The 72089-nt window shown below is 33.6% G+C and overlaps 1 protein-coding gene, 2 long non-coding RNA genes and 2 other non-coding genes across 20 annotated transcripts; 3 read left to right on the forward strand and 2 right to left on the reverse strand.

Moving 5' to 3' along the window:
* Positions 1-18151: 18151 nt before the first annotated feature.
* LOC121213630 (uncharacterized) lies at positions 18152-19132 on the reverse strand. Its single transcript, XR_005908988.1, has 3 exons — positions 18944-19132; positions 18481-18850; positions 18152-18255 (listed from the first exon to the last, which is right to left on the reverse strand). It is a non-coding gene; the product is annotated as an uncharacterized lncRNA (long non-coding RNA).
* A 782-nt stretch (positions 19133-19914) lies between these two features.
* On the reverse strand, positions 19915-24522 carry LOC107951900 (uncharacterized). Its single transcript, XR_001698661.2, has 4 exons — positions 24432-24522; positions 23493-23543; positions 20903-21258; positions 19915-20802 (listed from the first exon to the last, which is right to left on the reverse strand). It is a non-coding gene; the product is annotated as an uncharacterized lncRNA (long non-coding RNA).
* LOC107951899 (DNA-repair protein XRCC1) lies at positions 22299-29731 on the forward strand. 16 transcript variants are annotated; one of them, XM_041086413.1, is made up of 11 exons: positions 22300-22443; positions 23327-23424; positions 24903-25146; positions 25225-25279; positions 25414-25663; positions 25752-25940; positions 26541-26652; positions 27523-27614; positions 27994-28104; positions 28226-28312; positions 29102-29731. In XM_041086413.1, the coding sequence occupies exons 5-11, from the start codon at positions 25481-25483 to the stop codon at positions 29429-29431; spliced, it is 1104 nt and encodes a 367-aa protein (XP_040942347.1). In that variant the 5' UTR covers positions 22300-22443; positions 23327-23424; positions 24903-25146; positions 25225-25279; positions 25414-25480; the 3' UTR covers positions 29432-29731. The 16 variants fall into 16 exon arrangements, with proteins under 16 accessions (XP_016742568.1, XP_016742569.1, XP_040942347.1 ...); XM_041086432.1 differs by having other exon boundaries at positions 27535-27614; XM_016887077.2 differs by having other exon boundaries at positions 24903-25118; positions 25225-25295.
* Positions 29732-44540: 14809 nt separating this feature from the next.
* LOC121216730 (small nucleolar RNA R71) lies at positions 44541-44647 on the forward strand. The gene has a single exon (XR_005912904.1). It is a non-coding gene; the product is annotated as a small nucleolar RNA R71 (small nucleolar RNA).
* Positions 44648-70641: 25994 nt separating this feature from the next.
* On the forward strand, positions 70642-70747 carry LOC121217602 (small nucleolar RNA R71). The gene has a single exon (XR_005913749.1). It is a non-coding gene; the product is annotated as a small nucleolar RNA R71 (small nucleolar RNA).
* Positions 70748-72089: the final 1342 nt, after the last annotated feature.

Consider the following 72089-nt stretch of genomic DNA (forward strand, 5'->3'; position numbering starts at 1 on the left):
GAAATTGGTGACCCGATTTTGTATGTTTAGGAATGTTAAAGTTTCGGTAATGCCTCGAGCCCTGTCTTGGTGTTGGATACGGGTGACGGATGTTATATTTATAGGTCTTAGAATGCCCAAAAAGCCTAAATATTATGCTTTTCCACGTGTTTAGAATGTGAATTGCGAAATCGACACGGTCTGGCACATGGCCGTGTGTCTCACACGGCCATGTGTCCAGCCTGTGTGGCTCTTAAAATCTACTCCAAATGTCTGATTTTAGCTTATTTTTCTCCCAAATGCTCTCCCGAATATAAAAACATAATTTAAAGGATTAGGAGCATAAAATTCACCAATTTGCCAAAATAATCATCCTAAAATGCATTAAGATCCAGATTAAAACATGTTACTTTTATCACTTATAAAATATCCCCACACTTAAGCGTTTGCTTGTTCTCAAGCGAAATCCTCAATCCACATTAGAGTTAGTCTTTCTCAATTTTTTTTATTTCCATCAATAATGTCTCAAAATAATTCACAAACAATCATGCCTTGGCAGTTCAACTAAAAAGGCACTAAAGATTCAAACAATCCAAGCCGAAATTTTTAAAGTACAAAAACATAGGTGTCTCCCTATTTAAGTAATTACTTTTAATTCACAATCAACAAGAATTGACATCCTCACTAAAGATTCACTCAAAGCACTCAAAGTGTTTAAGGTTCAAGAAATATGCACTCAACAGTTGAACAAGAAATGTCATTACCATAGGCTTGCTTGAAAACCAAATCTTCACCATCATAAAATGATATGACACACCAATCAATAGGTCTTTATGAGGTTGTAATGGGGCTTAGGTTAAGGGTGTGGAAAAAGGCAAAAAAATTTGGTTATAATCGAGATCGAGTTGATATGTTACCAAACTAGAAAAATAATCAAATGCTGAATTAAAAGAGAAAACATCAATCAAGAATAATCAACAACAAAAACGAGCTTTTCAAAACAAAATAAAACTAATTATTCAAGCTCAATCACAATTTTTTTTCAATTTTTTTACTGAACAATAAGAACAAAAAGGGAAATTCAACAATTCAAAAAAAAAGAACATAGTTAGGCAACTAATCAAATAAAATCTCGACAAAAAGGAAGTCAATAAAACGGGAAAAAGTCACAACAAATAAATGGGTCATGGGTTGGCATTCACGAGATAATCAAGAAAAGGTATGTTACGCTCAACGGGGTTCACTATGGGTTGATTCAATAGGTAAGCTTTTTTACAGGTTAAGTGGGTTAAAACCTATGTGCCTCCATTTTCTCAATATATCATATCAATGGTGTGTCTTTTACATGCATAATTGAAGCAAGTTCTAAAATAACAAATCAAGCTGACACACTCATAACCAAAAATAAAATGAGCATGAAAAATGTATGCTCTATAGGTTCAAAATCTCAAAAAAAAATCATGGTTTTGATGTCAAACTTGTAAATTCAAAACTTCAAGATAATACTTCAATTCAGAGAAACAACCTAAAATATTAATTTCTGAAAAATAACTTATCATGCTTGACTCTCTCATGTCTTAGAGTTTAAATCAAACAATGCACAAATATCTACAAATTAATTGTCAAACTAAGCCTTATTGGATAATATGTTTTGATATAACAAATTAAAGTGTTTTTGAATAAAAGTAAAGTTGAGCAAATTTATTAAACCAAGTTGAAATAATTTCAATTGAGTCAAACATTTTCAAATATGCTTCAACCATTTTCAAAATTGAGTCACAAAAATAATTAGATGTTATATTCTGTACTTATTGTATGTGGAATTTGTATTTGTGAATATTTCGTGCCTTTATTTTATAGATTAGGTATTAATTTATAAGGAAGGACTCATGTGATAAGATTTGAAAATGTGATAGGTGAATTTTGAAGTGGCCTATTAATGCATGAATTATTGACATGGGGGACTTGCATGTCAAATGGACCACTTTTAATGTAGTGGCCGGCCAAGGTGATGGGTAATAGATAATATATGCATTTTAGCATTATAATAGTTAGTGGGTGATGGGCATTTCATGTCTTTTATATTAAAGAATTAAATGTTTAATGGATTAATATTATGAAATATGAATTTTTATTAAAAGAAAAGGGTGATAAAAACAAAGTTGGCTCATCTTTTCTTCTTCCATTGCCGTACCTAAAGAAAGAAAAAAGAAGAAATTGAAGTTAAGGCATTTGGTCACCTTTAAGTTGATTAAGAAGCTCTTGAATATTTGGTGCCTAGGGGAAAATTTTCTAAGAAGTTTGGCCATGCATGTAACTAGATTGAGGTATGTTTCATATTATTCTTTGAGATTCATGTATATTTTAAGTTGTAAGTTTGAAATCTACCTAGCCATGGTTCAAATTTTGTTATTTGATGGAGATGATATTCGGCCATGAATGTTACATTCTTGGTTGGTATTTTGATGTCTTTGGTGATGAGGTATGAAGATGGTTGATTTTGAGTGTTTAACAAAAAGGATACATGAATTGTTGTTAAATAATGGTCGAATGTAGCATGATTAAAGATGTGAATAAATTGAAGTTAAGGAGGTTGTCAATGAAAAATATGAGTTGGATAAGCATGCATGTGCATTAGATGCTAAGGGGAAAAATCGGCTAACATGTTGTGTGTATTATGGCCGAATGTGAACTTTGACAATATTGAGTAATGTTTGTGCTTTAAAATGATGAAATAGAGATTATGCTTAAGTGAATTTATAGGTATGTGATGATTGATTTGTGATATGCATGTTTAAATAACATGCATGCAAGGTATGTGTGAAAAAAATGATTTGGTAATAAATCTACTTGGGACAGAAGCAGTAACGTGATTTTGGAAAATCACCATAAATTGTGAGATATGAGTTATAAGCATAATAAATTATGTAATTAAATATTAATGAGTCTAGTTTCTTATAAAAGAAACCGTGTAAGCAAAAGAATTTTTGATAATGAGATATTTGAAGTGATGTGGAACAGGGTCAGAATGACTTCTAGATCCTCTGTTCTATTTTTATAAAATCATTATAAATTGTAAAAAAATGGATATAAGATAAATTTTATATTTTAGACTCCTTAATGAGTCTAGTTTCAAATGAAATAAATGGGAACATATTTTGAATTCTGTACAATGAGAAATTTAATTCATAGTGAAGAGTGGTCAGATTAGTCCAACAGTGAAACAGGGGAAACTTTAAGAAAAATATGGTATTGATTGGCCAAACCAAAAATTCTGAAAATTTTATGGATAAAATATATATGAGTCTAATTTCAGGTAAAATTAACGGAAATTGATTTGGAGTTTCTTAGCTCCAGTTATAAATGATTTAGTGACTGTTACTCAGGAAGACAGCTTACAGTGAAATTATGATTATGTGGTAAACATTGACAAAAATTTGTTAATGAGTTGCTTATTGATTTCTTATAAGCTTACTATGATCTGTATGTGTGAAAGTCGAATATATATATTATATATTCTGAAAGTGATGCTTGAATAGTTGAATAATGACTAAGTTTAAAATTGTTGAATTTAAGCTCAAGACATAGAGGGGCAAATTCGGATAAGAGAAAAGAGAAAGTAATCGAATAGCCGTTGTAATCGTTCGACAACATTCGAGGTAAGTTCTTAAGTGTTTAAGCTTGATTCCTTTTTATATGCCTAAGAGTTAAATTAATATGGCAAAGAGAATGTAAATTTTATTTAGTTAATGTGCCGAATATGTAATGATTTAAGGCTATAAGACGATTATGGCTATTATGCTTAAGTTGAATTGGATTTGGAAATTTGATGCACTAAATGAGTGTTACAATGAATAAACTATGCTTACAATGAATAAACTATGCCGTATATGTGCTGGTAGAGATATCACGATTTGTGATTATTAAATATCTAAAGGAAACCATGATGTGTATAAAATTATTTTTATTAGTCCTTTCTGGTAGCCGAATGTGGCTTGGTACTAAAGTGATTGATGTGAATCGAACATATAAGAAATGGTTTCATGTTTATGTTCAACTATGAGACCTTGTGTTAAATCAACAATCGATTTCGTTTAATACATTAAGTTGGTCAGGCATGCGATATGTACTTATGCATGTTAAATCGATTGAAATTGAATCATGAATGTGAATTGAGAAGCATAGGTGAAAATGCCTATGTCATACATGTGAGTAAGGATAAAATCATCGTAAATTATCGATAAGTATGGGCTATGAGCGGAACCATCTTATAATTGCTAATTTGAATAGTTGTGTGCAAATCAATGAGCAAGATGTATTGTATTGAGATGATGCTTCAGTGAAAATATACATATGTTCTTTGTGTTGAATGAATATTAAATTAAAGTTATGAGCCGTATGTGACTAGCATATCTAGTCAAATTTGATACTATCAAATGATGTACTAAGATATGTCTTCCAATGTGGAAATTAAACCCTATGTGGTTGAAAGGATGAAAATCTTTGTTCATAGATATGTGTTTCAGTTAGACATGATTGAAGTGTAAGTTATGAAAATGGGAAAGAACAGGTGAATTGTCTATCGAAATATGATATTCGGGCTTCGGGCCTAGCAGGCTATAATGCCAGTGAGACGATATCGGGCTTTGAGCCTAGTAGGCTATAATGCCGGTGAAATGAAATGTTATGTGAGTTCGGTGTTACTCGTAAGATAGGGATTTAGCCGAATGTTAAAGATGAAATGATAGTGTATTGTATCATGCTTATATGGCCTAATGGTAAGTATAACATGTTGGTAAATATGCAATGTGCTTTTATAATTGATTGATAAGTTTGAAATGAATGTGAGTGAAATGTTATGCATAAGCTATCAAATGCTAAGTGTGAAAATGAGATGAAAGAAAAGTATTTGAGATGTGTTAATATATGATTAAATATGCATGATATTTGATGTGTATCCGGGATTAAAGACCCGCAGGCTTCGTGTTGGTAATATATCCGGGTTAAATCCCACAGGCTTCGTACTGGTAATATATCTGGGTTAAATCCCACAGGCTTCGTGCTGGTAATATATCCAGGCTTAAAGACCCGCAGGCTTTGTGCTGGTATTATATCCGGGTTAAATCCCGCAGGCTTTGTACTGGTAATATATCCGGGTTAAATCCCGCAGGCTTCGTGCTGGTAATATATCCGGGTTAAATCCCACAGGCTTCGTGCTGGTAATATATCTGGGCTTAAAGACCCGCAGGCTTTGGGCTGGTATTATATCCGGGTTAAATCCCGCAGGCTTCATGCTGGTGATATATCCGGGTTAAATCCCGTAGGCTTCGTGCTGGTAATATATCCGGGTTAAATCCTGCAGGCTTCGTGCTGGTATTATATCCGGGTTAAATCCTGCAGGCCTAGTACTGGTATTATATTCAGGCCTTTGAGCCTAGCAGGCTATTATGCAGATGAGATACTATTCGGGCCTTTGAGCCTAGTAGGCTATAATGCCGATGACATGATATCGAGCCTTGAGCCTAGTAGGCGAAATACCGGTGAATCAATAAAAGTCTAAGGTTAAGGCACCTCGTGTTAGATTGACAAATGAATACATTCAATACGTTAAGAGGGCCAGGTACGCATTATGTACTCATATGTGAGTTTGATTTGAATTGAATCATAAATGTGATGTGATACATATATGAATAAATGTTATAACTATATCTATGATCATGATACACCTGGTCGGGGTGTGAAAGTATGTGAAAGTATTTGATTTAATTATGTTATATGAATTCAGATTAAGTGTGATAAGAATGCTGAACGTGCATTATGTGCTTGTGTATATTCAGCTAGATGGCAATATACCTAGAATATGGCCTCTTGAGAAATTGAATAATCGAAGTATAACTGCGTTTATTTGTTTGCATTGCTTAAAATTTACTAAGCTTATAAAAGCTTACTCCACTGTTACATTCCTCTATTTTATAGATTGTTGACTCCAATTACCTGCTCGGGTTGGAGTTCGCGGAGATATTATCATATTGTCGAGCTCACGCTATTGGTGTAAGTAAATCCTAATATTTCGAGTCTATGGCATGTATAGGGTTTTAATGTTGAGTATGTGATATTATAATTTAGCCAAAGGTGTTGGCTTGTATTGATAAAGTGTTTTGGCCATGTGAATTGGCCTATGTTGGCTAGTGATGTTTTGGGCCTCGTAAGCCCATATATGGGACAGATTACATATGAAAAGAAAATTTTTAAATTGACTAAAATTTTTCGGCACGGTTTGTGTGATTGGCTGAGTTTAAGTCGGGTAACACCTCGAACCCTGTTCCGGCAAGGGATACGGGCGAGGGGTGTTACATTAGAATTGCTCTAGGACAAAAAGTAACGATACTTTTTGTCTAAGTATCGATATTTTATAAGATATTGATACTCCTCTGATAATCAATACAAAATTGACATTCTGTTTCTTTCAAACCCTAGTAGGTATCGATTCGGTATCGATACTTTTCTTAAGGTATCGATAAATTTTCCAAAGGTATCAATATTCTTACTCCAACGTCACTAAAATTTACATTAATTATAAAAAATATCGATACCCTTTTAGTAGGTATTGATACTCATTGCTCTAGGTGCAGTTAATGACCTGATATTTCATCCTCAACAGCTACATTCACTTCTACAACAACCACAACGATTAGAAATCAATTAGAGGGTATAAATACCATCTTTCAAAGGTCTAGCTAGAAGAAGAGCAATTTGCAAAGATTAAAAATAGATCAAAACAACCTAGAGCTTAATTCTTTCATAGCTTTTCTTGTAAACACTTATGAGCTTTCATTGTATTCATTTAGCTTAAGTGTTCTTCTTCGTATTTGTGCTTAATTGAAAAACATCCTAATCTTATGAGGACTGTTTTCTTTGTTTGCTTATTTGTTTTTCTTTAAGAGAGGGTTTATTCTTAAGGTTTGGGTAAAAATCTTAAGAGAGTTGTATCTTAAGATTTTGGGGTATAAGTCTTAAGAGAGATTGTAAGGTTAAACATTGTCCTCAAAGGTAGCCAAATTAGTGAATTTGAGAAAATCCTTAGTTGTGGAAAGCTAAGGTAGTGGAGTAGGCAATTGGAGCCGAACCACTATAAATCATTGTGTTCTTTGTTGCACAATTTTTGCTACTTCCACCATAACTTCTCAAAGGCCGATTCAACTTTCCTATCTTTGATCTCGAGTTGGTCCTTTTAAGCTAACGGTTGGTATCAGAGGTAATCTTTAATGACAGTCTAACAACCAAGAGAAGATCCTCGAAGAAGCTCAAATGACCATCCAACTCATTCTACAAAATGATGTCTACTTTCGAGCCAAATTCCCATATTGGGAGAAACGTATTCCACCATGAGGCCTCCTCTATTCAATGGCTCCAACTACTCATATTGGAGAACAATAATGAAGCTATTCATTCAAGCCAACGACTACGAAGTTTGGAGGATAATTACAAATGGGTTATTCATTCCAATGAAGAGGGTCAAAGATGTTTTTGTCCTAAAGGAAGATAGTGAATGGGATAACAATGATATCAAGAATATACAATTAAACACAGAAACTATGCACACCCTATTTTGTGCTCTTGGTGCAAATGAGTACAATAGAGTCTCATTGTGCAGCAATACCAAAGAAATATGGGAAAAACTTGAAGTTACCCATGAAGGGACAAGTAGAGTCAAGGAGTCCAATATAAGTCTTCTCACCCTTGATTATGAGTTGTTTAAAGCAAAATCGGAAGAAGGAATCAATGAGATGTCTAATCGTTTCACCATATCATCAATGGTCTCAACACCCTTGAGAAGATCTATCCTAGCAAGGAGATGGTGAAGAAGATGTTGATTAGTCTCCCAACATCTTGGGAAGCTAAAGTGACATAAATAAAAGAATCAAAGGATCTTAACTCACTCTCCCTTGATAAGCTCATTGGTTCTTTACTTACATATGAAATGAGGCTTAAGAAAAGGAGAGAAGAAGAATATTGGTAAAGCTTTAAAATCCACTACTAATAATGATAGTGAATCAAGTGAAGAGGTGGATGAAGATAAAGAGAAGGAGATGTTTGCTAGAAGGTTTAAGAGATTCATGAGGTCCAACAAAGAAAAAGAGTTTCAAAAGAAGGAAGGACTTAAGCTTGAATATACTAAAGAGAAAGATCCCATTATTTGCTATGAGTGCAAGAAACCGGGAAACATCAAGTATGATTATCCTCAATTTATAAAGAAGGGGTCTAGAAACAAAAAATACAACTTCTGATAACTAGAATTCACATTTGCTAAGCTTTCCATATAATCGTTTCTTTCGTAGCACTTGCAAGATAATTCTAAGGTGTTGCTCATACTCGAATTCAGATTTTGAATAGATCAAGATGTCATCAATAAAAACTACCATAAATTGATCCAAATACAGTTGAAAAATATGGTTCATGAGATCTATAAATGCTGCCGGAGCATTCTCAGCCCAAAAGGCATTGTTAAAAATTCATAATGGCCATAATGCGTATGAAATGTCGTCTTCGGTACGTCACTATCTTTCACTTTCAACTGATAGCAACCCATCTCAAATTGATCTTAGAAAAGACAGAAGCTCCTTTTATTTGATCGAATAAGTCATCAATATGATGTAGAGGGTATCGATTCTTAATCGTCAACTTATTCAATTTTCGATAGTCAATACAAAGCTCCATCGAGCCATCTTTCTTTTTAACGAAAAGCATTAGACCTCTTCAAGGCGATAAACTAGGGCATATAAAGCTACGATCTAGTAAATCTTGCAATTGCACCTCTAATTCTTTCAATTCTATAGGTGTTATACGATTAGGAGACATTAACACTGAAGCCATACTAGGAAACACTTCAATTACAAACTCAACCTCCCAATCTAGTGGTAATCTCGATAATTCCTCGAGAAATACATTAGGGAATTCACAAACAGTTTGAATTTACTACTCTGACTATCACCAAAATTTGAGTTGATAACATAGGCCAAAAAAGCTTCATAGCCTTGATTGAGAAGTTTATCAGCTCGAACAGCTGAAATGATACGAGTTGAACCACTAATTAGAACACCATTCACCTTAATCATATCACCATCTTCACTCTGAACTACAAACTTCTTTTTATGCAATCTAGAATCACTCCGTGCTCCGTAAGCCAATCGATACCCAAAGTCAAATCAAAATAGTCAAATGGTATTATCAACAAACCAACAGGGAATGTTATATTTTGTATTATTAACGGACATCTCCTACACATCTGATCTACTAACATAGATTTTCCCAAAGAACTTGACACCACTATTGATACTCTAGACGTTTCAAATTTTAAACTTCCTAATTTAACTAATTCAACATTAACATACAAATGCGAAGATCCTAGATCTATCAAAGAATAAATAGGTTCTGAATGTAATAAAAAGATACCTGCCACAACGTCATTAGCATTTCCATCCTCATGTGTCCATACAACATAAGCTCGGGCTGGTGCTCTAGCCTCTAACTGATGAGTAATAGCATCATTTCTCTTTCTAGTACCATCTCTCGAAAATGAACCACCTCGACCCAACCCATAACTCCTAGATGCAGGTACAAACCTCTGAGAAGTAATAGAGGTAGCATTCTCATTCTTCGAACACTCTCTAGCAAAATGCTCCGTAGATCTATAGTGAAAACAAGCTCGAGTTAACTTCCAACATTCACTACTGTGTTTTTTCCCACAATGCTCACAATTCAGAATATTAGTATCCCTGGATGGACCTCTCACACTACACGTAGACACAGTCGGTTGTCAATCACAATTTCCATCAGCTCTATTAGACTTAAAAGTTGACCTCTAGCTACCACAAAATTCTTTAGTTCGTTTCGGTTATGGATTTGAGCTAACAGCTCCAAGACGTTTTCCAGCAGTACGAGTAGTCTCAGTCTTTTTATCAAGACCCAGAGCTTGTTCTACCATTCTTGCCCATTCAACTAAATCAGAAAACTCGGTAATTTTATGCGATACCAACTACACTCGAATCTTATCTCGTAAACCACGTAAAAATTGCTTGCAACTTTCAATTTTAGTCAGCACAAATTCAACGGCGTACCTAATAAGTCATGTAAATTCTCGTTCATAGTCAACCACAGACATCCCACTCTATTTCAGCATAAAAAACTCATCTTTTATCCTCAATATATAGTTCGCCAACAAATTTTGTAACATCCCAAATAAGGCCTTAACGGATTAGTGGTTGTGAAACCACGAATTTGAGGTCAAAAAAATTTATTCCAATTAAATTTTCAGGTTTATTCATTGATTAAATAATTGTGTGAAAATTTTGTGAGGAAATTTTATGTATAAGTGCTTAATTTGATAATTAGGACTAAATTGTAAAATTAGCAAAATGTGTGTTCTAGATAATAAAGGGGATTTAATTGAAATGGGTTCTTAAAGTGGAGGTCCTTATTTAGCAATTATACCATTATATTTAAGTTTGGACAAAAATGGGCAAGAATAGGACAAATTTGAAAGAAAAGCCTTTAAGGGCATTTTGGTCATTTAGTAATTAAAAGAATTAAAAAAGGAAAATAAAGCCAAAATTGGTCCATCTTCTTCATGGATGCCGAATATAGCATGGGGGAAGCTATGGTTAGGGTTTCCAAGCTTTCCAAGCTCAATAGTAAGTCCGTTCTAGCCTCGTTTTTAATGTTCTTTACGTTTTTTGAGTCCCGGTAACTTGATTTAGCTTATTCTACAATAATTCATGCTAGGGTTCATATTTGGAAAATAACCATAGGTTAAATGTGTTTATTCTGATGTTTTATGGTAGAATATGAAGCTTGAAATTATGTTAAACAACTTTTGCTAAGCAATTTTAAGTGAAAACGAGTAAAACGACAAAATCGATAAAAATACCTAATATTCATAAGTACATGATAAAGTGGGAATTTTATGTTTCCATAGAAGGGAAAAATGTTCAGCGTGTCAAAAAAAACATAAGAAAAATGGATAAATTTTAATTTCCGAGCCTAGGGGCAAAATCGTTATTTTATAAAGGTTTAGGGGCAAAATTATAATTTTTCCAAGTTTGAGTTAGGGAATTTTTTGAATAGTACATTAATTAAATAAGCGAAATATGATGTTTTAGATCCCAAAAAATAAGATTTGGACCTAGAACCGGAGAAAAACTAAAAATCAAGAAAGTTGGTAAAATGGTCGTTTTGGTATCGAGGTAAGTTCATATGTTTAATAAGCATTTAATTATGCATATTTGAATGATAAATTGATATTTTGGCCATAAATACTTTAGTATTGAGTTTCAGATATAATGATTAATGTTCAATAATAATTCAATATTGGAAAGAGAACTTGTATAATTTATATGTAAGGCCATATTTTGTATTATGGCTTTGTATGATAACAAGAAAGTATTGACTAGCATAGTTTGATGAGAATAAGTTAAGTTGATGACATGATGAGATTGAGAATGTAAGTATGTAAGTTGAGTAACATTTTATTATTATGCAATTATTGTTATTAGTATTGTTTATTATTGAGTTTTGCGACTAACCTTGAGAATTTGAGCAAGTATGTTTCAGCTATGACTTGACAAGGTATTGATATTTCAAAGTCCATGGTTGTACCATGGCAATTAAGGAAGAATTGACGGAAAAGTCCATGTTCATAACATGGCATTTAAGGAGGAATTGATGGTTAAGGATACCATGTAAGACTATGTCAAGACATGGCATCGCATTGATTAAGGACTCCATGTAAGACCACATCAAGATGTGGCATTGGCACTAAGACAAGGATACCATGTAAGACCATGTTTGGAACATGGCATTTGGTAAGACAAGGATACCATGTAAGACCATGTTTGGAACATGGCATTTGGTAAGATAAGGATATCATGTAAGACCACGCCAAGACATAGCATTGATAAGTTCTATAAGGCAAGGAAATCATGTAAGACCATGTCAAGACATGGCATTGATGAGTTACTATATGGCAAAGGTCCCATGTAAGATCATGCCAAGGCATGGCATTGGTGAGTTCATAAGGCAAGGATACCATGTAAGACCATGTCAAGACATCGCATTGATGAGTTACTATAAGGCAAAGGTCCCATGTAAGACCATGCCAAGGCATGGCATTGGTGAGTTCATAAGGCAAGGATACCACGTAAGACCATGTCAAGACATGGCAATGGTAATTTCATAAAGGAAAAAGTTCCCGAGTAATCCAAAGAGTAAGCCAAAGAAACGACAATGTGAGAACATGAAGAAAGAGTACAGGTATGCATTTAAGGCTTATTTAATATTGAGATTGTAAGTAATTGAGATTATCAAGTATTAAGTAAGTGAAGAGTTTTTAGTTATGCTTGTGACACTTTATGACATGATTGGCAATATGCCTATATTATGAAAGAGTACTCATGTGTTAAGTGAGATGTTGCAGGTATGTAAGCAAGCTATTAAGTAAGGTACCTTTTGTATTCTGAGCATTTGGTAAGGTTACCGATGAGTAAGATAGGAAAGTAAGAACTAAACATTATTTAAGCAAATTATGACAGCATAGTAGTAAGCTAAGTTGATTGCTAATGCTTATTATTTTACATGTGAACTTACTAAGCTTTATAAGCTTACTTCTTTCACTTTCCCATGTTTCAGAGTACTTAAAAGCAAGTTTGAGTTGGGGGTCATCGGAGATCACTTCACACTATCGACTATCAAGTTACCAAATGGGTATCTTCGTTTACAAACGTTCTAGTTTATGGCATGTATAGAGACTTAGCCATTTTGTGTGTATATCCTTATGATATGGCTAAATAATGGTATGTAAAAATTTGATAATGATTAGCAATTGAAATGGCTAATGAAGAACATGTTTCGGTGTTATGTATTGTAATATCCCGAATTAGGGCCTAATCGGAATAGTGGTTTCGTGACCATAAATCCGAGATAGAAATAATTATTTTATAATTATTTTGAGGTTTATGATATGATTGCATGATTGTGTGAAAATTTCGTGATGAAATTCTATGCCTAAAGTGCTTAAATTGAAAGTAGGGACTAAATCGAATAAGTTGCAAAACTTGCATTCTAGAAGTTTTTAGTATGAAGTTGTTTTGGAATATTAATGAGGAGGTCTTAAATAGCAATTTGACCAATTTTAAGTTCATGGACAAAATTAGGACATGGAAGGAATTTTTGGAAAGTTTAGTAGTAAGGGTATTTTGGTCATTTAGTTATTAAAATGAATTAAAAACAAAATTAAAAGCCAATTTTTGTCCATCTTCTTCATTAGGCCGAAATTTCAAGGGTTCTCCATAGCTAGGGTTTTTTTCAAGCTTCCAAGCTCCATAGTAAGTGATTCCAAGCCCCGTTTTTAATGATTTTTACGTTTTTGAGATCCCAATAACTCGATAAAGCTTATGTTAGCAATAATTTAACCTAGGGTTTATATTTGGAAAAATACCCATAGGTGAAATTTGTGTATTTTGATGTTTTATGATGGAATATGAAGTTTTAAATTATGTTAGACAACTTGTACTACTCGATTTAAAGCGAAAACGAGTAAAAGGGCTTAATCGGTAAAAATACCTAATAGTCACAAGTACATGTTAGAGTGAGAATTTGATGTTGCCATAGAAGAGAAAAGTGATCAGCATGTTGTAAAACATAAGAATAAGGAATAAAGTTTAATCCCGAGCCTAGGGGCAAAAATGTAAATATGCAAAAGTTTAGGGGTAAAATTGTAATTTTGCCAAAATTTGAGTTATGGATTAATTTGATAATGTGAGTATTAAATAAGCTAAATGTGTTATTTTAGATCAAGAAAGACGTGGAATCGACCTCAATCGAAGAAAAGAAAAGATTGTGGACTAAATTGCAAAATCTTTGTATTTTGGTACCAAGGTAAGTTCATGTGTAAATAATGTAGCATAATGGTTATTTTTAAGTTATTGATGTTAATTATATGTTATGCTGAATTTTATTATGAAATGTATGCTTTGTGGTTAATTTCAAATAATATGTAAATTATGTGAACTACTTGTTAAATATAATTGATACCGAGTATTGATTTCGGCATTCTACGGAAGACGGCAAGGATAAGTGTTCGAGGAAAAAGCCCGTTTGAACCTTAGGAATAGATTAGGATACAAGTGACATGTCACTAGGATGGTTGAGCATCCGAACTCGTTGAGTTGAGTCCGAGTTCACTTATGGATGCAAATGTCCGAACTCGTTGAGTTGAGTCCGAGTTCGTGAGATGTAACTAGGCATTCGAACTCGTTGAGTTGAGTCCGAGTTCACTTGTGGATGCGAGCGCCCGAGCTCGTTGAGTTGAGTCCAAGTTCGCTTATGGGCGGGTTACATGATTGCTTGATTGCATATATGGCACTTATGTGCAAGGTATCCATGTATCTGAATTATATTCCGATGTGTTCAACGGGTAAAGTTCTACTCAAATGGAGGAATATTCGAGATGTAAAGAGATGTATTGGTAAGTGATGTGAAATGGATATTTTGGACAGGTATGTATTTAACCCTCGGGTTGAGTATTGACACAACCACGATAAGGTAATAAAATGATGAAAAATGATTAAAAATGTGATATGTGTTTTAGTGATACATGCTAATGTTGATTGGTATGACTGTTTGTTATGTTACTTATTATTTGCATATGAACTTACTAAGCATTTATGCTTACTCCCTCCTTCTTACTCATTGTAGTTTTGGACAAGCCAGCTCAGGAGTCGGGATAGGTCGAAGGCTCAGTCACACTATCCGGAAGACTTTTGGTAATGGCTTGTAAATTTAAGTATGGCATGTATAGCAATATACCTTTTTTGTGTAAATGATCTTATGGTATGGTGATGGAATGGTTGAGAAAATTCTTGATAATGATAAATTATGGAAATAGTTAGTTTAGATTATATTTGATGTTAAGGAAAATTATTAAGATAAGTGCATAAAAACTCATAAAAGGGATGAAATTTGCCATAAACAGAATACTGCAGCAACACTGACACGAGTTTAAAAATTTACTAAAAATCATAGAAATTGAACTTGGTGATGGACTACATATCAAATTGAAGCTTATTATGTCTAGTTTCACATGAAACAAATGAAACAGGTAAAGGAATTATATGTTACAAGATATTTGAATTTTAGTGAAACAGGGTCATAGCAGTTTCTGAATCCCCTGTTCCAACTTTATAAATTCACCATAAATTGTAAAGATATAATTAGGTAGTTTATTTTATATTTTCAGAATCCTTATTTAGTCTAGTTTCAGGAGAAATAAACCTCATAGTAATATGGATTTTGTACAGAGAGAAATGTGGTTCGTAGTAAACAGAGGTCAGACCAGTCAAGTCCTGAAATAGGGGTAACTTTAACTAATAAAATGTACTAATTGGCCAAACCAAAAATTCTAGAAAAAAATTAGTAGATAGGTATATGAGTCTAGATTTAGGGAAAATTTATGGATCTTGATTTCGATCTTCGTAACTCGAGATATTATTTTTCTTGTGACTGTGATGCAAGTAGCTAAAAAGCTGTGAATGTAGAAATAAATAATCCAAAGTTCTAAATATGTTAAATTAAGCTTAGTAACACCTCATACTCGACTCCGGTGACGGTCTCGGGCGTGGGGACATTACATGTATGCCTAAATGATAGTTTATACAAAGAAATCATGAAAAAGTGAAATTAGCATTAAAATAGTATTGAATAGAAACAGTGATGTGAACTTGAAAAATCACCAAGAATAGTAGAAATGGAATTAGGTGATGAATTAGATATAAAATTAAAGCTTATCGAGTCTATTTTCATATGAAAGAAACAGAGTAAGTAAAAGAAGTGTATATTAAGAGATATTTGAATTTTAGTGAGACAGGGTTAGGGCGATTTTTGAATCCCCTATTCTGAATTTATAAATTCACTAAAAATTGTGCAAAAAGAATTAGAAGTTATAGTTTATATTTCTAGATTCTTAGTGAATCTACTTTCAAGAGAAACAAACAGCATGGTTATTTGAATTCTGTACAGGAAGAAAATTGATTTGTAGTGAGGAGAGGTTAGAGTAGTCAAACAGTGCAACAGGGGAAACTTTAACTAATAAACTGTACTAATTGGCTAGACTAAAATTTCTGGAAAAAAAATAGTAAGAAGATATATAAGTCTAGTTTCAGGGAAAATTCACGAATTTAAATTTTGAGTTTTTTGACTCGAGTTATGATTTATTTAGTGACTATGACGCAGGTGGGCAGTTTTATAAGGAATAATAAAATAAATTGTTTTGATTTGTCTAAGTATTCGGAATATTTTTAATGTTCCCGATTTAGTCTCGAACCATTTCAATTGCATGTTTTAGGGTCTCGAGGGCCCTTTTTAGGGACATATTGAATGAATGTAAATCAATTAATTTTAAAAGCAAATTTTTTGCCCCGAATTAGTAAGTTAAGTCAGGTAACGTCTCGTGCTCGACTCCGGCGACGGTCTCTGGTAAGGGGTGTTACATATTTCTTTTGAAATTTCTTTTAAAATAATTCCCAATTAGCCTGATCTGGAGTTACGTTGTGTGTCACTAACTGCCACCAGGTATATGCTTCTCCTTGCAGTAGAGAAACAACACGAATTATGCTTTCAACCTGGTTGCATTCAAGTTGTTGCAAGACACTTTTAGTGGATTCAATTCAAACTTTAGCTGCGGAAGAATCAACTCCTTTCAACCCTAAGAATTTAGTTGCACCATATCTACACAATTCTTTTATTGGAGCTCAACGAACTGTAGGTGCAGATGCCATAGTGGATGTAGTTCCTGCAACACGCTGAAGAGCATCAGCTATAGCTCAAAGTAATTGTGAGTCACCTCCTCCCTCATTATTACATCACTCAACGTTAGGTTGTTGAGCACTAACCGGATTAGCACTCGGTGTTACTGATTTGGTTCCATCTAACTCATTAGAGACATCATCTCTAGTATACATCTCTTGATCAACTTCGTTATTATAGTCATATGATATTTTCAACTATAAAACAAAAAGAATTATAATCAGAATTCAAATCCTGACTCAGTTCAACTCAACTATGGCATGTACCTCTAGACTCGATTCTGAACTCGATTTAGCCAGAAAATCTGCTAAACCTGCAAGCTCTGATACCACTGAATGTAGCACCCCTAACCCCTCTTCGTCACAAATTAGGGTTATAAGCATTATCGTACAATTGAAACATTTATATTTAATTTCATTCAATATTATAAACATAACTTAAATAATTCATACATACACACATTATCCCTAAATCGAGTCCTCGAGGCCCTAAAAACACTTTAGAAATAAATCAAGACAAATTTGAAATCATTTGGAAAGTTTAGAAAATAATTAAAAAATTATGATAAATGGGTGCTGAGACACACGCTTGTGTCTCAGGCCGTGTAACAACCAAACTAAGGACACACGATCGTGTCCTTGCCCATGTAACATTCGAACTAAAGACACACGGCCATGTCTCAACCCTTATTTCTGCTCGTGTAACTCACTGAGTAGGGTCACACAACTGTGTCACACGCCCATGTGCCAGGCCGTATAACTCTCGAAATAGCCCTACACGCCCGTGTATCAGGCGATGTACTAGCTGACTTGCACCCTAAGCACTCAACAGGCGGCACAGCCATGTCACCAAGCTGTGTGTTTCACACAGCCAAGTCACATGCCTGTATATCTAGCCCTGTGGACTCAAAATGTACCTTAAACAACAAGTTTACCATTTCCTACTTGCTTGGGCATTAAGCAACTAAAAAATTGATCATTTAACCTATTCAAAATACGATCAAACATACTCAAAAAATGCCAAAACAATTATCTTAGGTGCCTAACCAATGTACCCTCATTGGAACCACATTTTATATCATTTAAACCTATCTACAATACATCATCCAAATCAAGATTATAAGCATGTCAAAATCACTCAATTTAGCCTAACATATAACTACCTAAAATCTCAAGCTTAAATTCACATTCACCTACCAAGCGTTGGTTCAAACATCATACCAAACTTATGGCTTCAACACAAACATATACTTATATAATCAAACCAACATTATACTTATAACTCAATTTACAACTCATTCACAAAATGAATAACAACCAAGACATCATAGGTCCATGCCATTACAAAAAGTAAACATCAACACACTTGAGATCAGGATCATTGTTGGATGTTGAGTCGGCGATCAAAGAAGTACCTAACCTGCGCATGGAAAACAAAACCTCACGCTGAGTATCTAAACGAATTATTTTTAATAAAAAAATATATATATAGTAACATAAGACATAACAAGTTTCATTATTACTAGAAATTAGGTTATGATACAAAATTATTTTTACAAATATTGATTCATTAAACTATTTGCAATGGTTTCCCTTAACATTGCAATTTTAAGGTCACTTTCACTGTTAGAAAAACTCGATTCACCTCTATCAAAATGGCCTGAAGAGATTGGCATGTCGGGTATATTCTCAAATTGTCGAAAATCCTCATCATTTGACCAAGCATGTCTTTGAATATAATTATGCAAAACCATTGTTGCAATAACTATTAAAACTTGCTTGTCGAATGAATAGCTTGGAATATCTCTTAATATTGGCCATTTTTTTTCCACACTCCAAATGTTCGTTCAATCACAGAGCGTAACAAAAAATGGGCACGATTAAAAATTTCTTTTTTTTTCCAGATGCTCGATGATTACGTCGATGAAAGTCAGGTAAATGATATTGTTCCCCCCTATATGGACCTAGAAAACCTGCCATTTGTGGATATCCTGAATCCACAAGATAATATTTTCCTACAAAAAAGTAAAACATAATATCAAGTTTAAAAAAATTAAAAATTTTAATATTTTTTATGTAAAGATTAATTAAAAAAATTAAAGTTCAACCTGGTGGAGGGTGTGGAAACTTTAACTCTTGTTTTCTAAGTGCTTGCAAAAAAAATTCTACTGTCATGTGTTGTTCCTTCCCAACCAGGAAATGCAAAAATAAAGCACATGTTGAAGTCACAAACTGCCATAATATTTTAAGTTGGTTCACCTTTCCGTCCGATATAAGGTATTTGACAAGAAGGCGAAATGCATACTTTTATGTGTGTTCCATCTATGGCCCCTATACAATCCTTTAAAATAAATACAAGTAATGAGATAAAAGTTAGAAATAATCTATATTTTAAAAATAAAAAGATTGTGTAAATTTTACCTTAAAGTGAGGCCAATATCTTGTATCATGTCGAATATGGTTTGGTACTTCCTCGAATTGACCTTCAGTGGGTTTAATTGTGTCTATTCCCATTCGAGCAAATATATGTAACATATCAGTAAAAATTCGACTAACAGTTTCCCCAGATCGTTGAAATAACTCTGCTGCATTTGAATTTGATTCTCTATTTCCAAGAATATACAATGATAATGCTAACTTCTCCATCGCAGATACATTCCCATGCTTTAAGCCATAATTGGTTTGCAAATCATGCACAAGCTGTGAAATATATTTTTTGGCATCCTAAAACTATTCATGCAACGATCATCATGCCCATTTAATATTTCGTCCACCCACATATGACCTGTATAATTTGAATCCATGCACGGTTGCTTAGTGAAATAAGTTTCATGGTGAAGCAATACACTCTTAACACTTGTTCTTCCTCTTCATGATAATTGTTGTGCTCAACTTGTGTAACAATTGTGGCTATTCTTCGTTGAGCTTCTTCACTTAATTCAAGGGTATCATAATTCATATAAAAACTATTATACATATTGTTAAATTCATCCATAACCTGAAAAAGTAATCAAATGAAAATAAATTAATAACTTGTGACATTCTATACAACATAAAAAATTGAATAAAAGCATAGCTAAAAATACCAAACATAAAAAATATCATACATTAGGTTTACTTATAAAAAAGTAGATCATACATTAGTTTTGCATATAAAAAGTATATCATACATTAGGTTTACATATAAAAAAGTAGATCATACATTAGTTTTGCATATGAAAAAGTAGATCATATATTAGTTTTACATATAAAAAGTAGCATAGTTATATTACAATAATAATTCTAAGGAGCTTATGGTGGAGGTGGTGGATGGTATGGTTGGAAGGGAAAGGAGGATGTTGCTACCAAGGATGAAAATGATGCAATTGGATTTTGTTCAGCATACTCACGTCGAAGCCACCAAACCCTAACATCTGGATCTAAGTTCAAAAACACTTCTCGTTTCACCGGTATTTGGAAATTTTGATGGCAAAATAGTACAGTTCATCTTTTTTTGGAATTTCATCTCCCAAATCACGCAAAGCATCCATTGCATTTGAAATAGTACATTCAGAGTGAGGAAAAACAATTTCATTCACTACTTCCTTGGACTAGCCATACTCTCACACAATTTCTCAATATGAGTAGCCAATGAATCTCTTGATGATTTTCTACTTGAACTTGATTTTTTTCCTTTATCGTGTACAACCCCAAGTGTTTCCTTTCTTCGATTAGGAGTTTCACGAGGAGGGTTTGATGGTACCTCATTAGGAAGGATACTTTCATTCTCATTGCTATTTTCATCTGAATCACCAAATCCCTCATTAGGTGTATCATCTCCCATAGGAACCCCGCTTGGAAGAACACCAGACGAAGGTGCCCATGCATTCTCTCCAGTGGCTACAGTGCCACCAAGCATTTGCCACATTAAATCATTCAATCGTGGTTCAATTCCTTTCTTCTTAAATCCTTTAAAATCAGGATTTTCCTACATAAAAGTTTAAATGTTATACTCAGATATTTATATTTGTAAATTATTAATTTCACTAAACATTATGCATTAAAATAATGATAAAGTTAACACTAACCTGTATTTTTTCAGCTCACCATTCTTCGGTAGCATCGACCGTCTTTTTAGATGGACACCATCCAATACCTGTAGATTCCTTAAGCAACTCCCTCCATAACCTCCATTCCTTTTTTAATGTATCCCACTTGTTTTTCAATTGAGGTTTTCCATAATTTTTTTTGTGTTTTTTGCTTGAAAAAGAGCAACGACATTTTCCCATCCTTTTGAGTTTAGATGAGTTGTTGGTCTATTATCAGCATTGACTTCATTCACGTAAAGCTCACAAAATATCAACGTCAGCTTATCATCCCAAACAGCTTTTGTTGCTAAGGTACTATCTCCCTCCACAAATTTTCGTGTCTTTACCATCTATTACTATTTTGATTTTAAATGTCAACCGACATAAAACCATAAATATATAATTAGATATAATAATATAGTTTCATAAAAAAATTAAGATTAACACATTACAAAAAGATGAAAGCCATAAGATGAACAGTAAAGAAAAATTCTCAAAGATCCATGGTAAACAATTATGAGGATATAGAAAGGATAATTGATTATCATCTGCTTCATAAAATTAAACAAAGACTAATTGTACTACATAACTTGTTTTGGAAATAAATTTTAGACTTAATATATCATTTGGTACCTAAGTTTGATTTTTTTTAATGTAGCAGTACTAACTTTTTAGTATGTAATTCAAGTTTTAGGGTTAATTTGATAAAAATTAATTGCAAATATTATTAGATTTAAATTTTCATATTTTTTAATAAAATCATAACATTTCATTTCATCTTCAGATATCATATAGTGACAGAACCTGAAATGCCCTTAGAGGTCAGAATTCAATAATTCTAAGAAATTACCAGAGGAGTACATCGTGTGCTTTTTAAAACACTTAACACTGACAGGTAACTCATGTTTAAATTTTAAGGTTTGTGTGCTTAATTAATTAAAAAGGATATGATTGCAAATGATGAAAATATTGAGGGCAGTTTTAATAGGATCGAATTGTATGTGGTTTTATTAATTAAAGTGTTTGCATGGTTATTAAATCATTTAGTTGTAATGGACGGTAGAATAATAATTTAAATGGCATTATGCATGATTTTTTTTATATGTTATTTAAGGTTATTTTTGTAAGATAATTATCATTGTAAGTATTATAAAACATAAAAATTAGAAAGCCATGCATGCATTCATTTTAGTGCCGAATTGGATTGGTTTTATAAGTTTGAGTGCTTATGTTGTAAATTAACCTTAGACAAAAGCATAGACGGTAATTTGGAGATTGTTAAGATGAAATTATTAGTGAAGATTGATTTTAAGTACTTAATTGGCAAATAACCCTTTTAATTTGGTGAGTGCCGTATATGTCCATGCTATATGTGCCGGTTTAAAATCAATTAGAAAGGCTAATATAGTAAATTAGTAATAACTCAAATATTGATAAAACAAAACACAAAAATGTTAGTGCTTGCATGTTCATCTTTTGGGGAGCCGAATGTTGGAGAAGAAAAGCTTTGAAATTTCGGCAATTTGAGATAAAAATTCAAGGTGAATTTATAGTTAATTTTGTTACATTTTAGTAGTTTTGAACTCCTTGCTTAATTCTCTTCAAAACCCACTTGATAATTTTTGTTATAGTGACTAATTGATAATCTACTATGGTTTAGAAAGCTATGGAATTTGAGGTTTTATGATAGAAATTTAGATATAAATAATAAGAACAAGAGTTTTTGATAAAATGAATTCTATAATTCTCAGTTTATTTGAAATTTTCTCGGGAAACAAACATAAAAGTACTGTAGACTAAACCAAAACACAATAAAATTAAAAGAAAAAAAAAACTTACTGCCATTTCCTTCTCTCTCAGCAAACTTGAGAAAGAATATCCAGATTTCCCAATAAAAAGAAGCTACTTTGTTATCAAATAATTTTTTAAGAACCCATGCTATTGATAAAGTTTGACCTTCCATTCTCTTCTCTTTTTTCTTTTGGTTTTTTTTATCTCTCTGTAATAAAAATTTTTGTTCCTTCTTAGTTTCAGATTTAAAATTTTAATAGTACTTGTTGAATATAATTTAAATTGATAAATTGTTCTAGATGTGGTATATTTGGATTACTGATTGTAAATGTGAATTGAAAGTGCTGGAGTAATGACTTTTACTAGTGTTTCGGCTTATGAAAGTTAGCATGATCAGCTTAGAAAAGCATGAACTATGCATGTGAAATGACTTTTGTTTCGGAGTAATGACTTTCATTTGTCTGCATTTACATATGCATGAAGCGAATATAGTTGAGTGGGCTCCTATTAAGAGTATTTTTGAAGCATGACAATATCAGATGTCTTTAATAATGGTGATACTACTTGATAGGATTGACTTTTGTTTTGTTCTACAGAAATGACTTAAAATTGTTGATATGTTTTCATTTTCAGGAGGCTGATGCATAAAACAGAGTTTACTTCAGACTTCACAGGATTTAAGAAAGATGGGGCACAATGGTTGGTTGATAACACAGACATCAAACTTGTAGGTAAGATTTTACATTTTTCCTCACAGTTACACGATTTTAAACAAAGTTTCACTATTTCAAATACATACCTTGCCTGCTTCTACACTAACAAATGAAGTAGGCACCTCAGAGCCTCCAACCTGCAAGACACAAATCATAAGAATAGAATATTGAATGTTGAACTAAGCTCACTTTTTTTTTCTCACATTTCATAACAAACAAACAAAGAATTTATATAATTGTAAGGTTCATTTTCTTCTCACTTTTCATAGCAAACAAACAAAGAATTTATCCCAATGAACTTCTAAAAACTCAATCCCATCAACACGACAAGGACTTATTTTTTTTTCAGTTCCCATATATTTTTTCAATTAACCAAATTCAACTAAGTTTAGTTTTGGTGTTCAGGACTTCAAATTTGAGTGCCAAAGAAAATCAAAATAGGCTCATATGAAGAAAACAGAAATGGGAAAAGTTCATCTTGCTTTTCCTCATATTTATTAGCAAACAAACAAAGAATTATTTGTATGTACTTCCAAAAACTCAACCCCATCAAGGCAAAGTCTAGTTTCTTTTCAATTCTCCAAATTCAACTAAGCTCATTTTTTGCTGTTCAGGGTTTTAAATTTGAGTGCAATAATAACAAAACAAAAATGGTAAAAGTTCTTTTTTTAACCTCACATTTCTCAGCAAACAGACAAAGAATTAACCAAATGCACTTCTAAAACATTAGATCATTAATCTACTGCTTTAACATCAATAGTCAAAAGGACTAACAACTGTGACAAAGAAGAGTAGAAGAAGCTAGACCTAGAGATAATAAGAAATTAATGAAAATACCTCAGCCACAACCAAGAACAAAGCAAAAAAGATGGGAGAAATCAGTGTTAAAACACTGCTAAACCAAGAACAAAGCAAAAGAAAATGGTTGTTTCGTTCTAAAAAATAATAGTAATAATAATAACAACTATGACAAAGAAGAGTGGAAGAAGCCAGAACTAGAGATAACAAGAAATTAATGAAAATACCTTAAAAAAGCAGCCACAACCAAGAACAAAGCAAAAAAAGGGGAGAAATTAGTGTTTTACTTCTCAAATATGAAAAAGAAAATGGTTGTTTTGTTCCCAAATTTAAAAACAACTGTGGTTAGGGAAGAAATTAATTTAAGTTTCAAGGTTAAAATGGTAAAATAATAAATAAAAATATGGGTATGTTTGTCTCAAAAAAAATACCTACAATTGTACTGCCTTCACTGCAGCTGAATCCTCTAGCCTGTTTTCAGCATATCAGTGTGGCCGAAATAAATTTTCACTGCACTGTACTGTTGAACCAAACAGCATACCAGTGAGTTTACTATCCCTCAGTGCACCACACTGGCCTTCACTCGTAAAGGAGGCCTTAGTTTGATTAAAGCACGGCGGAAGAATTAATATTATCGTAAAATAAATTCATCCTTTAAAAAAAAGTTTGAGTAATCTTTTTTTACTTTTCTAAAAAAGAGTGAAGGGCAGGATTCGAACCTGACACATTACTCCGTCAAGTTAAACGCAAGAAACATTGGATACAGCAGAGCATTCTCAGCGAGTAGCATATTTAAAATTAGTTTCAAAGACGAGTATCCCTCGACTCTTGAAGGTCATCCTGTAGCTATTCCTATTTGAAAATCACAGCAAAGCACAGCCATAACCACCTTTCCAACGCACAAGTCCCTTCAGGTTTGAATTTCAAACTGAAGAAAAACAGGTTGAATTTCTTCTTCCCTTTTTGAATTTTGTGTTCCAGCTTTAATTACTCATTCAATTTCTTATTTTTGTTTTACAGAAATTTATTCAATCATCTTATGAATTGATCTTTTCCGACTATTGATTTTTGACATGTAATGCAAATATATTGTAATCATTTCAGAACCCCTTTTCTTCGCAGTCGCTTTAGCCTTCTTAGTCATGGTTTCAACTTTGAAGTGAAAGCTTCCTCCACTTGTTTCTGATTAATTGTTGCTTTCTGAAACAGCTTGCTTTCATGGTATCAAAAATAATCCAGCTGAATTTATTACAGTTGTTAAGGTGGTCTATTTGATATGTCTGATTCAAAAACAAGCCAAGGTGGCGGTGCTGGAAAGACCCAGACTCGAAATCTTCCATCATGGATGAGTTCAAGAGAGAATGAAAGTAAATCCCATGGAAACAAGTCCAATGATGCCAAAGGACATGATAAGGGGCATGCTTCTAGTTCTAACAACACCAACTTTTCCAAACTTTTGGTACTGAATTGTAATGATGTGGATTGATGTTCTTATTTTCTATGATCAAGCTAATGGATTTGTATTTAATTTGTTTCTTTCTGTGCAGGAAGGGGTGGTCTTTGCATTGTCAGGATTTGTTAATCCGGAACGTAGTACATTACGTTCCCAGGCTTTGGCAATGGGAGCTGAATATCAGCCTGACTGGAATTCAAATTGCACGCTTTTGGTATGTGCTTTTCAAAATACCCCGAAGTTTCGACAAGTTGAAGCTGATTGTGGAACAATTATATCAAAGGTAATATAAACTGCTGAGCTGTACTCATTTACCACGTCCAGTGTATCATCTATGACTAAGTTGATATAGTCTCTGATTTCTAGTTGAGCTATTCAATCTTCTATTTAGTTGAAATCTTTAATTCCAACAATAGGAGGATCTGACGTTGATAGCCTCCAATCTTTGGTTTAAACTATCCAATCTTCTATTTATCTGAGATCTTAAATTCCTACATTCGGTGAATCTGAGGTTGATAGTCCCCAATTTTTTGTGGAGGTATCTAATCTACTATTCAGCTGAAATATTAAATTCTGACTGTAGGAATTTCTGATGTTTTGAATGGTGCCTGGTTATTCCTATTTCCTCTTAAGCTACTATTTATTATGTGGATGATAGAATTTGTGTATGGTGTGATATGAGAACAGGAATTTTTTTCAATGCTGAAAGCAATTGCAACGGATTTGTTAGTAGAGAGTTTCCATGGTTGTTTTTCGTATTTGAATTATAATGAAGGAGAGCACATTTTGTGTTATAATATATGAGATTCACCACAAGCTATTTCTCTTGTTTGTTTAAACTTTTACCTGTTAGTCTGATGGTATCTTCTTTGCCTCGCCTTAGGAATGGATATTAGAATGTTATGCACAGAAAAAGCTTGTCGATATTGATCCTTACCTCATGCATGCTGGGAAACCTTGGCGAAGAAGTAGCATTTCTCATGAAACTAGTCAAGGTAATGCTGTGATAGTACCTGTTTTTTTTCTCTTGCCTTTTGAGTTAAGACTAGTTATTAAATTATTATAAATTAGAGCCTTCGTTGACTAAAGACTATTTATTCTCATGAAACTGTGTTAGTACCTTTGTTAGCCTTGTTCCTTGTCATAACCACCCAAGGCAAGGTTTTCGAGCTTGTTTTCTCTCACTTATTTGAATCATTAGTTGCTTATTATTGAACATACATGTAAAAAGCTTTAGCAGGTGAGTTTTAGGATACCTTTTGTGAAAATTAAGCTTTGCAAAAGAATGTAAGGACATTTACAAGTTAAAGTTGAGCTTGGTACAAATGGAAAATTTGTTAATCCAATGGTTAAGATTCATAACTACTTTCCTACTTTGTAGCTTAACCATTAGATTAATAAATTATTCATCCTCACTCGTTTTCATCCATCGTAACAAGCAGGGCCTTCTTTCTTTGCTTAAGGAGGGAACTCGTTTGGAACCGATTGAGTTGTCCGATTGAAGTATAGAACTATTGGCCCCTCCTTTTTAGATCTTCCATCAGGGAGTTGGGCTACGGAAGTGAGCCAAAATTTCATTAATTGTGTGCGAATTGAGAGATCAAGAAGAATGACTTTACGAGCCGTACATGGCTTCTTGATAACTGTGCAAATTTTCCAACTGTGATTAATCATTCCAGTGGCTGGAATAAGTCAGATTGCATTCAATTTCTAACCAAAAAATGTTTGTGCATCATTGGAGACTAATGCAATGTGTTCATCTAATGTAATTATATTTGTGTCTTCCCTGCACACCATGCTTTTCTTTAATGTTATTTGTATTTCTATTTTTTAGCATATATAAGAAGCCTATGTTCTTAATTTAGGCGTGCTTGCAGAAAAACAAGGATCGTCATTAACAAAATCTTACAAGAAGGTTGAAGAAACACAATCAAAGACAACTTCTGGTCCCTCCAAGGTATCATTTTCTTGTTATAAATATAGAATTTGATTTGCACTTTCGTTTTTATTCTGTTAGTTGTCTTTCTGTATCTAGTATTTACCTAGTTTAAGATTGACATCCCCTTTTCTTCTATGTAACAGTTTGTACATGATCTTATGCTGATTCATAGAGCTGATTTGTAGGGATCATAGAATTGATTTGTAGGGACTTGTTTTTCTGATTTCTTTCCTTTTTCTATCCTCTGTAACATGTATAAATTCTTCACTTCTGAGATGAATAGCACACAACAATATTCTTTTCTCTACAATTCTGCCTGTTTACAAATTCCATTATCCCTGAGTTTAAAATATGACTATATATTTCCTACATTTATCAGTGATTATATATTTTTCAGAATAAAGCATCTCAGCTTGCTCAGGACAGATTTTCTCCTCCTAAAGTGAAGAAGTGGGTAATGGATGATTTTAATGAAACTATTTCATGGCTGGAGAGTCAAGAGGAAAAGGCAAATGGCATTTATTGATTTCATTTTCAGCTGATATGTTTGATCTATTCTCTCTTATCTTGTTCGTGTAGGCTTCGAATATCTATTGTGCTAGCCTGATTTCTATCTTGTCTTTTAACAGCCAGAACCGCAGGAGATAAAGCAAGTAGCTGGAGAAGGGATCTTAACTTGTTTACAAGATGCCATAGATTGTCTTGCGCAAAAGCAGGTTTGCTGTGCTCAGGAAACTGCATTTATTCTCCTGAAAGAAGGGATCTTAATTCGTTACTGTTTTATTTGACTGCGTGCCATGAGCCTCAACTTTGCCTCATTTCTTATCTTTGATGATTTAAGCATATTACAGAAGTGTTATAGAGCATCCAGAGATTAGCACAGATGGTTAGTGTAACTACCTTTAAGAGGTAGTGTTTAGTAGGTTTAGGGTTCAAATCCCTGACATCTGCAATCTATTGCCATATTTTCCTAGGTTGTGGTCTCCATTGTACCAAAAGCGGGGAAACGACAAGAGTCGTTCTGTTCTCTTATATCATTTACCTTCTCTTTGCAGCTCGACAAACAACCCATAACCGTGCCCCCCCCCCCAAAAAAAAAAAAAAAACAACCTAAACTGGAGGTTAATGCATGCTTAAGCGCATCAAACTTATGTCCTCCAGGTTGCTGCAACAGCAATACTGTCAGCCGAGCTAAGACTTAGTTGGCTTACCAGTGTTGAAGTTATACATATTAGTTATCTGTAATGGTGCAACCTCTTTTTGCTCCTTCATCTGGCACCTCTTGCGATGTACATTAAAACCTATACAGTGGTGATAGTAACCGTGAAGTTGGAACTTCTTGTGATATCATTTTGTTAAAACGGATGATATCCTCCATCAATAAAACAAAAAACTATTCAAATGAATGTTTATAGTTGACAATGCATCCATTATATTATGGATAAAATGTATTTATTTGTATCATTACCTTGCCCCAAACAATTATCATTTCGTTTGCTGTTCAGGATGTGCAGCAAATTACTGAGCAGTGGAGCTTCATCCCTCGTGTGGTCAAGGAGCTTGCCTTCTTAGATGCCAGTAACCATGGCTCACTCACCAAGGAAGATCTTTTGAGAGAGGCCAAGGTATGCAAGCAAATATACGAGGATGAATTAAGCCGGATAAACAGTGGTTCTTTGAAAAGAAAAAGGCCAAAGACTGATGGAGGTGAAGAAGGCAACAAGGGTGAAACCAAAGCCATTTTTGCATCAGGTTATGACAGTGATGAAACAATCAAGATGACGGAGGAAGAAATCGAGCTTGCTTATAAAAATTTCAATTCTGGAACTTTGTAACTTGAGCTTTATGACGATGGGCTGAAAACACCGGTTTTATGATATAAGCTAGTCTGACTTTTGGCCTATGCATTACAGTACAAAGTTGTCATTGCCATTTCCTCTGAGCTTTTAGGAAACTATAGGATGCTTGTTCTCTAAGTTTACAACTAACTCAGGCAAGCATGATTTTGCTTTATTTATTTTGTGTTAGTCTTACAGTTTTCCTCGAAATTCTGAACATGTTCGTGAACCGACATGGAATGTTCAACGGAATTTTTTTTAGCAGAAATTAATAGAATGTTTCACTCTATTATCATCTATTTCTAGCAACATTGTCAAATGTCATGCACGGAGTACACCTTTTCTTTTTTTTTAATGTGTTTTCTTTTACAACTCACATTATGGGTAGAAGCAAATCATTGCCATACGTACACACATACACTACTAACATGTGATTCTTGCAGTTTAATCTCAAGACAAATATAGTGTAAATGTCGTTGACCAATAAGCCAAATATTGGGTTCAAAAAGAAGTTTAATATGTGCATTAGTAAACAAATATTGGGTTCAAAAAGAAGTTTAGTATGTGCATGGCTCCTGCTTTAATGTGATAGCAGTCAAATGTTCTAGTTTGAAATTTTAAATATAATTTTTCATGCCTTAGAAAATGTAAAATATTTTTTTGAAAAAAAGTAATTAATTAATTTTTATTCTAAACTAATATGTTTTCATAAAATAAACATAAAAAAATCATTTGTTCAATTTGTTTTTAAAAAATAAATGACCCATAATCTTTAGCCGAAGTCTACCTTAGAAGAAAACTCAGATGAGAAATCCCATATTTAATTACCATAATAATACATTATACATAATCAACAATTAAAGTTTTTATTCATTCCTTATAATAATTAGATAAATACCTTACTGAAATAATTTAAGAAGGTAACACTAACCAATATCTAGCAAAATTGTTTTCTAAGTTAGTTTAATTTAAAATTATTATGCTCGAAAACATTAAGGTGTAAATTGGTATTTTTAAATTTTTGCAAACTTTTCTAAATGAAGAGGAAGGAGAATAAAAGTTTAGACAATTCAATTTATAGTAATTTGACACCAATTGTTTACCTTCACTATTTTAGTATATCTCAACTAAGGATTTTTTCAATTCATTATACTTGAATTAATACTTTTCAAAGATAATGTATAACATTTACAATCTCTACTTTTTTCACAAGGCTAAATAAAAACTTCTCATTAGTTTTTATTGCTTAACTCCAACTTTCTAGTTTTTACAAGCACAACTAAGTAATTGCAAATTTTTACCGTGTACTTCTCCCTCTTTTAGTATATCGAAAAACTTTTAGGCATAGAATACCAAATTAAAAACATTTGAAAATCAATACTTAAGGAAAAAATATATATATGTCAAACCAAAAAATATGTAAATGAAGCATAGGATATGCATAGATAAAGGCAACCAAATATAAACTGTAAAAACAAATGGAAAGCTAAATATAAAGAACGAAGGTCTAATCCATCTAAAATATAATCAAAAATGAGAAAGCGAAAGCATAAAAAATAAGTCTAAAACCATCCAAAATAGCATTCAAGATAACGAAGTCCTAAGCCGGCCAACAAATCACTCATACGAAGGAGGTAGAGGCGGAAGAGGTAATCGAGACCTGAGGGAGGTCATTTGATCCTCCAGTCCGCTGAAGAGCAAATCAAACGTGTCGTCCAACAAGAGAATGAACTCTATTCGAAACCCCATGAATAGAGGTCAGAAGTGTTGGAAAAATTCGGTATAAAAACAGTTTTCGAATACAGTTGAAAAATAAAAATTTAAAAATCGAGCTAGTTTGTAATATTTATAAAAATAATTTTTTTTCCAAAAATTACCCGTGCTTTGAGCTAGATAAATCCCAGACGTTCTTGGTTTTCAATTAAACGACCTTTTCCGCTATTCTCGTACCATAATTAACTTCAAGTGTAGACTTGAACAATTATGAACTAAACATAGAACCAGAAATAATTCCATTACTTTTAGTAGGAAAGTAAATCTCTCTTGTAGAAACCGGTAGAATTGTTTTTGTCGAAAATTAGAATTTATACTTAGAAATAAATTCTGACTATTTTCGACGGACATAATAATATCTCAAAAGTTGTGATTTCGACCCTACTAATGCCATCTATTTGTATGGAGAAGAAGTGAAACACTAGTTGAATTAGTAGAATACAAATAATACTTATTTAATAGAAAAAATACATCCGCTAGTTGAACTAGAAGAGAGGAGCAGTTAATAGGGTATGTCTCCCTTCATATGGATTATGACGAGTATTTGTGCCTCTTGTATTAGGTCTAATTATATGTGATTCCTAAACTTTTAACCTGACACGTAATAATTTAATTTAACCCAATACATATTTTTATATTTCCCAAAATAAATATTATTTATTAAATTAATTTTAATTAATTAATTTTTTAAGTTAAATAAGTTTCTCAACCTAATTCTAATCCCGTTAAAATCATGACAACTTTACAGTAAAAGAATATATGAGAAAATATATTTAATTTATACATTCAATGAATTCATAATGACCAATTAATTTAATTTTTTTTCAAAATTCAATTATTTAATTAAATAATAATTTAAAAAACTTAAATTAATTCTCAGGTGATTTCTATATTTAGTGAGAAAACATATTCATTTCCGAATGTAACTCATTTCTCTAACTTTATCATTTCTATACATTTTTGTTCATTTGATTCAATATGCAATTCGTTTCTAGTTTGAACAAGCTAGTGGAGGGACCAATTGGATATATGTAATTAGGAATCAAATATTTTATAACTAAGTTCCAACTTTTCGCTTATTAATTATAAACTCATTTAGTCACGAAGTCATTTCACTATAATATTGTGATCGAGTTCTCCCTAAAAACATACTATTACAAAAGCTACTCGATCAGTGCTCATCCAATGGCCTTGTCATAAGTGTGTTACCTTCATAGTATATCCTTAATCTCTTTGGGATAAATCTATTCTCTCAATATGTTCCTATTTAGCTCATGGTAACCAATATATCTTCTTTCATGAAAAGTCAATTACTATCATATAGTAATTAAGTCATTCATCACAAAAATTACTATCATATAGTAATTAAGTCATTCATCACAAAGACAAACGACCCGTGACCACATTTACTTTTTATATATCATTTAATGCCAATGAGAGGATATCATTTACCCTTTTCTTGAGCTATGAATTCTATTATTATAAATGATGCTACATACTGCATGACCTACCACAACTTATTGTGACAAATTAGGTACTTTTCAGCACTTAATGAGTTTGTTTTCTAGCCATTTTGTGTTTTTTCTTTGTTTTTTTGTTTTAGTAGCTTAGACTTAATTATTAGCAAAATAAATGTTTTTATGCATTTTCTAGTGCTTCAATGACCTATTAGGCCAACGCAAGCCTTGAGAATGACTAATGGACTACTTGAATGTGTAGGGTGTCATTTCAGGCCAAAGAACACAAAAGACGACTATAGTGTCGTAATACTAGCATGCAGCGTCACAACACTGAACATCGAAGCTACCAAGGCTGAAATAGACTTGACACCATTACGAGGACGTATTGATGTCATGAAGACGCGACGAAAACCTGGACCTAGGGAATCGCGTTAGGGAGCCACCTACAATCTTTCATACTTTTAATTTAGGTTTTCAAAATTTCTTATGTTCTTAGTTTTTCTTACTTAGTTTTCCTTTATGTTCGCTTAATTAAAATCTTTCTATTCCGAAGTTAGACAATTGCGAGCAGAGGATGTTCTAGAACTGCGCTACTTCGTTGATTAATTCATGATCATTCTCTTCCCCTTATTCTTCTATTTATATTTTGTTTGTTAATTTTATTAATTGAATGTTTGTATAAATAATTGAATATATTTGTGCTTCATACTTATCTTACATGATTTGATTGTTTTGTTAATTAATTGATTAAGAAAATAGTAACTTGAAATTGAGAATTTATTCGAGAGTGCTTAGTATACTAGAGAGTGACACCTCTAGTGTAAGATCTAAACAAGTGAGATCAAAAGTATATCTTGTTAAGTAGAAATCGTACCAAGCAGTGAGACCGAGAGATTATCCGTATGCCTAGATGAGTGGAACGACGAAAAAGTGCAAGTGTACACAATTGCAACAAGTAATAAAGCGACAAGTAAATGTCGAGTTATCGTACCCAAAAAAAACTCATATGAAAAGAATTATTTATGAATGCAATTTTAAAAACAATTGGTGAAGAAAAATATTTTAATTTGAGGAGGTGATTAAAAACTAGGATTTTAAATAAGTAAAATAAATAAGAATAAATTAAAAGTCCCAATGCACGATTTCAAAAGATGATTTTAATCAAGATGACATAATTGTGTTAGATTAATTACATTTCTTAACTTAGAATTATTAAACTCATGTTTATGTTGTTACGAATAAATTCACGGCAATTTGGTAATTTGCTAACTTATGGACATACTTACTTACCAAAAATTCATTTATCTCTTAACTATATCTCTATGTCAATTCAACCGATGAAACAAATTTTAATAAACAAATGTGTTAATGTACATACATACTTATGAAATAAAAATAATCTCTTGTACGTATCTCTATGCCAATTCAAACAATTAATTCAATCTCATAAACACATAAAAGGTTACGTGAGGTAACAATGTATTTCTACCTTGAAACAGTCTAATCAGAATAATCTTGCAAGTTATGCAAGGCTAATGTATCGTTAGATATCGTTGCTAATTTAACCTTCAGCTACCTTAGATGATCATACATGCATTGATTCAGTATCGTGTCAATTAATTACAATTTAAACCCATTTAAATAATTAATTCATTAGTTAACTTAGAATTGTAATGCAAGAATAACTTAGTCATGGTTTTACTTAATCAAACATCTTACCGAGACCTATAACAACACAAACACAATTTTAATAAATTAAGTAGACGAAATGCAATCAACCTAACACAAATTAAATTTAAGCCATATTAATTTAATTAAACATATTTTCACCATAAATATTCATAGACATGTTCATCATAACAACAACAAAATGAAAAGGATAGGGAACAAGAATCAAATCCAGTATTTTCTCCATGACTTGACTAGTTTGCTCCACTCATCTTTCTCTGCTTGTTCTTGTCGAACTGAGGCTTCTACGAACACTTGAATGCTGCTCTAAATGGTGGTTGATTGAATCTTTTTCAAGAGGTGAAATGGGTAAGGGAATAGGGGAAGAAAGTGAAGAACAATGGAAGGGAATGAAGAGAGAAAAATGAGAGAAAATTGAAGAGATGAGAAGGGTTGAGATGTGTTTGAAGTGAACAGAAAAGGGGGGTATTTATAGGTTGAGATGGCTGATAAAATTAGCAAAAATCAGCAGCGATAGAGTTCCTCCATGGCTGGCCACACATGTGGCAAGTTTAAAGAATTCAAACTTGCTATTTTAAGGTAGGGGCGAATCTAGAAAGGCACAAATAGCGGAGGGGTTTGAATGCAATTTGAAGGAGTCTTCAAGGGCCATTTTGCAAGTTGAGTAATCATCAAATCAAGCTGATTGGGTCAGCATGTGGGACGGTTTTGGGCTGCCCAGTGCTCGGTTGGATCAGTTTTCTCGGTTCAGCTCAACTGGGTCATTTTTCATAATTAATTATTAATAATTTATTTAACTCAAATTAAATTGGATTAAAATTAAAATTAATTATATTATAAATTAATACACATAATTTGGACCGTCTTAGGCTAAAAAATTAATTCGCTTTGATGCTTCAAAATTGCTTCTCGGTTTTGTGCTTCTAGTAGTGTCTGCCGAGCAGCTTTTCGTCCTTTGTGCGAATCTATCGAAAATAATTAAAATTAATAAAAATTTATTATAAAATTAAATAAAATTCAACATTTTAATAATTTAAGTACAATTTAATTATTTTATAATAATTTAATATTTTTCGGTAAGAATTTTACCGAAATTGCATTAATTTGAGTTACAAAGGTATGAAAAAGTGTGTATATTTTCGTGTTTCCACACCCCAAAACTTAGTTCATTGCTCGTCCCGAGTAATGCACAAATTTGGAAAGAATTTCTCTAAAACATCTTTGAAAACTTTCTTCAAAACAACATTCTTCCCAAAAATCATGATTTAAGTATACTTATACTCAAAAACAAGAAATTTGACACTTATGCTACTTATGCATACATATCATTCAAATTAATCTCAATTGTTATTATGATAGCAAAAATAGACTAAGTGCTTTCTCAATAAAGACATGCTAAATTCCTACCAATTTGATTTTATTCCATTATTCAATAAAGTTGCAATCATTAAGTTTAACTTATGCCTTCATATGTTGAACATAGCAATTTCTCTACACTAATATAGGTAGCATAGAAACTTGAATCAATAGGTCTTTAAAAAGGTTGTAACGTGGCTAGGCTAGGGGTGGGTAAAAGATAGGTAAATTTAGGCTAAAAACCCTAGAATTAGCTTCAATCAGACCTTCGGAATAATTATCTTTAATACACCAACTCACTTTGCTTTCACATTCTCTTTTGTACATCTATTTTCTTTCAAGTACATATGCTCTTTTTTTTTTACATGAGCATTTTACTGTATAGACAACACTTTTTTGAGTATTTGATATTTCTTTTCAACTCCCCCAAATTTATTTTAAGGAACATTCTTAATAGTACTGAGTTTAGTATTTGAGACAATTTAAAGATAATTATGAGAAAAGTGATGACTAAATATTGCAAGGGTTCAAATAAAATTAGGCCATATAGTCTCAAAGTTGAGTTTCAAGGGATAAAAATCCATCATGGTTGGCTTGAAAGGCTCAAACAGCCCAAACAAAAGTTGCCTAAATCATTTTTAACTTCCCATGCTTCCTAGGATTTCCTCTCAAGAAACTACAAAGTCAATTCGAGAGACTTAAACTTTCATGCATGCCTAACTTTCCTAAGGAACTAAAAATTTTATGGTACGATTTGCATGCTTTATTAAAAATACATTTATGTCATATTTCAATTAACATAACAATTATTGAAATAATAGAACTTTATTCATACTGAAGTTTAGCATACTTAACAAAATTTTAAATTTTTGAACAAAATATAACCCAATCATTTAACAAAATATAACCCAATCATAATTGAAAGAAAAATTTATTTTGAATGGAAATAATTTCAATTTTTCGGTCCCCCCTACTTAAGATGAACAATGTCCTCATTGTTTAAAAGTGAATAAATACTATACACCGGGTAGGATTCTAAAAAGAAGAGGTGAGTCAATTTGATTGCTTAAGTACCAAGCTCTCTTTAGATCCAATCCTAGACATGTATATATCTATTGCCACACTTTGCACTTTGTAACTTGTTCATTTTTTATTTATGAATTCCACATCTTATTTTATTATGCGAAAATAAAAATTTCTATTAAAACCTAATCCTAAAATATTAAATAAACTAAGAACAGAAATAAAATAAAGTCAAGATCCCCCCTTTTTATTTATTTGCAAATTCTTCCGAATTCGACTCATCCTTTGCTCCATTGTCTTTTTTTTTTGCATGAATCACTTCACTCCCTCTTGATTGTGGACTCCATGATTCAAATATGAAATCTAGAAACTCAGGCACAAAAAAAAGGGTCATTGTATATTTTCGTAAGAGCACTTGTCATTGAGTCATCTCGTATTTTTCAATATCTCCAGTAAGCTTGTTGCTGCCACTGCATATGTTGCATTATGCCCATCAACTTTGACAACTCATCTCGATGATATGGGTGAGGCGGTTGAGGCTTAAACATTGAAGTTGCAATGTCAGGTTACGTTACTAGTTCCATTGGTTCTGCCTTATCAGGAATTTAAGCTAATTGTATTGGTTTGATCTCTGTGGGATCTTCTTTTTCTTCTTCTTCTTCTTCTTCAGGATCCTCGCTTTCTTCAACTTGTTCTATAGAATAGAGTCTTCGGCTATCCGGTAAAGGTCCCAATCAGTGATTGTACCCTAGCTATACCCTGTCTTCTTTACGTTTGCAATAATTTTAACTTTCAACCACAAAAATGATTATTGTAAAGGGGAAGTAAGTTAGGCCAGAACGTTTAGCTGCACAATTCCGCATTTCTCTCAGGATGATTTTTCCTACATCAATGGTCTTTCCAGTTAAAATCAAGTATAATAAGACCATTCACTCTAATGAAATCGTAGTCTCATGTGAAATAGGCATAAGGCTGAATTGAATGAAATAGAACCATACCTTCGCTAGTGGTGTCTAATATTCTCTGTGACAAGTGTGAATTCCTTGCTTTGACACACTCCACTTAGAACCTAGAATTGTAAGTTCCTAGAGAATTTCTTACAGATTTTCAAACACAATATTGCTTATTAAGGAAGAATATTTGTCGTTCTCGAAATCGGGTAATTCAAAGAATTTATTAATAGCGTTTAAGGTTATTGGTACCTTGATTTCGTGAACAGAAACTTCCGTCAATTTGCTTAAGATCAAATTTTCATAAAATTCACAAACTAACTCCTCATCTACACTAGGTCTTTTCTCACAAAACAACTCTCAATTGAGAGCTTTAGCAACTTGTCGAATGCGCGCCATGAAATCAATATAGTTGCTTTATTTTAGTGTAAACCCTTTCTCTGGATGCATCTGTTGATTCTTGAAAATACTTTCGAATCTTACTTTGGCTTCCTCACAGTGAAATTTATTTTGTAATTCGTCAATTTGAGCAGAAGCACGAGTTCTCTTGTGAGGCATGATTAACTTAAACATAAGATAAAAATAAATATTTTCTCAAAAATTTAATCAATATAAAATATTAATAATTCAATAAATTAAAAAAATAATTAATTAAATAAAATTAAAATTTAGGAGAAAATTTTGTCTTACCATCTTTTTATAAAAATTAAGAACTCAAAGAAAATAAATCTAAAGCAAAAGAGGTCGGTTTAAGGATGTTTGTAGGGTGTCTTGATGGTGTGGTCCAAGTAGTAAGGCGGCAACAACACGCTAGGAGTAGCAGGATATGCATATGCCACGCGGATGGGCAGCAAGTAGGCAGCAAACGGCACATCGGGCGAACAATAGGGCTGGTGTGTTAGAGCGCGCGAGCAGGTGCGTGAGAGTCTTTCTGCCACGAGTGGGAGTAGCAGTGTGAGCTGCTAGTCTACACATGAGCTACTGACCAAATAGGGCTGCCGGGCGGTGTTGTGGCTAGGGAGTTGGGAGCTACGGCACTAGGTGATTTGTGGGTTTTGGGTGCTAGGTTTGATTGAAGGATAAGTGAAAAAATGGAAAAGGTGGGTGAAATTTATAGTGAGAGGAATAGGAGTTTAATTAGAATTCTTAGAACAATTTAATACTTAAAATATTTTAAGTTCTAATTCTACATAGAGTTAACAACAATTAATATTTAATATAATGCATATTAAATTATTATTTGCTATTAATTTATTAAAGATAAATACTTATTAAATAAAATATGATCAAATTTAAACTAATCCTAATTCTATGCAAAGATAATAATTAATATATATTATAATGGATATAATTATATATTAATGATTATCATCTTATTTATTAAATTAAAAACATTTATTCTAGATGCCTTTTGAAAATATTTATAAAAAGAAACATATATTTACAAAAAGAGCAACCAAATTTTGAAAATAATTCAATTAAGTACCTATACTTAAAGAAAATTTAAAATTGAGTTACAATTTAAAACTTGGATCAAAATTGACCCTTTTATTTGAAAAACTAAAAATTTATTTTTCCATTTAGGGAATAATTTCTCGGAAAATTATGTTAAAATCAATTCCCAGAAAAGATTGGAGGGGTCACAAGCGGTTCCACTTAAGTTCAAATCTCCTAGACAGAATTTATTTAAACATACTAATCCCGAAAATATACTCTAAATCATTTACTTAAAAGGAAAACAAGAAAAAATTAATCATCTGATAAAATGAACGAGATTTGATCCCGTTCAATTTTATCTCCCCAGTAATGTTTTAAGCGCTGAGCATTAACTAAAAAATTACCTCCCTTACTTTGAAGTTCGGCAACTCTGTATAGATAAACTCAGTGAATCGTAAATGGATCGGACCAACGTGATTTTAACTTACCTGGAAAGAACCTTAATCTAGAATTGAATAATAAGACTTGCTGGCCTGCTTCAAATTCTCGAACTCAAATGTGCTTGTCATGCCATTTCTTAAGTCTTTCCTTGAGTAATTTAGCATTTTCGTATGAGAACATTCAAAATTCTTCTAACTCGCTGAGTTGGACATCCGTTTCTCTTTAGCAAGCTTAAGATCCAAGTTGAGTTATTGAAGAGCCTGGTAAGCTTTGTGCTCTAACTCCAAGGGCAGATGACAGGCTTTCTCAAAGACCAACCTATAGGGTGACATCCCTAAAGGTGTCTTGTATGCTATCTTGTAGGCCTATAAAGCATCATCCAGTCTTTTGAACCAATCTCGTCAGTTCGGGCAAACTATCTTCTCAAGTATGCTTCAAATTCTCAAACTCAAATGTGCTTGTCATGCCATTTCTTGAGTCTTTCCTAGAGTAATTTAGCATTTTCGTATGAAAACATTCAGAATTCTTCTAACTCATTGAGTTTGAGCATCCGTTTCTCTTTAGCAAGCTTAAGATCCAAGTTGAGTTATTGAAGAGCCCAGTAAGCTTTGTGCTCTAATTCTAAGGGCAGATGACAGGCTTTCTCAAAGACAAACCTATAGGGTGACATCCCTAAAGGTGTCTTGTATGCTATCTTGTAGGCCCATAAAGCATCATCCAGTCTTTTGAACCAATCTCGTCGATTCGGGCAAACTATCTTCTCAAGTATGCCTTTGATATTTTTGTTTGCCAGTTCAGCTTGCCCATTCGCCTGTGGGTGGTAAGTTGTGACAACGTTGTGCTTCACTCCATGTTTGTTGAGTAACCATTTCAACCACTTGTTCAAAAAATGGGACCCTTCATCACTTGTGATGGCTCTTGGGGTTCCAAACCTTGTGAACACATACTTCTACAAAAACTTCATCACAACCTTAGCATATGTTTGTCGGATATGCCTCAACCTCAACCCATTTAGACACGTAGTCTACTGCTACCAATATTTACTTGTGACTAAAAGACGGAGGAAAAAGACTGAAAAAGTCAGTGCCCTAAATATCGAATAATTCTACCTCAACGATTTTTGTTCAAGGCATCTCATTTCTGTTGTTGACGTTTCCAACCCTTTGGCATCGATCACAACTCCTTACGTAAGCAAACACGTCTTTAAATAGTGTTGGCCAAAAGAATTTGGCTTGCAATACTTTGGCCATTGTACGTGTACCTCCGAAATGTCCCTCACTTGGAGCTGAATGGTAATGATATAGAATCTTATGTACTTCATCTTCTTCCACGCATCTCCTGATAATTTGATCTGTACACTTTTTAAACAAATATGGCTCTTCCCGGAAATAGAACTTCACATCGTGAAGAAACTTTTTCTTTTGATGATACGTCTTATCAATCAGCATCAAATCACAAGCTAAATAGTTAGCAACGTAAGCAAACCAAGGGGTATTAGGGACATAATTTACCTTCAGTATATGTTCATTTCTCCCGGATGGGTATAAATGAAGAATTCCCTTTTTGGGGATCTAATTTGGACAAGTGGTCTACTACTTGGTTTTCTACTCCCTTTCGATCTTGGATTTCTAGATCAAACTTTTAAAGTAGAAGTATCCATCAGATTAGTCTCGGCTTAGCGTCTTTCTTGGCAAGAAAGTACTTAATTTTCGAGTGGTCCGTATAAACAGTCACCTTGGTACCTACAAGATAAGATCAAAACTTGTCAAAAGCAAACACAATAGAAAATAACTCTTTTTCTGTTATCGTATAATTTAGTTGAGCTCCTGTCAGAGTTTGACTTGCGTAGTAGATGGGATGGAAAACTTTGTTCCTTCGCTAGCCCATGATAGCTCCTATCGCAAAGTCACTTGAGTCACACATCAATTCAAATGGCAAATCCCAGTCTGGTGTGACGATTATTGGTGTCGAAACTAACTGACTCTTCAAATCTTTGAAAGATCTTAAGCATTCCTCATCAAATTTGAACGTCGTGTCCTTCTTCAATAATTTGCATAATGGTTTAGCAATTTTGGAGAAGTCCTTGATAAATCTTCGATAGAAACTGGCGTGGCCCAAAATGCTCCTAACACGCTTTACAGATGTTGAAGTTGGGAGTTTGTCAATAATGTTTACCTTTGCTTTATCTACCTCGATTCCATGTCTCGTTATCCAATGCCCTAGAATAATACCTTCTCGTACCATGAAATGACACTTTTCCCAGTTGAGTACGAGGTTTGTTTCTTCGTATTGCCTTAGCACCTTGGCTAGATTGGCTAAATAATCATCATATGTATCTCTGACTACTAAAAAATTATCCATAAAGACTTCCAAGTATTTCTCAACCATATCAGTAAAATAGATATCATACATCTTTGAAATGTAGCAGGTGCATTACATAAACCAAATGGCATGAGTCTAAATGCAAATGTACCATACAGGCAGGTGAATGTTGTCTTGTGTTGATCTTCCAGTGCTACTGTAATCTGATTATACCTTGAGTATCCATCGAGAAAATAGTAATAGTCTAGCCCGGCAAGTCTATCCAACATCTGGTCCAAAAACGGCAAAGGAAAGTGATATTTCCTATTCACTGTGTTCAGCTTTCAGTAATTGATGTAAATTCTCCATCTCATAACCATTCTAGTCGGTATCAACTTGTTATTCTCATTCACAATGACTGTAATACCTTATTTCTTTGGTATGCACTGGATCGGACTTACCCACGAACTATCTGAGATGGGGTAAATTATACCCGTATCTAACCACTTGATGATTTCTTTTTTACCACATCCCTCATGATGGGGTTTAGTCTTTGTTGTCCAACAATCATCCATTTTTCGCCATCTTTTAGGATGATCTTATGCATGCATACAGACGGAATACCACGAATATTGGCTATGGTCTATCCAATTACCTTCTTGAATTGTTTTAATACTAGGATGAGTTTCTCTTTTTGCTCAATGGTTAATTCCGTTGAAACAATCACATGCAAACTAGAAGCGTTACCTAAATAAACATATTTTAAATGTGAAGGAAGTACCTTGAGTTCTAATTTAGGTGGCTCCTCAATTGACACTTTTGGTTGGGCATAATCCTTATTCTCTAACTCCAAAGATTCAAAGCGGGATTGTCGATTAAATCCCCTTTGATTAGCTTCTAGCAAAGCTAAGTATTCATCCTCCTCTTCATCATTTAGAGGGTCTGATGTCAAAATTTGTTCCAATTAGTTCTCAACATAGTTGAGTTCCTTTTCCACGATTACTTCCTCTAAACCAAAAATTGCAGAATAATCATTATTTATGTCAGGAAATCGCATAGACTTAAAAACATTAAATGTTACCTGATCATCCTAAATAAGCATAGTAAGCTCACCCTTCTGCACATCAATAAGGGTCCTTCCGATTGCTAGGAAAGGCCTTCCTAGGATGATTGTCACTTCTTTGTTTGCTTCAAAGTCTAGAACCATAAAGTCAGCAGGAAAAATAAATTTGTTTACACGTACCAATACGTCCTTGATTTTTACTTCTGGATGTACTAAGGATCCATATGCTAATTGAAGTGTAACCATAGTAGGTCTAACTTCACCTATCACCAACTTCCTAAATATTGACATGGACATCAAGTTGATACTCGCACCCAAGTCACATATTGCCTTACCAGAATATGTTGCTCCAATGTTGCAAGGTTTGGTAAAACATTTAGGATCCTTCAACTTGAAGGGTAGTTTGTCTTGAAGATATGCACTACATTCCTTTGTCATGGCCACTGTCTCAAATTCTCCAAGTCTTCATTTTTTAGATAGGATATCCTTCATGAATTTGATGTAGTTCAGCATTTATTCAAGTGCTTCAACCAACTAAAGTTGCTTGAGTACGTCTAGGAACTTCTTGAATTGAAGTTCTTACTTTTGATCCTAAAGTCTTTGAGGGTAGGGTGGTGGAGGATTCTTTACTGGAATTGGTTGATTCGTCTTCTGTGGCAATTCTGCATCTAACGAAGTTGTTTGTTTATCAAAGTTAGCTGGTTTAGAAGTTACCTTATTGGATTTTCCAGATTCAGGTTCTAGTGAAACTGGAATTTCAACACTCGGTTAAACTTTCTTTGAGCCTTAAGCATCAGTTGGCTCTTTTTCAACTTCGACGGTGTTGGGCTCTATTGTTTTTCCACTCCTTAATGTCAATGCTTTACAATGCTCCTATCCTGGATTTCTCGGATTCTCCGTATCATTAGGTAAAACACCTTGTGGCCGGTTTCTGAGTTTAGTTGCAAGCTGTCCATTTGATTCTCCAAATTCCTTAGAGTGGCGTCATTTTTTGCTATGTATGCCTTCAATAGGTTCTCTAAGCTATTGGACAATTTAGCTTGGGTTGATTTTTGAACTTGTTGGGGGAAACTAGGTGGTTGGGTCGGTCTAGATTAGGCATAATTGTTACTAGTTCCAGCCTCTTGGTTACTCTAGGAAAAATTTGGGTGGTTTCACGACGATGGGTTATAGAAATTGGATTGCAGTCCTTGCCTTCCTCGATTTTGGTTCTGGTTACCCATGTAAAACACGGATTCTGGGTTCGATGGACATTCTTCAAACTAATTCCTTCCCCATAATAGATACATACTACATTTTCAAATTGATTTGGTGGCTGTGCTTTAAAAATATTAAACCCATTAGTGGTAAAAATTTTAAGCATTGAGGATATTGAGGGCACCTAAGATGTGAAGGAAGTAAGAGCATCTATTTCATGTATTCCAACGACTCGTCTTCCTAACGCTGCTCGATTGGTTGGCAATTGATAATTATAACTACCAGTCCTCTCAATGATTTCATAGTCCTCATTATAAGACTTAGAAAGGAGAGAACCATTAGCAGAAGCATCCACTACCATCCTCATGTGTGCATTGAGACCATTATAAAACGCCTCAAGTTGGATGCAATGTGGGATTTCGTGATGAGGGCACTTTCGTAATAATTCTTTGTACCTTTCCCATGCCTCATACAAGGACTCATCATCCATTTGTTGGAAAGCAGTGATCACGTTCCTCAACTTAGCATTCTTGCTAGGCGGGAAATACTTCATGAGGAATCTTTCTACTAACTCTTGCTATGTGGAAATTGAATTTGGTGGCAATGAGTTCAACCAGGCTTGAGCTCTGTCCCTTAGCGAATATGGGAATAGCTTCAATCATAATGCATCTTTGGGTACTCTGGCCAATTTGAAAGAATCACTTACCTCCAAAAACAATCTTAAGTGAAGATGAGGATCTTCGGTAGGCATTCCACTAAATTGGCCTACTATTTGAAGCATTTGGAACATGACTGGTTCAGCTCGAATTGTTGTGCCTCAATTTCGGATCTCCTAATACCAGGATTAAAATCATGAAACACTGGCATCGCATACTGTCTTAGAGCTCTATTCCTGTCATTAGCAATAAGGATAGGATTTTAAGCAGGGCTTGCTCTGTTTCCTGGATTCAAATTTTCAAGGTTCATCTCTTCGGTCCTTCCCTGACTTACTTGTCTTCTTCGCTGTTGAAAAGTTCGTTCAATTTCAGGGTCTACAGGGAGTAAATCGATAATTCGGTTAACACTTATAAACACCTGAAATAATCATAGAAAAACTAATTAAGGTAAAATTGAACAAAAAAATAAACCAAAATGTAAAACTAACAAATTCACAAATAATGACATTTTAAAACAGTCCCCAGCAACAATGCCAAAAACTTGGAACGATAGACATGTGCAAGTATACACAATCGTAACAAGTAGTAAAGTGACAAGTAAATGTCGAGTTATCATACCTATAGGGACTGTGAAAAGAATTATTTATGAATGCAATTTTAAAATACTTTGGTGAAGAAAAATATTTTGATTTGAGGAGGCGATTAAAAACTAGGATTTTAACTAAGTAAAATAAATAAAAATAAAATAAAAGTTCCAATGCACAATTTCAAAAGATGATTTTAATCAAGATGACATAATTGTGTTAGATTAATTACATTTCTTAACTTAGAATTATTAAACTCATGTTTATGTTGTTACGAATAAATTCACAGCAATTCGGTAATTTGCTAACTTATAAACATACTTACTTTCCAAAAATACATTTATCTCTTGACTATATCTCTATGTCAATTCAACCGATTAAATAAATTTTAATAAGCAAATGTGTTAATGCACATACATACTTATGAAATGAAAATAATCTCTTGTACATATCTATATGCCAATTCAAACAATTAATTCAATCTCGTAAGCACATAAAAGATTACGTGAGGTAATAATGTATTTCTACCTTGAAATAGTTTAATCACAATAATCCTGCAAGTTATGCAAGGCTAATGTATCGTTAGATACCGTTGCTAAATTAACCCTCAGCTAACTTAGATGATCAAACATGCACTGATTAAGTATCGTGTCAATTAATTACAATTTCAATCCATTTAAATAATCAATTCATTAGTTACGTTACAATCGTAATGCAAGAATAACTTAGTCATGGTTTTACTTAATCAAACATCTTACTGAGGCCTATAACAACACAAACACAATTTTAATAAACTAAGTAGACGAAATGCAATCAACCTTACACGAATTAAATTTAAGCCATATTAATTAAATTAAACATATCAACATCACAAATATTCATAGACACGTTCATCATAACAACAAAAAAATAAAAGGATAGGGAATAAGAATCAAATCTGGTGTTTTCTCCGTGGCTTGACCACTCCTCATTCTCCGCTTGTTATTGTAAAACCAAGGCTTCTATATTTTAACTCGACTAGATTAGTATATATTTTATGTAATTGATTTAATAGTGATTTTATCAAATCAGCAATCCCTTGGCTACAATCCTCGGAATACTTACCAAGTGTTTCATTGTAAACAAACTATATTACAATTTGACCCATATGCTTGCGAACACTACTGCTTTAATTTCATATCTTTCTATCACAGTATTTTTAGTCTAAACATTCACACGTTTGGCAGTGGTCACTGCAGAAGTCATACACCCAACGCACCAACTTTTAGTTAATTATTTATTCAAACTCAGGATTTTACTTACATCAAAGTATATGAATCATGCATACATAGTTCATCATCCACTCAAGATTAAGGTATGCCACACTATGAACTTCACAATTGAATATATTCATAAACGAATTCAAGATCAATTCTACTTGGGTCCTGTCCAATATACTGTTAGTCTAGTCAATCACATCTATATATCTATCTTCTAGGAGTCATCCGCTCCGATGCTCAAGACAAAACATCTCTTCGATTGGACTTGATAGATGATATATTAGTCTTTCAATTGGTTCACTCATTTTTGTAATATGATCCGACCACGTAATAACACTTAGTATTAGTTAAACATTAGACAACCAATAAGCTAATATTTGCTTCCATTTTGCTTTGCATGCAAAAACCATTGAGGACAATATACAAAAGGGTATTAATGTAATTAATGAATAATTTTATTAAACCAATCTATTCAAAAAAATACAAATGTACATAGACAAAAATATTAGACTTAGGGCATGAGATCCAACAAGAAGTGCTAACGTACAAGGGGAAAGTGGTGGAGCCAACACCGATGCATTTATGACATGCTCGTGCTCTTTCAGAATGTGTTTCTCATTCTCTTATTGCTAGGGTTCGTCTTGATTATTTTTGTCACCTTCTTGTGGCCAAAAACCATCCAATTATTAATTAAAACTCGAGACCTAACCTAGGTACATGTCATAAACTATATACATACAAGTCAAGCACAAACTTGGTCCAAGCTGAACCACTAAGTCTTGGATGCTTCCGACTTTAATCTATTGAACTTGTGCATGTAAATAAACAAATCATTTGCTGAGTAATGTATACTCAGTGGTGCTAACATAATTTGAAAACAATAAAACTATGAAATCAAGTTTAATAACATGTTTAGAAATCATCTTATTACATAATAAAGAGCAAGCAAATAAAAATATAAATGACATAAGTTTTCATGTTAACCAACTTGTAAATCACCCTTAGGGTATTCTTTAAATGCATTTGGTTGTCTAATATACCGGCACACCCTCAGGGTATTAGTGTCTCATTTTGCATAATTCAATTCGATCTTGACATTCATGATTACACATTAACCATTAACATTAACCATTACATTACACATGCATTTGATTATCAATACTGCCCTTATTAATTGAATCGAATTTTAGAATGGATACACAGATCAATCTACCAACACACTAGTATACGCATAGAAGTGCTAGTCGGGCATAAATGCACCAATCCCACCAACCACACCAGAATGCGCTCAAATTTGAGAACTATCACAATATAACATGCGACCATCGTTAGATCTCCCACCTATGAAAATGAACCCTATGGCAGGCCAACTATACGCCTAACTTTATCCGACACTGTTAATAGGGCATTTTCCTTTTTCATTTATAATTAAATCAAATAACAAAGAGAATAACATTTTCTGATAACCATATCATTTACTAATATCATATAAATCATATTCAATTATTAATACACAGTAAAAATCAAGACCGAAGTCCACCATAACATGTATTATTTCTAATTTTCACCACATATACTTGCCAAAATTACCGATTTTTACATTAATATCATATGAATCTTTATAACTTATCATAAGAGCATAATTACTTACATACATAGATAGCTAATTTATATGAATTATATTTAATCATCAAAACTTAGGGTGTATATCATCTTTCTAATTATCAAAATCTAACAATAAATTTCATGCAAATTTATCGCCATATCAATTCATATAAAAACATAGATCTCAGAAATTACAAACATAGTTATATACATATCTAAATCACAAACACATATCTGGTAACTCACCAATTGTATTTAACTAAGTATATTTCACCTCATATCAATCATTAAAAGACATTATAACCAAGATAGCATAACATTATCACAAAACAATTCCACAATCAAAATATATTCATGTTCAACATATTGCAACTGAAATTGGGTAGTCAAGTTTCATGCCTTGTATCATGTTCGATTCCATTTTTATTTGATTATATTTAAATATCGAATGATGCATTTAAAATAAAATTATGAGAGCACAAAACAATGTTGTTATCGGTCGCCCGCTTTCGCCCTGGCTCTTGATGTTTCAACCTCGTCATTAGCTACGTACGAGAAATTTGATTACAGAAATAACATCAATTCCTCATTTATTTGATTATATTTAAAGACCGCTTGTAACACCCCATACCCAACCCGATCACTGAGTTTAAGCTACAGGATGCCACATTCATTATTGGAACAACCACGATTGATTATACACAAGTTTAATTCGTAGAAATTAAGATATGAATATTATACAGGTATAATATTATATATAATCATTTTTGAGTCACATACGAACTTACAAAATCTCACTCGCTATCCCGGGGTCAAATTGGACCAAACTGCAAAGTTTTCAAAACATTTAAGGTTGGTGTCGCAACCTCCAAAATTATAGGCTAGCTTCCCAAATTGAGGACTAAAATATAAAGTTTCTAAAACTTCATCGAGTTGGCTTCATGACATCAGATAGGGGACGTCGCAACAATGATGGCTGGTGTCATGACATCCAAAGGGTGGTGTTGTAACTCTCTCGGCAATATGCTACAATTGCAATTCCCTTTGGTCTTAACCTAACATATAACAATAAATAGTTGGTCTTAAGACCCAAAATGACCATTCAATAGGTGTAAAAAGTTCAATATACAACTCCAAATCAACAAAACCTTATTCATGCATGAACCATTATCATCTTCATTCATCCACAACTCAAATACAAAAATTTGACCATTTTTAACTTAGAACTAGCTCAATCCTAGGTACATGCCATTTAACAAAATGAAAGTGCTATACAAAATTTGTTGAGTTAAGAGCTGCAATTTGGATGCTGAATTCAACTATCGAGACTTCAAGTAATAACTATACATGCGCACGGAGTAAACAAACTATACGATGAGTTATAAAGCTTAGTGGTACTTTAATGATTCAAGATAATACTACAATAACATTATCAATTAATCATAATGAGTAAAATTTCAATGTCTATCCAATTTATATCCTACCATGGCAAGCAATTCCATTATCACATACGTATATATGGTAAATGACAAATCAATCCATTCAACATTGCAATAGAATTGACCAATTCATAGTATTTGTCAAGTGCCAATCTTTATGCCATTTAAACATTCAATACCATTTATGAATCAAACATATTGATCTTCCGTAATTTGATATGTCAAATTAGGCTCTCTAATACACTTGAGGAGCTTATTCTCAAGCAATTTAAGTGTCTTTTATATGTTTTTTTGTCTATTTTTTAGTTTTATTATTAATAAATTGTTATTATTAGTTTTAAGTTGTTTTTTGAGACCCAATTTGTCCAATAGTTCCATGGGGAACCTAACAAGTTGATCGAATGTTGTAGGGAGTTGACGATGGCCTGAACATGAAAAAAAATCACCTAGAAAGAGGGTATCATGATATCGAAGCATAGATGTCGTGATACCTCTAATAGTAGCTAAATGAAGAGAATCAAAGCCATTTACAATGATTTCGCGATATTAAGTAATGAGTATCATGATATTAAGACATCCCAGGACCACCCATTTCAAGACTATTGTGGGTATCGCAATATCCAAGCCTGGGTATGTCTGATGGGTGGAAAAACTGTAGGGTCAATTTTATGTCCAACAAGCTTAAGTATATTTTTTCACTTAAAGGTAAAATGGTCAATGTTAGGTTACATTTTAGTACGGTATAAGTACTACTTTATAAGCTTTTGAATTTAGATTTTGTTTGCTGATAGTTTCTTTTAGTTTTCCATAGTTTTAGGGTTAGGTTTTCTTTTCTTTTCATATTTAGATTAGGTTTTCTATTTTCTTTTTAGATTAGATTTTTTTTTGTTGTTTCTTTTCTTCCTCGTTGTTGAAGATTATATAAAAGGGAAATGATCAAACTCTTGGGCTTCATTGGATTTTCATCAATCAAATGAGCATTTCTCAAACTCTTTACTCTTATTTTATGCTTACCATGTGTTTGATAAAATGCTTGTTAGGAATTTAAGTTTGATTATGTGCTAAATTTGTTTATGGTTCGTTGATTAGTTAATTGTTAGTTAAGTTAATGTTTATGTTTTATGTATTGATTGTTCAATTATTTCAAAATGTTTAATACACTAGAATTGATGCCTCTAGTGGAAAATCTTGATAAACGAGACCAAGAGGAGAGTTTATCCTTAGTTTGATATAATTGTACCGAGTAGTGAGACAAAGAGGAGATCTATATGCTTAAGTGAGACCATGAAGAGAACCTAGGTGGTATCTTTTAGTTTAGGATGAGACTGAGAGAAGATTCCTAGATAAGAGTGACAATCAATATAATCAGTATAGATTTATTAGCTTAGTTAACGATTAATGAATCAATCGACCATCGGTTTACCATTTATATTTACTAAAACAACTAGGAAGAAAATTAAATTAGTTAGTTCAATTGATAAAACAATTTTTTATTTGAACTTGCACTAATAATTTCAGACTCAATTAAATTAGTAATTGCTTAAGTTGTAATTATCTTAATAAACACATTTACCCACTTGGAAATCCTTTGGGTTCGAACCTTGGGATACTCGAGTGTCCCATAGGCACTACAATATTACAACTGACACTGTACACTTGCAGTTAAACCCGCACTTTTGAATTTCTTTATAAAATCTTTTTTTTTGCAGACAAGTGCGTGCAATCACATATATACCTTTAACATTAAGCCATCCAATTCCATGTTCAATTAACATCATTTAACAATTTAACTTAACAATCGAATCTTTTTCTGGTGTCTATTAACTCTTTTGTACTCATTTTGACCCCCAAGGCTCGTTTTTAAATGACTTGGTTACATGATTTCTTTATCATGATCCACATATCTCAAACAATTATGTTTACTCCTGCAAAAATGTGGATGCAGTTCATCTGTACTAGTATTTCTCCTGCTTTAAATGTCTCTAGCGTCAATACTTTTTGAGTTTTCTTAGTATATTTCATTTTGCAGAAATAGAAAAACAACTTAGGTTGTGGATCAATTATTCTATACGTAAATGTGTATGTGAAAAATAAGGATTTATTTTCTAGTTTAATGACTAACTTTTGCCACAAAGCTGGTGTATCAATGACCCCTACTGGGCAATTTCTAAAACCATCAAAGAGTTTTATTGGAGACACCATATTCGCTAAATACGTGGAGCTTTAGAGGAGGAAAATCAAGGACTGGAACCAGCGATGAAAGCAAAAAAATGGACATACCACCGTCCCTATAGACAAGAAAGGCAAGAGGAAAAAACAATAACCCAAGCAAGAAGTAAGGAGAAGGGTGATACTCTTAAAGTTGTATACTGATCTGACTAAATTTGATATGGCAAATTAGGCTTTCCCAGTTTATTTAAGAAACTTATTCTCAAGTAAAGTAGAGTTTTTTTCATAGTTTTTCAGAATTTTTAGATTTTAAGTTAATAAGTGTAACTGCCTCTTTTTTACTCATTTTAAGACCTAATTTGGTCAATAGTTTCATTTGGGGTCCTAACATGTGGCTGAGTGGATTAGGGACGTGTTTGAGGTTGAAAATGAGCAAAAATGACACTAAAGGAGAGGGTATCACGATATCCAAACCTTAAAACCACGATACCTCCAACAAAATTGAAAATTGGAGACCACTTTTCAGTGGTATTGTGATATCCACTTTGGGTATCACGATATCTGCCCTCCAAGAAGACCCCAAGTTCGAAACTGACCGGGGTATCGCGATACTGATATCATGAGGGGAAAAAATTTGACAAAAACGGTAGTCTTTGCTCACCCAACACACCAATCACACAAGGCTCATGTAGGGGAAGTTTTGGCAATAAAAATTCATCAGTCATCAGCTTAAAACAACCAATTTTGGCTAAGGAGAGAGGGATATACACATTACCTTTGTTTTAGCCTTAGTTTCTCTAGGTTTTCTCTTAGTTTTTCTATAACTTTTTCTAGGGTTTATATTTTCTCTTCCTTTTTCTTAGTTTTACAGTTTATTTTACTGCACTTTCTTCTTGTTCTTAGTGTTCTTATAGTTAGTTATCACTGTAGCCTAGGTTTATTTACACTTTCAGTCCCCGTGCTTTGGTCGTAATGACATTTCTAGCTTTAGTTTGATGTATTTTAGTTTCTTTTACTTTAAATATATAAAAATGTGTTCCTTTTATGTTTATTACTTTAGATTTTCTTGTTGAATGTTTTTTGTTTCATTTTCTTTAAACATTATTGAATGATAATCTTAACTTTTAAAATTTTTCTTAAGCTAAACCTTTAAAGGGATTGGTTGATGGAGAGATGTGGTGAGTTGATTTTTATATGAAGGATCAAATCGTAATAAATTGGAATAATTAGAATGAACGTAAAAACTTAAGATTGACGCCCATAAGGGAACATATAGACTAGTGAGATCGAGAAGTAATCTTATTGTGCACCAATTCAGTAGTCCCGAATTACTTAGTGAGATCGAGAGATAAACTAAACTAATTTGTCTAATTTGGTAAATTTGAGATCGAGAGATAAAATTGAGCCACTTTAGTAACGTAGGTGATTTAAGTCCCTCATTTAAAGATTGGCAAACCACATTGAAGTCAACCAACCATCGTCAATCATTTATTGGTTAATTTCATAGTCTTATACTCATTACAGTTTAGTCCCTCGAGTAGCATATTTAATTTCATAGTCTTGTTATAATTTCCTTGTAAAATCATACCAGTAGCCACTTATATTCTATAGTACATGTTATTTATTACTAAATCGCCATCTCCTTTAGGTTCGACCCCTTGGAATACTTCATGTTCCATCGAAACTATTAATATTACAATTGACATCATATGTTTGCAGTTAAAACCACTCTTCAAAAATAGTTTTTCCAAAATCGTTTGTTTTAACGCGCACGTGCATTGGCGGTCAAAGTTGTTGGCGCCATGATGGGGAGGCTGTGCAAGATTGAGTGATTTTTGGTTGTACACCTTTACATAAAGATAAGTATTAAAAGTAGGATTTATAGATATGACTTCATTTTTTTTCTTTTTATTTCATTTTTAGTTTTTAGTTAATTTACTTCACTCTCTTGTGCTTGTAGAAGGCATTGTATGACTGGGACCGGTAATGGTGTCTTACCATTTTAACCGGAACTAAAACGTATCATAACACATGTGAGGAGGGCACCACATCTGAGAAACACCCAACCCCTGCAAAGAGATTAGCCCATCGAAGATTCACGAGTAGAGGTTCAACCACCACCACACCCGCCCATGGAGCAACGTACTTTGCACAACTACGAATGCCTAATCTTGATGCTCTTCAAGGTAGCATTAATCGCCTAGTGATTAATGCTAATAACTTCGAAATAAAATTGGAAATGATCCTAATGGTACAAGCGAATCTTCAATTTCGAGGGTTAATGAATGAGGATCGGAACCAACATCTTAAGAGATTTCTAGCTATTTGTGATACCTTTAAATATAATGGGGTATCTGATGATGCTATCCATCTTTAGTTATTCCCTTTCTCTCTTACTAATGATTCATTTATGTGGTTAGATTCACATCCAGTAGATTCGATCAACACTTGAGACGAGCTAGGGAGAAAATTCTTGGCAAATACTTTCCCCTGAGCAAGGCAATGAAGCTTTGTATGGATATTACAAATTTTTGGCACTTGGGTGACGAGTTATCATATGGCTTGCAAGATTGGCTGGGATTTTAAGGTTTTATAATGGGCTTGATGGAAATTTGCGCTCTAGTCTTGGCAAAGCGTCCGCGAGGGTGTTCATATTAAAGACATATGCTGAAGCTTGCCAACTCATCGAGGACATGGCAATAAATTCTTACATGTGGTCAGCTGAGCGGTTCACATATATAGCCAAACAATCGACCATTAACGTAACAAGTTCTCGAAAGGCTCAATGAATTGAAGATGTGTTCAGGCAAGGCACAAGTCCAAAATTAACCAATTCTAAACTTCTATAATGCAAGACATGATGGTGAATGTGCTATATGGAGAAATGCTAATGAGAGTAACTATAACATGCCAAACTCGGTTCGATAATTGAATCTGAGTATGATGTGTCACACTTAAAAATCAGACTAACTTTAAACATTTGGCAGAAGCTTATAATATTTTACAAAGTTTTAAATATAAAACATGTCAAGGTTAATACATTACAAAGATTTACATGGCATTATTGGCAGTTCAAAATAATGTTCAAATCATTTGGCTTATAAGCTTTGAATAAGTAAACTTCATTAAACAAAATACGATAACTCAAATCCATATATTAAAATTTGATGAGGTTATTATAAAAATAGTGTCTTATCAAAATGATAGTTCGTTATACATCTCATTTCCAAAATAGAATTATATGCCACCCCTAAGAGTCATGCATGATACAGAACAAAACAACCAGCTCACAATAGCAGCAACACTCTGACGTAGTCCTTCGAACAAACAGTCTTCCTTTAGTCAACAAACCTGAGCAGGAAAAGATACAGAGTAAGTTCATGCAAACTTAGTGAGTTCCAAAAAGACATTATACATATCATTACTTACAATACAACTGAACCTTTTAGAGGGACTTACACATGATAGTCATGGTATGCCCAATGGCGTATACAGAACACAGATAGATTTAGTACGCCAACTTAGTTAACACATGGGTGTATATTGTACGCTAACTTAACATAACTCAGGCAACCCATCTTCATGCCAACAACGTACCATAACTCAGAATCAGAAGCATATCATACAGTCTCATTCACATACATAGTCCTCCTTAACTCCTCTTATCATTTTCATTCAGATTAGCATATTTTATCGTGATCTGCCAATCTGGTTCGCAAAATTGTTGTCCTACCGGAGGCTACACAAACATATCTCCTCTTCTCCATCACCACAGTTTAGATCATATTTCTTATATCAGAAGTAGAAGATTGTAGCTTATGTATGAAGGATGTTGACCACTTCATATCACAGACTGACTGAACTCAGACTGATGACACTTAATTACCATTAACCACATATACACCATTCATACATTATAGGGGTGGGTTACTTATCTTACACGAATTATATAAAAAAAATTTTACAACGTATGGAAGTATGAAGGAACTTACCAGAAATTCTAGCACAAGTCTACAAAGTAGGTCCTTTGTCTTTATCTCTTGGACCCTCGTTAGCTTCTTGAACTAAAAGAAAGATAATTGTACATATCATATCATCAATCTATCAAATCTTAACATGCATCCAAGAATCGATAGCATAAAATCCAGAAACAGGAACTTTCCTTCCTCTTACACCGTTCTGTTATCTATGCATGCAATACTAAAAACATATTAATGACTTCAATAATAACCTAAAGGTTCATTAGTAATTACCAGTGAGCTGGTACTAACATAGAAGTTAGCTAGATACTGCGAACCTTCTTTCTAATGAAGTTTTCTAAACTTAGGTTTTTAGAAGCTTTTAGAGAAAATCAAGAAAGAAGAATAAGATGTAAAGGTTTTTAGAAAGACCACCACTATCCTTATATACTTAAGCAACAGAGACAAGGATTAGTGGAAATATTAGATAATTTCACTAACACTTTTGATTCCCGTGATTAAGTGCACTTAACAAAATTTAAGTCTTTTCATTTAAAATAGTCTAGTTCTGTTCTAACTATATCTCAACTTGACTAACCGAATCATCACACACTAAAATAATAAAATCTAAAAAATTACGAACTTAATAAGTTCACCTAAAGCATATGAAGTGGGTAGATACTTAATAGAGGAGTCCACCAAACCCTTGAGCTCGCTAAAACTAAGAGTTCACCGAATGGTAAATTACACAGAATTCTATACTTAGTCAATACAAATACTTTACTTGCTCAAATATATCATTAATTTACCATCTATATGCCAAACAGTAACCAATTACAAAGTCTCCGTCGAGCAGGCTGCTACAATGCTCCCCCACTTAGAAAATTTTATCCTCGAAATTCATACCAATGAAAAACTGAGGATACTACTCTTTCATTTAACTTTCTCTTTCCCAAATAGCTTTTTCAGTATTATGATTTCTCCATAATACTTTCACCAATGGAATCCTCTTATTTCTTAACTCTTTCATTTCTCTTACTAAGATACAAATAGGTTCTTCTTCATATGACATATTTGGTTCTATCTCTAGCTCTTCAATCTTCACAACATGATCTAGATTTGATCGATATCTTCTCAGCATAGATACATGAAACACATTGAGAATCTTTGATAACTCTGAAGGTAAAGCAAATGTATATATCATTGGTCCAACTTGCTCTAAAATTTCTTATGGTCCTAGAAATCGTGGGCTTAATTTTCCTCTATGACTGAATCTTATAATTGTAAACTCTAATTTATATAGAGTTTTTATAGTTGTTTTTGGCACCTTTTGACTTGAAAATTTATGAAATCCCAAGAATATGATAGTTAATTGGGTGAATTTTGTTCATATTACGATAATGGGCATGATTTAATAATGTGTGCACTTTTATGCTTTTACATATTAATTTTGTACATAATTTAATTATGCAGTGGGACCATGAAGTTGATATGATTTTAATTGTTGCATGGGCATGAGATTATTTCTACCCTAGTGGACCGCAAAAGTGTGTAATTTGGGTCATGACAATGTTGCATTGATCTAGTTAAAAATAATATCACATGATGGACAAGTTTGACAGCTTAATGGGTCAAAAAACCATCCAAACAAGGGAAGAGAAGCCCAATTCGAAAATGGTGTTTTGAGCAACCAAAAATTAGTTTTTGGATAATTATTTAAAGGTCTCTATATTTAGAAAGCAATTGAAAATCAACACACCAAGTTTGCCCAAGAAACCGTCCACCCTTTACTTGATTCAAGCATGATTTTATGCATGAATCAAGCAGCCAACAACCACTCCCTTCCACAATATATGGCTCACCAAGCATGAGAGCATATCATAGGATTCAAAATGCTATTTTTACCAAACCTACTAGCCATCCCTCTAGTATAAATAGACCCTCTCATTCCACTACTCAATCATCCTTCAGTTAATATTCATTCTTCATTTCTCATTTTCATCACATTTCCTTCCTTTCACACATAGCCATCACCATTTACCCTTTCCTTTAGCTAGCAATTCCTTGAGAAAAAAAAACACTCTATTGGCCGACAACCTTAAGGCGCAGTTTGTAGAGGAACAACCTTGAGAATTGGAGGAAACCTCCACGATTAGTGATCACACTATCAAAGAGTTATTTCTTCCTTTTGGCTTTCCTTAATTAGTCATTATGTTTGCAAATTGCTTTGTTGTTTTTTCATTAATGATGATGGCTTAATTTTGTTTAGCTAGAATGATTACATTTATTTAGTAAAGTTCATTGAGTTGTGTTTATGATGTTTTGTGCCTCAATCATTCATGTTCTAAATTAAACTCAAGTATTATTTCATTCATACGTGATTGAATGCATTAGAATTAGTTGAGCGATCTTAACCAGACGACAGCTAATGGACACAATAATTGAAAAGTGCATGCTTAAATTAGATCGTAACCCGACTAAATTGACGGTTCATAATAACTCGAAAGAGCTCTATTAGCTTGCATAGGTTTTAGGTTTATGTGATTAAATTGTTTCAAACCTAACTCGTCTATGTTACTTCACATGAATTCTAAGAAACCTATTGTTGAATATGATCAGTAAAATGCATGTTTTTCTAAGTAAAAGATTCCGAAAGGACTTAATTTTGGTTCCAAACTTATGAAAGATCGAGTTGCCATGGAATATGTTCTGGAACATTATTAACATGATGAAAATGAACTAAGTTAATTGATGTGATTATTCTAGCCTATGCATGTTATTGTTGTTGAAATCTTGTGAATTTTGCTACTAAATCCACCTCATCCATTTTAATTAATCATCATACTTAGATTAATTTGCATTAAGGACCATTTTGCATCAAGATAATTATTTTTACTTAATATCAACCAATCAAAACAATTGTGTTTTTCTCACCAAATTGTTAACTTTAATTTTACAAAATATTGATTAACATATACAATCCCTATGGTGACGATAACTCTTATACTTACTTATTACTTGGTAATGACTGTGTACACTTGCACAAACCACGCGTTACAATAATCTTCTTCCAATGAGAGAATTTTAACAACATTTTATCACCAACTTCAAAAAAAAAACCTCTTTCCTCTTCAGATCCTCCAAAGCTCTGTGGTGATTTTGGAGAGCTTTAAGATGAGTATGGATGATAGAAACTTCTTTTCTCTTTCTCAAACTAACTCAGGACCTACCAATTTCTTTTCATTTAGATCCATCCAGCATATGGATGTTCTACACTTTCTTGCATATAGAGCTTCAAATGAAGACATACCCAAATTGGCATGATTAATGTTATTATACACAAATTCAACCAAATGAAGATACCTTTCCCAGTTTAGCCCAAATTTGGTCACGCAATTTCTTAGCATATCTTCCATGACTTGAATGATTCTTTCAGACTAACCATATGTCTGAGGGTGAAAAACAATATTGAATTGCAGCTTGGTTCCCAATGATCCTTGTAATTATTTCCAAAATCTTGATGTAAACCTTAGATTTCTGTCTGAGACTATGGAAGATGGAATTTTATGAAGTCGCACTATCTCAGAGATATAAAGCTCGACTAACATTTCCAGTGAATAAGTGGTGTGAATTGGCAGAAAATGATTTGATTTATTGGGTCGATCCACTATCACCAAAACTGAATTCTTCTTTTAAGGAATGAGAGGTAGCCCTAATACAAAATCCATGGTGATTCTATCTCATTTCTACTCTGGTATATCCCAAGGATACAACTTACCCAAAGGAACTTGATGCTCAACTTTAACTCTTTGGCAAGTCAGACAAATTGAAACATATTCTATGATTTCTGTCTTCATTTCAGGCTACTAGTATAAACTTTTTAAATCACTGTACATCTTGACACCTCTTAGATAGAGTGAGAAGGGCCTCTGATGAGCCTCTCTTAGCCATTCTTGGCTTAAGCCACTCCCAGCTGGCACATACATTCTTATTATGAATCGTAACTAACCATATTTACCTAACCTGAAGTTTGTTGCATTACTATACATCATACATTGCTTATACATATCACACTATACATCTTTTGTCCGCTCCTCCAAAATTTAAGAGAGAAAAGTTGGCCTAACTGTTAGCTCTACCAAAAATGATCCATCATCAACCATACTTACTCTTGCTCGTATAGATGTTAGTGCTATCACTATTTTTCTGCTCAAAGCATCATCCATAGTAGTAGCTTTTCTAGGGTGATACTCTATGGCCAGCTCATAATCTTTTAGGATTTCCATCCAACGTTTTGGCCTAGATTCAAGTCTTTCCTGCACCATCAAATACTTCAAGCTCTTATGATTTGAGAACACACGACTCTTTTCTCCATAGATAGTGTCTCCAAAATTTCAATGCCAAAACCACTACTACTAGCTCCAAATCATAGGTTGAATAATTTCTCTTTTGTGGCTTGAGTTGGTGTGATGCATCTGCCACAACTTTACCGATCTGCATAAGCACATATCCAAGCTCATTCAATGAAGCATCAGTATAAATAATATACTCTACACCAGATTCTGGTTGAGCTAAAACTGGAGCTTCAGTCAAGACTACTTTTAACTTTTCAAAACTTTTCTGGCAATCATCAATCTATTCAAACTTTTCTTTCTTTTTCAACAGACAAGTGAGAGGAGTTGCTAACATTGAAAAGCCTTTCACAAACCTTCTATATTAGCCTACTAAAACCAAAAAGCTGCGAACTTTAGTGACATTTTTAGGCGGATTCCATTCAAGCACTACTTTCACCATATCAAGATCTTCTTTAATACCTTCAGCAGAAATCACATGGCCTAGAGAATGAACTTCTCTCAACAAGAACTCATACTTACTGAACTTGCCATATAACTGATTCTTACATAATGTAAAATTAAGATTAACCTTGACCTCCTTGACCAGAACATATGCGATGGATCAGATCATTGTTTTTGCAGCATAGACACATGAAACACATCATGTTTCCAATCAAGCTTTCCCAAAAATTTGAGTTGGTTTGCTACCGGCCCAATCCACTCGGTAACCCCATAAGGTCTAATGGACCTCAAACTTAGCTTACCCTTTCGTTTGAATCTTAGAACTTTCTTCCAAGGCAAAACTCAAAAATACTCGATGTAAAACCTCTAACCTATATCAGTCACTGGAATAGGGTTACAGAACATTACCCAAAACATTTAACTAAAAACATTCGACTAAAATCATTTACAAAACACACCATATTCCATTCAAATAAATGCATAATGTCCCTTTTTCGAGCCCTCGAGGCCTTAAGAACACTTTAGAAACTATTCAGGACTAAATCGAAAACATTTAGAACTTCATGGAAAAAGATTGAAAAATTCATACTACAGGGGTCACATGACCGTATGGCCAAGCGTGTGACTCACATGGCCATGTGGGCATTCAAAGTAGGGACACACAACCGTGTCCCAGACTATGTCGGTGCCCGTGTAACTCTCTGACTTGGTTCACACGGCCAAGCCACACGCCCGTGTGCTAGGTCGTGTAACTCTCGAAATGAAACCTATAAAAACCTACAGGGGACACACAGTCGTGTCGCACATGACTAAGACACACACTCGTGTCTTAAGCCATGTGGACGAAAAATAGGCCATTGTTAAACCATTTTCCTCACCCAAAACTTGGTCACTTATACAAGCCAAATGTACCTATTTTTATGCATCCAAAATTTACCTAACACATACATATTCAAGCTAGATCATCATAGTATTTAATCATACAACCAATATGCCTAAAAGGCACTTCAATCACAATAATCAAACTTGATTATACATTTGCTAAGTTTAGCCATAAATCAACCAACCATTGAAACTCATTATATGTCAACATTTACCACAATGTCCACATACACTCAAACATACCAATTTGACCATTCAGAAACTATCATCATTAAACCTCAGTAAACTTGGTCATATGCCAACCACATCCAAACTTACCAAATTAGCCATTTATTTACTCAATACTAACTACTTAATTCCATATCAAACCATACCTCAATGACAACCTTTAAGCATATCAAAACAACATTTTATAGCATGCATTTAACTTACCATTCCATCATTCACCATTTAAGCACCAAAATGCCAAAATCTCAACAATTATAACATCACATTTACATGCCAACATAACAACCTGTTCATTAATCAAAGTTCCAAATTTACAAGTCATATATATAATGACCATTTTATCAAACACAAAACACCTATACATGCCATTATAACCATGACCCAAAATCATCAAAATCTATCGATATAGCCAATGGATAGTGTGATGGATCTCCGACTAGCTTCTAACTCGATTTGAGCTTCCAATAGTTTGTAAAGTAAAAGAGAAACTACGTAAGCAATGAATGCTTAGTAAGCTCGTATAAACTTTAATAATAATATTCCATTTCAATAATAAACTTTATAGAACGAACATAAATCTATACCAATACCATAAGATTCATAAATCTATATGATCATCAACTAACAAATGCGTAAGTTTACTAATGTCGTATATTTATTGACCATTAATAACATGATAAGATTTCATGACACATAATATATATAATCATCAACCTTTTATAGGATTATATATCTTTCTATTTACTTACTTTCCATTCCATACCCAATGCTTACCAAAAGCCTAAACAACATTATTAACTCTCAATTTAGTGTATTTATCCATGACATAGGTGTATCCATTCAAAGCATAAGCAATTTTCTCACATATAATACATCTCAATTACATACTTACCGTTCTATTCCTTTTTCTTACCCATTTCGTATGCATAGTACAAGCATAATCATAAACATCAATCATATCCACAAGATTGGCATAAGTCCTAACACATCAACCACACATTTTAGTTCATTTAAACATGATTCATATGAATTTGACATGGATAAACATTATACTTGAGTATGATTCAATTGGATTTATCATCCATCACAACATATCATGTTTTTCCATGTATCGCCATTCCATTCAGTTTCATATAAACATGTCTTAGTTCTTATTGAACACTCACCAATTCATTTGCATACACATCAGACATAAACATAACATTAACCGTAGCCACAAGCTAATGATTAAACATCTAACTTAGCAATATCATCACATGGTAAGATATGGTACGTAACATAACATCACTTAATTATACGTTTCATAAACATGAATATTTATACTTTGATCATTGGTACATCATACCTTTCCATATTTTTCGTAGTGAAGTCAATTGGAATCCTTACCGGAGCTCACACAAAGTGTGCTAAACGATGGTTGTAACCGTTACTTTTCATATTCAATGGTCAAAACCATCCCTTTTCATTAATCGATAGTCTTCACCATCCCTTTTCATAATTGATAACCAAAGCTATCCCTTTTCATATTCGATAGCCGAAGCTATCCCTTTTCATATTCAATAGCCGAAGCTATCCTTTTTCAATCAATGGTCGTCACTATCCCTTTTCATAATCAATAACCGAAGCTATCCCTTTTCATATTCGGTGATCGCCGTTGGATTTTTCCACCGAGACATAATTTGATATTATAAAATGATAGCATTTAACATAATTTAAAATGCTATTTAAACGTATGAACTTACCTAGCTAAATTACAGAAATGTCAAAGTACAAGGGTATTTTGGTAATTTTCCATTCTCCTCGATTTTTCACCCGATCTTGATCTAAATTAATAATTTCATTCAGTCTATTAATTTAGACAGTAAAACAATGTGCTTTATGCAATTTAGTCATATTTTATATTTTTACAAAAGTGACCCTAAAGTTTTACTTTTATTCAATTTAGTCCCTGAGCCTAAAACATGCAAATTAACCATTTTTACCCAAAATTGAGCCTAGTTGAATACTTAGGCATCCAATGCAACCCATTTATGCAACAATTTCACAACAAATCCTTGTATTTTTCTTATTTTTAACAATTTAGTCCCTAATCGATAAATTCATCAAAAATCACTTAACAAAATACTTTTAAATACCAACTAATATTTCAAATTCATCATTTAACATCAAAAAACACTAGATTCATCAATGGCAACATTCAAAATCTTTAATAGTTTCAAATCGAAGGTATAGGCTAGCTGGACCTAGTTACAACGATCTCAAAAACATAAAAATCATTAAAAACGGGTGCAAAATGGACTTACATGCACAAAAACCTCACTTCACCATATCCATGGCTTTCGATTTAAACAAAGAAAGCTTAATGTTGAAGATGGACACTTTTGAATTATTCTTACTTTATTAACCTTTTCACTTTATTAATAATAATAAATTAACTTATAAAACATATAAAATTTAAAAAATTTAAAGCATCCAACCGTCCCACTATTTTAGGTATGGGTAAATTACCCATTAAGGTCATCCAACTATAATTCTTTAAGCAATTAACACCTTTAAACTAATAGTGATTGACTTTTTCAACTTTTACAATTTAGTCTTTTTTGCGTAATTAACTATCAAAACTCTAAAATATTTTAACGAAGCCTTAATACCACCTTAATGACACTCTGTAAATATTTATAAAAATATTTATGGCTCAGTTTATAGAAACGGTCCCGATACCTCATTTTTTAAAACCACTTGACCTTAGGGTCATACCACTCGGACTTAATGAATCGCTTGAATAACATAAATTATCAATTCAAAAACCTTTTAAAAACCATGTTTCACTTTTAAATATTAAATAGTATTATTTACAAACTTACTCGTCTGATTTGGTGGCCTTAAAACAACTGTTTTTGACACCACTAAAAAACAGGTTGTACACTCGATCTCTGACTTGAAACTCGATATCACGACATTTTAAATCTGCATAAGATTTCTACCTATTTGAAGTAGCCTTCAGTCTCTCACAAATCAATTTCACCTTCTCCTCAATCTCCCAACTCAGATCTGGACCTACAATTCGTTTATCATATATCTCAGCTCAACACAAAGAAGTCTTACACTTCTTCCCATGCAATGCCTCAAACGGTGTCATTTGGATACTTATCTGAAAAAGGTTGTTGTAAGCAAAATCTGCTAAAGGCAGATATTACTCCCAACTACTACTGAACTTAATGACATAGCTACGCAACATATCCTCTAAGACCTAAATCACCCTTTTCGGCTGACCATCTATCTGAGGATGATAAGTCGTACTAAAATTAAGTTTCAAATCCAAAGCTTCTTGAATACTCCTTCAAAACCTCGAAGTAAATCATGGATCCCTGTTAGAAATCACAGAAATTGGCACATCATGAAGTCACACTATCTCTACTATATACAATTCTTCCTAAAGATCGTACGCACCGGTAAGAAATACACTCTCTTGAAAGACCAGTCAACTATAACCTAAACTGCATCCTTCTTTGTCGGGGTCAGAGGCAAACCCAAGACAAAGCCCGTAGTAATCCTTTGTCATTTCCAGTCTGGAATCTTAATCGATTGAAATAAACCTGAAGGGTTTTGATGCTCTGCCTTCACTCGCTGACAAGCTAATTACCCTCGATAAAAATTTTGTCACGTCTCGCTTCGATCCGGGCCATCAATACATCTCTAGAAGATCCCATATACATCTTATTACTACCAAGATACATAGCATATGTGATACTATGCACCTCGGTCAAAATCGCATGCCTAAGCTCCTTATCAACAAGCACGCATAGTTTCTCCTGGAAACTCAGAATACCATCTGAATTCGACTTGAAATCTCCTCCATCACCTTCCCCAACATGTCGGATCTTCTTCACCAAACTATCATCAACCATCTGCCTCTCCTTAATCTGCTGCGACAAAGATAGCTTTACCTGAAGTTTAGCCAACAAACCACCATCATCAATCACACTAAGATGTGAAAACATAGCTCACGGCTCGGTCATTGATTTCTGGCTCAAAGCATAAGCAACAATATTTGCTTTATCGGGGTCATACTCAATCACACAATCATTATCCTTAAGCAACTCAACACAATGCCTCTGTCTCAAGTTCAAATCCTTCTGGGTAACGTGATACTTAAGAAACTTTTGATTGTTGTAGAAGACATGCCTCTCAGCATACAGATGGTGGAGCCAAATCTTGAGGCAAAGACCACTATTACTAACTCTAAATCATGAACCAGGTAATTACGTTCATGCGGCTTCAACTGTCCTAAGAAAAAGGCCACAACCCTACAGTCTTACTTTAAATCACACCCAAGAGCCACTATCTACCATATACTCTTTCCCGAAATCTGTTTGAATCAACACCGAAGCTTCAGTTAAAACTGCCTTAAACTTCTCGAAACTCTTTTGTTGCTCGTCCATCCAATCAAAAACCATATTTTTTGAAGTAGTTTCGTAAAGGGTACAGCTATGGCGGAGAACCTACATTCCATCAGTAGACACAATATGACCCAAAAACATCACCTCCTTCAACCAAAACTCACACTTACTCAACTTAGCAAATAATTGTTTCTCTCGCAAAATTTGAAGAAAAATTCGTAGGTGTAAATCATGATCATGCTCGATACAGAGATACACAAGAATTTTATCTATAAACAAAACTACAAATTGGTTTAAATACAAGTGGAAGACTCGATTCATCATATCCATAAATGCTGCAGGTACATTAGTCAACCTAAACTACATAACCAAAAACTCGTAATGAACATATCGGGTTCTGAAAGTTGTCTTTAATATCTAACTCATTCACCTCAAGCTAATAATTAATATCTAGATCTTAGATCTATCTTCGAGAAAACAGTCGCTCCCCGAAATTGGTCGAACAAATCATCTATCCTAGGTAAAGGGTACTTATTCTTGATGGTCAACTTGTTTAGCTGTTGATAATCAATAAATAGCCTCAAGGTACCATACTTCTTCTTCACAAAAAAAATTGATGCTCCCCAAAGTGACACACTCTGTCGGATGAACCCCCGATCTAACAATTCTTAGAACTGAACTTTCAACTCACTGAGTTCCTTCGGTGCCATGTGGTAGGGTACAATTGACACTGGTACAGTACCAGGATAACCCTTGATACTGAACTATACCTTACTATGTAACACCCAATTATCTTTATTGACCCAAATTTTAGAGAAATTTAGGATTAAATAGAAAGGATTAACAAATTGTCAGATACCATTGGGAAATTTAGAAATTTTAGTGGTTGAACTGTGATTTGTTGGATCTGAATTCTGGTTTAGTCAGGATGGAACCGGTTGGTTCCATAGTGATAGACAAAATGATTAGTAGTGATTAGCTATAAAGGACTAAGGAAACCATGCCAACTTGGGCTATATATATATATGTAAATGTAGGTGTGTGGAAGATAGAATTCTTCTCAATTCTGTTTACCAATTTTCCTTGTTGTAACACCATATTCTTTGATCGCTTCGAAGTAGAAGATGAGGTAGCTGAAGAAAGACTTGCATGTTGCAGTTGTTTTAAGAATTTAAGTTTGGGAATAGGAAATTGAGGAACTGCTATAAGTACAAAGGAGGCTTTGGCATTTGGACAAGCTAAGCCATCAAGAATAAGGAAGCAATGTGAGTTTTGCACTTTGTTTTATATGTTTGATCAGATTAAGTCATTGAATTATTTTGTGTTGTGACTATTCTGGGTTGTTGAGTCTATCGTTGTGTGCAATAGTATGATTGAGCATGATGTGAATGCATAATTTTGTTCAAGGTTGTGAGTACCTGTAAAGATGATGATAATGCATGGTGTAGAATATGTGGCATACTTTATTTCATGTGCTAAGTATCTACTTTGCATGAATTACATGTATTATATTATTATAATAATGGAATACGGAAGGGAGATTTTTTTATGTGATAGATGAAGTTAGGATTTAGGAAATGGTGTTTTTGTATACCATCATCCAATGTTGCTGAGTGCAAATTGTAGTGTACAAAGCTCCGGGGCTTGTGATGAGGACACTGCGGTGTTCGAGCATCAAGGTTTTAAGTAATGTGGTATGGAAAAATGGGTGGATGGATAGGGAAAATGAAATTTTTGTTAATATTCCACCATTGGTGTTGATGAGTGAAAAATGTGGTGTGTGAAACTCCGTGCCTTGTGGAGGAGACACTGCGATGTTCAAGCATCAAGGATAAATATGAGAAGGAATGATATTGACTAGCTCGCTAGATTGATGCCATGACGATGATTATTAGGTTCCATAGAGCAACACCACAATGGCGGTCAGCAGGTTCTATGGGGCGACAGTGCGACTGCAGTAAGGTCTTTCAGACGACACCTCAAAGAGGTTTAGAGTGTAAGACCATAGCTTGGCTATAAAGATTGATAGGGTCCATTAGGACAGAAAACACAAGAAGTATCAGGTGTAAGACCATAGTTTGACTATGGTGACCAATAGAGTTCATTGGGACAGTAAACATAGGAATTACGAGGTGTAAGACTATAGTTCAAGTATGGCGATCAATAGAGTCTAATAGGATAGCAAACACAAGGATTACACGGTGTAAGACCATAAGTCAACTGTGGCAACCAATAAGAGTTCGCTAGGACAATAAACATGGGTTCATACTGAGTAAGACCATAGTTCGGCTATGGCATCAGGTAAAGTCCGCAAAAATGATTGACCTTGAAATCTAACACAAGGAAAGGCAAGGGAGGTCAAGGTTCGACTCGCACAGAAGGTAGCATGATCGAAAGAATATGGAACATCTGAGAATGCGCATAAACGAGGTAGCTTAGGAATTCGCCAAAATGTAAGGATAAGAAAAATGAGTAGAAAAGTCTGAAGTTACATGTAATTCTCATAACAAAGATTAACTATGTGAGTTATAGAGAATCCATCGGTATGAGTCCATAGGATTTGGCGAATAAACCTGAATTGGGGGTTATAATAGATGATTGATTGGAACCTAATTTAAAAGGTCCATGGGTAAGAAGAAAGCCTGAGGTGGTTAAGTCCATCGAGGTTCACCTGAAACTAATGATTTCTCAAATGATCTAACTGGTAGTCTATCAAGAATCTACAATGAAGAGAAATGTTGACCAGAACTAGGTGACACTAGTTAGTCTACACAAGGCTAATAGAAAAATGAGTCTTTTTTAATCCTTTCTAATGAGTCTTCGTTACTATTAGAATTACTATGGCAAATTCTGGTGAATTCTTCTACTATTGTTTCCATCAAACCAATGGTGTGACATTCTTCATTTTTGTCTACACATTTCAAAGCATCAAAAATATTAAAAGTAACCTGTTGATATTTTATCCTTATAGTCAATTCATCTTTCTATAGTCAATTAGAGTTCTGCTAGTAGCAGGACCGGTCTTCCAAGAATAATTGAGACATTTTGATCAGCTTCAAATTCTAAAATAAATAAATCAGCAGGGAAGCTAAATTTATATACTCTTACCAGCACATCCACAATTTTACCTTACAAATGAGCGTAGGATCGATCAGCTAATTGCAAAGTCACCATAGTAGGTCTTGCATTCCCTATTCCTAGCTTTTTGAAAATAGACATAGGCACTAGATTTATACTCACTCCTAAATCACATAATGCCTTACCAACATAATGATTTCCAATTGAATAGGGAATAGTGAAATTCCATGGATCCTTCAACTATGGAGGTAGTTTATACATCAACATTGTTGTGGACTCTTTAGTGAGAGAAACAGTCTCAAACTCTCCCACTCTACGCTTCTTCGATAGTATATCTTTAATAAATTTCACATAATTGAACATTTGCTCCAAAGCTTCCACTAACGGTATGTTGATGTGGAGTTTCTTTAAAACTTTTAAAAACCTTTTAAACTAAATATCCTATTTAGAATTCTGGAATCGCTGAGGAAAAGGTAAAGGTGGTCATCCTTCAGGTTGTTAATATTATTTTACTGTGGCATTTTTGTTGGCAACATAATCTGATTTTGTCACAACATTTCTCTATGCATCCTTTTCAGGTGTTGTTTAATGTTCAGTAGGTTTTGAGATCTTTTCCTGATTGCAGCTGGATTTGTCTTCCTTTGCCGTGGCATCTTAAACAACTTCATCCAACTGAGCCCCACTTCTAAGAGTGATGGCCTTGCACTGCTCCTTCCCTTGGGTTCTCGAATTTTAGTATCACTTGGCAATGCTCCTTATGGCCTTGAATTTAGAGCATTCGCTATTTGCCCCACTTGATTTTCAAGAGCTTAGAGAGATGCAGCCTGACTCTGAATCATAACATCATTTTTGGTCATATACTACTTTAACAAAGATTCAATAGAATTAGAAGATGATAGCTGGCCTTGTTGAGCATTTTACTTCAGCATAGGATGATTATAACCGAGCGATGCATTGTGGATATTTTGTCTTGCAACATTGTGTGAACTCTCCGCACCTTGATTATTCAAACTAAAATTAAGATGCTACTTCTTCCCCGAATTGTTAGTATTGGAATAGGGATTATTATTTCAGTTAAAATTACTCATGTAGTATACCGATGCTGGGTTCAATGGGCATTCATCAAACACATGATCTTCGCCATAATAAACGCATGACAGTTCAGCTGATTTCATCTCTTGGACTACAGTTGGATTTTTCATTGTTTTAATTATATTAGCTAAAGAAGATACATGGTCTTTAAACGAAGTGATTGCGTCAAGCCATGGTACCAGCAGCTCTTTTATACGTCCCAACTATTGTAGTAGGGTACTGATAGTCATTATTGGCAATTCTTTCAAAAATATCATATGCTTCGTTGTAAGATTTATCCAACAATGTATCAATGGCGGATGTATCAACTACCATTCTCGTATGTGCATTCAACCCATTATAGAATATTTCCAATTTCATTCCAGTGCTGAAATCCTGCATCGGACAGTTTCGAATTAAACCTTTAAATCATTCCCAAGCTTCATATAATGTTTCATTCTCTAACTTTAGAAAAGATGTGATGTCATTTCTAATCTTGGCATTCATGTTCAGTGGATTATACCATAGCAAAAATCTCTGCAAAGATCATTCCATGATGTCACTATCCCCGACAGCAAAGCCTTCAGCCATGCTCTCGCACAATCTCTTAAAGAATATGGAAACAGTTTAAATCGCAAGGCGTCTTTAGGAATAGCCTATTGCCTGAACGAGTCACAAACCTTTAGAAGAAGTCGTAGATGCAATATTGGATCTTTAGCGGGTAGTCCACCAAACTGTCCTACTATTTGCAACATCTGAAACATTATTGGTTTTAGTTCAAACTGTTAAGCTTGTATTTGTGGCCTGACTAACCCTAGATTCAAGTCACCCAAAATTGGCACAACATGCTCTCAGATTAATCTATCTTGGCCATCTATCACATGAAGAATAGGAGGATTAACATCCTGAACATTTGGATTATCATTGAGACCATGACCATTTAGATTATCATTGAGACTGGGGTCATTCCCATTTCTAGCCATTTTTCTCAGTTCTTTTCTCCTTCTTTGCGAAGTTCTGTCAATCTCTGACTCAAAAGGATACTCTTTGTTAGTAGTAATGCCTTTTTCCATACACTGTTGGAAAACTTGTATAAATTAAATTAACTAAGTTAAATTAAACTAATAGAATTAAGTAAACTAACCAAACCAAATTTCACCAAATTACCGATCTCCGGTAACTGCGCCAAAAACTTATCGCTTGTGAATATGATATGCGAATTGTGCAAGTATACACATCGGATCAAGTAATTCCCACAAGGATCAGATTGAGGCATAAAAATGGACAAGTTATTATAATAAAATGCAATTAACACTATGGTAAAGCTATGGTAAGAATGTAGTGGCAATTAAAGGAATAGTGATGTGTGCAATATGTGGAATTAATGAATACTTGGAAATGTTAAGACAACGAGAGTAGAAATGTAACGATAATTATGAGAATTACTACAGAAATATTATGTAAATGAAAAAAATAAATAACTATGAATGCGATGGCAAAGATTCTATGGAAAAAGATAAGGGTTACGCAATGTTGAGTGGGAAGGTCAGGATTACTAAGAATCTACTTTTCTTGTCAGCAATACCCCAACAAAAAAATACTTAACCTACAACTCAGAAGCATTCTAAAGTGGCCTGCCTCTTTCGAGAGCAAAAACCTCAAGTTACCTTGCCTGTGTCTATAGGCCTTTAATATGGTACCCTTGTAACAACCCTTACCTGTATCCGACGTCGGGACAAGGTTCGAGGCGTTACAGGACTTAAACATAAACATTCATACCAAACCGAGTAATAAAATGTGCCCAATTTAAAACCATTCATTGGGAGTGGTTCGGGACTA

Source organism: Gossypium hirsutum, chromosome A02, assembly GCF_007990345.1.
Source record: "Gossypium hirsutum isolate 1008001.06 chromosome A02, Gossypium_hirsutum_v2.1, whole genome shotgun sequence".
Taxonomy (NCBI): domain Eukaryota; kingdom Viridiplantae; phylum Streptophyta; class Magnoliopsida; order Malvales; family Malvaceae; genus Gossypium; species Gossypium hirsutum.

Excerpts from the sequence above, each read along its gene's own strand:
- LOC107951899 (XM_016887079.2), top strand. The coding sequence starts at position 25,481 with ATGTCTGATTCAAAAACAAGCCAAGGTGGCGGTGCTGGAAAGACCCAG. Across the intron at positions 25,664-25,751 it reads CCAACTTTTCCAAACTTTTG|GAAGGGGTGGTCTTTGCATT; the intron begins GTACTGAATTGT and ends CTTTCTGTGCAG. Across the intron at positions 26,653-27,522 it reads TTCTCATGAAACTAGTCAAG|GCGTGCTTGCAGAAAAACAA; the intron begins GTAATGCTGTGA and ends TTCTTAATTTAG.